The 70606-nt window shown below is 46.9% G+C and overlaps 2 protein-coding genes across 2 annotated transcripts; both read right to left on the bottom strand.

Annotated features, from left to right (window-relative positions):
- Positions 1-30321: 30321 nt before the first annotated feature.
- On the bottom strand, positions 30322-32668 carry LOC149912269 (maestro heat-like repeat-containing protein family member 2B). The gene is made up of 7 exons (XM_090130643.1): positions 32648-32668; positions 32168-32263; positions 31871-31994; positions 31567-31670; positions 30943-31095; positions 30530-30684; positions 30322-30386 (listed from the first exon to the last, which is right to left on the bottom strand). Exons 2-7 carry the CDS (start codon positions 32246-32248, stop codon positions 30335-30337), a joined length of 669 nt encoding a protein of 222 aa, XP_089986769.1. The 5' UTR covers positions 32249-32263; positions 32648-32668; the 3' UTR covers positions 30322-30334.
- A 2169-nt stretch (positions 32669-34837) lies between these two features.
- Positions 34838-40138, bottom strand: LOC149912268 (maestro heat-like repeat-containing protein family member 2B). Its single transcript, XM_090130960.1, has 16 exons — positions 39995-40138; positions 39695-39860; positions 39461-39559; positions 39150-39301; positions 38180-38272; positions 37826-37895; positions 37595-37708; positions 37436-37509; positions 36985-37104; positions 36734-36841; positions 36391-36550; positions 36223-36263; positions 35935-36076; positions 35492-35544; positions 35122-35179; positions 34838-34842 (listed from the first exon to the last, which is right to left on the bottom strand). Exons 1-16 carry the CDS (start codon positions 40136-40138, stop codon positions 34838-34840), a joined length of 1599 nt encoding a protein of 532 aa, XP_089987086.1.
- Positions 40139-70606: the final 30468 nt, after the last annotated feature.

Raw genomic sequence — 70606 nt, 5'->3', positions numbered from 1 at the left:
CAGAGTAAGAGATCAAAGGCAGAGAGAAGGTGCACACTGTTTTGCCCACCTGTATTTTCTGGAGAAGTGCCTTCAGATGTCTTGGCACAAGTTTTTCCCTAATGATTTCGTAGGGCTTTGCACATGGCTGCAGACTAGCACTGTCTGAACACACAACATAAAGGTAGTGTAGATGCCCTGCTCACAAAGAAGCAAAATTGCCTCTGACAGATTCTTGGAGATACCAGGCAAAGTATTCACAGGTAGACCAGTAATCATAGCAAGAAAAACTGTGCTCCCCCAACTGGTGAAGGGGCTCTATGGCTACACAGCACTCCTTCCCAGGAAGCAGCCTAGCTCCAAGAGGTACTCTCTTGTTGTGGTCTTATGATTTTTGGTCAGTATTCCACATCATAACATCACACTGTACTGGGAGTTAAAGGGTTAGTACTGCAGCTCAGTGGCTTGTCAGCATTTCTGGTTTCCTGATCTCAGAAGAAAAGAGTGAGCTACAACTCCCAGAAGACTTCATTGTTCCATTTCCATTCGAACAAAAAGATAAAACTGGCGGAGTCTCAAGACTGCCTCTCTTTGCTCTCTGTGCTCCTGGCTGTCTCTCCTATAGCATTAGAGTAAGGAATGCAGTTTTGTAAACTCTCTCCTATTTTATTTGAGTTGTTAACTCCAAATCCCATCGTATTCTATTATCTCACATTGTGCCACTATATTTTTTAAATGAAGTTTTTCCCTTAGTTCACTGCTGCTGGTTTTCTTGCCTCTTCCCCCACCCTTTTCTCTTCCCAGTCCATAGATCCCTTAGCTCCCTGTCACCAAACCTGGCCAAGCTACGACAACTTCCTTCAGTGACTGGCCCTTACATGAGCCCAGGCTAACAGGAGGGGACTTATTTTCTGGAGAACATTTTTGTCCTTTTGTTTTTCTTCTAAAACTGTGCAAGCTTTGGGTAGCAGTGTCATGATAGGGAAAGGAGAACGTGTGGACTTAGCAACAGGTAGGACATACTGCCACCTGCAGAGCCTGAGTTGACTTCAGACAGAGCACAGAGGGCACCTGAAGAATGGGGGATAGGGCATAATGGATATACCTCATCTTACTAGAGGATCATTAGGTGAGGTAACTGGAGGTAAAAGGTAAAGGAGTTTACACTAGACAGCAGGGATTTATCTGAGCATCAGCTTAGTAAGGGCTGTGCAGAATATCTCATCGTGCCAACCTAGCTTCTCCCCATCTCACTTTTGAGCACTGCACAGACTTTTTGACGTGCTGTACTTTCTGACGTGGTGGGACTCAATAGTCAGGAACCAGAGGAGATAGACCATACCCTCTCAGCCCACCTGGAGGGTTTGGTTTGGAAATGTCTTGGGCTGATGCAAGCGAACAAATCAGGAAATAATTTTTGCTGCTGTATTTTCAGTTAGTGAGCAGGTGTAGCTTGTGAGCTCTCAGGGCCAAATCAGAGTATTCAGGAAAAGCAGCATTACCTTTAGAGTGAGGGTGGAACCACTGGTGTGATGAAGTTCTGAAGTGTGGTCCAAACTACTTAAAGTAAACTCCAGATTGAATGAATATAGCTTCACATGAAAAATGAAGCTGTGTAAATGCTTACAACACGACAGTCTTGAAAAATACAGGTCTCTAGGTGTTAGATTCTTATATCCTATTGGGGAAATAAGTTGTGTGATTCCTAATGATTTCATCTGGGAGCACCCAAAGGTACAAGAAGAGTAATTTCAGAGAATTTCAATTGGAATCACAGATTCTGGAAGGGCACCTTTGGAGATGTTCTAGTCCACTGCTTGCTCAGGCAGGGTGTTGCTCGCAGACGTGTCCAATTGGGCTTGAGCATCTCCAGAAATTCCATCACCTCTCTGGGCAATCTGTTCCAGTGTTTGACTTCTCCTGGAGTAAAACTGTTGTTTTTCTGTTTTGTTTTTCCTATTTATACAGACTTTCACAGGTGTTCACTTTGTGTTCATCACTTGTTATCCTGTCACTGGGCAGAATCTGGCTCCCTCCCTCTTCTTCATTCCTTCCTATCAAGAATTTATATCATCAACAAGATCCCCCTAAGCCTCTTCTTTTCCAGGCTGAACAGTCTCAGTTCTTTCAGCTTCTCTTCATGTCACATTATCCTCTTCCTTTGTTATTTTTGTGCCCCTTCACTGCACCTGCTGCAGTAGCTTCCTGTCTCATACCAGTAAGCCCAGAGCTCCAGATGTATCACACCAGAACTGAGTACAGGAGAGGGAATTCCTCTGCTGACCTGCTGTCAATGCCTTGCCTAACGTGACTCTGGAGGTCGTTGACTTCCTCTGCTGTGAAGGCACAGTATTGGCTTGTGGTCAGCTTTTTGTCCTGCAGAACCCAGATTCCTTTCTGTAGTGCTTCTCCTCATCCTGTCGTTAAGTACTGGGGAGTCATTCCTTGACAGACACAGGACTTTGCATTTCTTCTTGTTGAATATCACATGATTCTTTTCAGCCTAATACTGCAGCCAATCCAGCTCCCTTTGAATGGCAGCACACTCAACTAGTGCCTCAGCAGCAATGTTGTAGCATCTACAAACTTGATGAGAGTGCACTTTGTCCAGACGGTCAGGTCATTAATGAAGATAGACAATGTTGGCCCTGATGTTGTCCCCTGGCATACTTGTTGTGGTTTCAAGATTTCTGCTATTGGTATTCCACATCATAACATCAGGTAATGCACGGGGAGTTAAAGAGTTAAGGCTTCAGTTCCATGGATTGTTGATAGTTCCTGGTACATTTCACAGAAGAGAAAGAATGAACTGTATCTCCCAGAATACTTCACTGTTCCATTTCCATTTTCTGCTTAAAGGGAAAGAGAAAACTGGGAGTCATGAGACTTCTTTTTCTGCTTGGCTCTGCAGTGTATGCTCCGTAGCTGTCTCACCTTCAACATTAGAGTAAGGCCTTTGGTTTTGGACAATCTCTTGTTTATTTAATGTATTAGCTACAATTCCAATTGTATTGTGTTATATTGCATTCTCTCACACTGTGCTCTAATACTTAGTGAGTTAATTTTCTCCCTTAGCTCGTTGCTGCTGTTTTGTTTTTAGACCCATCATAGGGTCCCCCTGTGCCATTTAGTCAAGGAACCACGTCGAAGCAGGTCAGAACTGTGACAGTGCTGTATCTGAATAACTGGGTAAAAGGCATGAGGTGCACTGAGTAGGACTTCTGCTCCACCATACGTTTTTGTTGAGTTTGTAATATAGAGCTGGTTGTATGGAAGTGGAGCTTAATTGTAACTTTCCTAAAATCAGAATGCTGTAATGTTGTAATTCCAAAGATGTTCACTAGATGTTTCCCATTTACAAGTATTTATAGCTGACCTACTGTTACTGAATCCTCGCTAATTTTGTAGTTACTTTTATTCTTTGAGAGATATAACTGTGAGGTGAGAAGATGAAAAATTCATTGCACTCTGCGGAGAAGAAAGGCAATTTTCTTTGTATGAATGGCAGAACAGCCCCATGGCAAGACTTGTAGGGTGAGTTAATACCTTTTTCTGGAGTAACTGAAAAAAATAGAGAAGACATGAAAGCTGCTTGCAGTTCTGAAATGGGGGATGTATGGCAGAATAATTAGTATTGACCTCCAAAGGTAAATCCAGACTGAGAACAGTTGTAATGACTGCAACTGCACAATGTTGCTCAGTTAAGGGCAAAAGTACTAAGAGAATCTGCTGGGAAAAGGTGAAAAGGAGTTGGGGGATGTTGTCTGTAAGAGTGGATGTGATGATGCCCCAAATTGCAGGTGTATTTTGGATGTTGGCAGCAGTGTTTTCTTTGCTTAACTCTGCATCATGGTATGAGTGGTGAGAGGCAGTCAGAAAGCTCACCTGGCTGTCTGCTCAACAGGGATCACACTGAACCTCTATTTCAGTAGCGAAAAAATGGTTAATATATGATGTCTGACTGCTAGCAGTCAGTTTGGGTATGCAATTTCTGTGGGAAGAATGATGGAACTGAGCAGACAGCTGGCCTTCTAGTTGTCCCTGAAAAGCAGCTTATGCTACCATGGCTTGGAATCACAGAATCATGGAATCATAGAATGGCCCGGGTTGGAAGGGGCCTCAAGGATCATGAAGCTCCAACCCTCATGCCACGGGCAGGGCCACCATCCTCCAAATTTAGTACTAGACCAGGCTGCCCAGGGCCCCATCCAACCTGGCCTTGAACACCTCCAGGGATGGGGCATCCACAACCTGGAAGATCTTCCTGGAAGATCTGGGCATTCACTTAGGGACTACCTGAGTTCAGTAACTCCTCTGCTACCCGTAGAAGTACATGGAAATTGTGAGTAAATGATACTACAGCACATCAACCAATATTAATACCCCTGCTAATGCTGATGGAGGTAAATGAATAGATGTAAGAAAAAATGTGAAGTTAGAAGACACAAAGTTCTCCTAAAACATTTGCTGAGAGTTTTACTCACGTAAGTGTTTCCATGTGTTAAAGTGGGACTGTTCATGTACATGAATACATCTTTGAAGGATTCACTCTTTAGCAACTTCATCTTTTTCACTTTAGAAGATTTTAATGTGACTGTTGTCCTTTCTTGAAAAGACAAACAGATATTTTACTGTAGTATTCTTTTCTTCTACATCTTTTTAGTTGTTTTACATAAACTGCTTTACATATTTGATTTTTTGAGACCTTTTATGCTTCTCTTACTGTATGATTGTCAATTTCTATAATGACTTTTTAATTTGTAATACATTCTATTGGTTATATTGCAATGAGTCACAAATATGTCTCATGCTCAGTTTCCTCTCATTCCCTTTGATCACTCTGTATGACTGATTTCTCAATACTGGTGTGCTGTCTTTCATGGTTTTTGTCTTTTCCTTTTGCAGAAATTGCTGACCTTCACACAATCACCATTCATCCATACTCTGTTCTCATCAAAGTTAATATGACCACAAGCTTTAGGCTTCTTTTTAGCTTTACTCTTTCTCATTTATCATAGATGAGCTGCATTTAAGCTACAGCCAACAGTACCTCCTTGCAGGTCCACGCACTGGAGATAACGGAGGTCCTTGCTGTGAAGAAAGGGGAATAGAGATGCAAGGGAATGATGGAGCTGAAAAGAAGTACAATAAGAGAGTTTGGCAAACTTTTTTCACAGGACAATGATTGATCAGTTTGCTCTCTTCTATTTATGAATCATCTGGAAGTGGGCTTTGCCACAGTGTATGCTCGATCTGTGAGTTGCTTTTGAGTTAATTACTATGACTATCAGCCTTTCTATTAATTTGTAACGTGTAATAATCCAAATCACCTGTGTGATATCTTTTCCTTGGTTCAGAGATTCATTAATCCCACAAATGGCTTTCAATATAAATGTGAGTACGTTGATATAACTTTCTGTTCACAAATCTATGTTCAGAGAATAGAAGTAGTCCTACCTTAATTTTTTTTCTGCTTACAAACTGCCATAGAGTGTGCTTTCAAATTTACATGAAAAGAACATGAGCAATGTGTTGTAGGAGAATTTACAGACATACAGATATCATTGTGCAATATTTGCCCACGTTTAAAGTGTTTGTATAAGTATCAAACATGAGGAAGAATCAGAAACTCATTAACAGAATTTCATGTACATGTAATGTAAACACTATCTACTAAAGTCTCCAATTAGGAAAGCATAACATGGTTAATGTATGTGACTCAGCTGAATCCCAGTGTTAAACGTGCTGTGATTAAGTAATGGATGGCTTTTGGGAAATGAATTGATGGTCTCAGGCTTGTTCCTGCTGGACAGTTATCACTGTCATACAAATGAAATTGTTATCCTATTGCTTTACAAGCTAAGGAGAAGGATAATGAACAGAATAGATAAAGCAGCAGAACTATTCCTTGTCCTTAAAACATTTAAGTGGCATTTAATCATCTGGATGATATGGTAGTAACTTATATTGCCACTGGCCTCGCTGAAATCTTTGTGGCAGAAAATATAACTTCCAAGGTCTCTAAATCTTTCTTATCAGTGACATCTCAGATGAAAATGTTCACGCAGGTTCCTACATCAGGTTGCTTTTTACTGTCAGAATTTTACACAGAAAGTTTTCTAAAAGCTATACTACCTACTGGGAAATGAGTCCTCACGTGGAAGGAACCCAACCCTTGAAAACCAAAATGTTGATTAAAATAAAGCAAAATAACAATATGCAGTAATGCAACATTAATTAAATAACTTTTCTCGGGGAAAAAGTTCATAAGGTATTTTTCATCAGCTCTCAAATGTTTGAGAGGAGTCCATTCTGTTAAAAAGAGCTCAGATACTTCCAGTACTTAAAGCTGAAGATACATGTTATGAAGTATGAAATGTCAGGAGATGCCTTAAGGTACCGTCTACTCCGTCAGTGCCTAGAAAGACAGGATCAACCACAGATGTATGTCATTCTTTACCACTGTCTAACTTGTTATTGAAGCTGTCAGATGACGTAGATCCTGTTTGTTGAACCAACAGTACATCTCATTGTTAAATTAGCTCTGTTTATTCTTCCTCATGTCTGCTAGGATTCTTCTGTACTTCAGTTTAAGCCATGCTTTGTGTTACTGTCAATGGATTTATGTAACCCATACGTAATATGTATAGATGATGCCATGGGCTTCTCCTGCCCTATTCCCTACAAGGCTTTCTCCTCTCTATTGTGTAAGCCAGTTGTGAAGATTCTCTTTAAATCCTAATGATTAATATTTTTCATCTTTATTATTTAGTCGGTCTTCAAGGAATTGAGAAAATGACAACATGGCATAGAACTGTGGCTTAAACTCTCTTCTAACAGCTGTCACTAAACCAGCCATCTGTACAGTATCTGTAAGGATTCCTAAATATTCATTTTTCTCTGTTTTTTTTAGAAAAGATGATGGCTGTACCACGAGACACGAAGGACCCGAGAAAAGATGAAACGAAGGTCACTCATCTCTGGGCCCTGCAAACAGTGCAAGGCAAAAAACTCTTACCATCCCAAAGGCCCGTTGTTGCGCACACCACTGATGAATCATCAAATATCCAGTGTGGAACCCTGCAGATACCAGTAAGGTGTGCCAATTAACAGAATGATGATGTAGATTGCTCTTACTCATAATAGGCCATTAATTTTCTGGTAACTCATAATACAAATAAGACAGTAGCTATCCAAGCATCCCAGTCACCTCAATTTCACATAGTAGTTTCCCTCCAATGATTTTCTTCCCAGTGGGAAACTGTCCTCATGGATTATTATAAAGCCATTTTTCTTGTCTTTCATATCCCCTCTGCTTCCACTCATTTGTACAGTCTTCTTCCCAGATGCTTCTACTAGAATGTCAGTAGGAAAAATACAGCAACAATAAAGCCAGTGAGAGAAAGGCTGAAGAATAAAACTAGGAGATTTTAAGTTGAACAAAGGGTTGCTTTCTTCAGTTCCTCTTAAAAAAAAAGAAAGAAAGAAATATATAAAGCATTAGTGATAGGGAACCACTTTGCCACTTAATGCTTTCTCAAAAACATGCTATTGTTGCTAAGAATCGTATCACCTCTGTGGGTTTTGGATCAGCTGTATCCTTGAGAAGTCTCCTAAAGTCTCTCTGCTCTGAAGCAGACACTCATGCCAAGAACAGGAGTGCTGGAGATGGAATACCACGCGTGCTTCAGAGTTTACACACTGCATAGTGCTACAGGCAAAGAGGCATAAAGGAGGAAATATGCAAAGCAGATGTGGAAGTTTCATGTGAGATTATCTTCTCCTCTTTTACCAGACCACCACTAGATTAATTCTGATGTCTTTTGCTGGCAGGTTTACAAATTATTTCATTAGTTCCTGTGAGTGTACATTCTTCCACTCAGTGAACAAATAAGCAAAGACAAAAGCAAAACCAAAAATCACAGCAGGCTGGAATTCCTACACTAAGTACGGGTCAGGCAACACAGCTATATGATAAAAGGAATTCACACAACAAATCTGAACCAAATCAAACCAAAAACATCTTGGTGAAGGCTTTTAGTTAGAGGTATCTGGTTCAGCTTGTTATTGAAGTAATATATTGATCAGCATTATTGTCACATTTTCCTGGACCCCATAGGCATTCTGCATTGCCACTAATTGCTACTGAAATATTTCCTATTTTTCTGTAATTTTCTATGTTTCTCTAATTTTCTTTCAGAATTATGTTCCTACTAAAAAATCCAGCTTTATACAAGCACTGTTGTTAAGTACTATATGTTAATAATATAGGTACATAATATATTTAAAATTTAAAACAAAGGGTATAATTATACCCTTTTTCAAAGTGATAAAATTAACCCTTTTCATTTATAGGAATATTTGAATACTGTCTATTGACTACTTATAAATCATCTTATTTCTAGATGAGCAAAACTGTTTTTGGAACGTGATGTTGCATGTGTCCTTTTTAAAAGCTAGAAACTATACAATGCTTCATAAAGTCTTACAGGTCTTACAGTCCATGCTTGCAGTATTTAGTTTTGAGGCATGTGGCTTTTAAAGCTCATCTCCTTAATGCCGTTTGTGTGCCAAGTTTACAGCTTGGCTTCCAGACTGGGATTCTCTTCTTTGTTCTAACAACTGTGAATGCCTAAAGCCCTAGCAAAGTGTCTGAAGAATTTGTTTCCAATAGCTGCTCATATGGAAATAATAGTCAGCTGCTCATATGGAAATTAGTGAGCTACTTTGACACTTGTGAAATACACGGATCACTTCTTAGAGCTTAAACATGGATTTTTTTTTTTTTTGAGGAATTGAAGTTGAATAAGATAAAGTGGGATAAAGATTAAAAAAGACTGTGGACAGCTTAGAAAGTAGGTGGAAGGGAAATTTTCAGGACTCTACTAACAGTGCACAAATCACATAGGAATGACAGAGAACAGAGGCTCATGGAACAGAGGCTGAATAAATTACAGAAAATATCAGATATTGTATGATATCTGATTATTGTAAGATAAGATGCCTGTAGGTGGAAATTCCATACCTAAGTAGGTAAGCAGAGCATGAAAGCCATGCAACTGCCTGCCTTTCTTTATCCAGGTGATGCCAGTGACTATGGAGAGCAAGTGACCATGAGATGCTGCTACCTCACAGTAATCTGATTGGAAAGGGGCTTCAGGAAGTTTCTGTCCCACCGTAGGACAAGCTTTGGGGTCAGACCAAGTTGCTCAGGGCTTTGTTCATTTGAGTATCTAAAGCCATCATAGCCATATCATTTGCATAGTGATGCCAACACATGCCAGGGCAACCTGCTCCACTTTTCCAGGATAATTAAGAGGCCTTACCATGAGCAGCTCCCTTCACTAGGTGCATTCCATCAAGTTCCTTGGGCTCACATCCTATTCAAATGCATCCTAACCTGATTGTCCTCTGCTCAGGATAGGTCTTTATTTGGCTTCTAACCTTCCCTCTTTTCTCAAGGGTCAGGAATTCCTAAAGACCAGTCTTACCAGGAAAGACTGAGGTAAGAAAGGCACTGAATACCTCATTCTTTTCAGTGTTCTGCAAAGGGTTCCTTCTTCATTCAGCATTGAGCCCTTATTTTCCCTAGTTTTCATATTCCTGCCTGAGTACCTGTAGAAGTCTTTCCTGTTGCCTTTTATGTCCCTCACCAGATTCACCTCCAGATGGACTTTGGTTGGAATAATGACTCTGTGTTTGTCCTGGGTCATCTGTTGCTGCTTACATTTGAGTTTAGTCAGGATATCTACACTTGATCTTTTGATCACCTGTGTCAGGATCATCAGTGCACTCCAGAAATCTGGATTGTTTCTGATTGTGCTGGACTGCGTAGTCTCTTTTGCATTTATTAGGCTGTGCAAACAAGAGGTTTCTTCCAGTTATCTAATAGGCTCTAATTATGTGAGCTATGCCACTGCATTCTGATGAAGTCATAGCCCTTTCCCTGCATACAGGCCTCCATTTCATGCTTTTGTTCCCATGACGTGGGCATTAGTGTAGAGCACTTCAGCGAGTCACAGAGATGTGCTGGTTTTCCAGAAAGAGTGTGGAAGCCTTCCCCATGTGCTGAGGAGACCTTTTCAGGAGACTGAGGCAAAACAGAAAACAGATGAATAATGTCAGATATTTGTAACTTCACTAGACCACTTTTGATTCAGAAAAGTTGTATTACTAGGATGTACTTGTTATGTATTCAAATAACATTACCTCTGCTTCTTAGAGCACGTTGTCCTGCAGGCAAAAAACAGCTCATGATTTAATTATAGAATCAGAGAATTGTTTGAGTTGGAAGAAACCTGTAGAGGTCATCTTGTCCATCACCCCAGCAATGATCTGGTGCTCAGTGCCCCATCCAGCCTGACTTTGAGTGTCTGCAGGGATGGGGCAGCCACCTCCTCTCTGGACAACATGTTCCAGTGACTCACTACTGTTATTGTGAAAATCTTTTTCCTTATGTGCAATCTAAATCTCTCCTTTTAGTTTAAAACTCCCCCTGTCCTATCACAGCAGGTACTGCTAAGGAGTCTGTCCTCTTCTTTCTTATAGTCCTTGTTTAGATACTGATAAGAATGGCAGTAAGTGCCATTATCAGTTTCGTCATGCTAATTATTCACCTACGTAATTTAAGACGACCTGAAATGAAAGATGAGTCAGACTGAGCATTATAGATCTTTCTGTGTTCCCTACCTGTCTCATGTTAGCACTTTTACTCAGTGGAGCAGTGTGGGAATCAACCAAGAAAAGAATATTTTCTTTCTTTCCAGTATCTACATCTAAAAGATCAATTTGTTTTGCTCATATATATATACATATTCTTGGGATATCTGTTCCCAAATTAGATGATTGTTATTTGATTGATATCTTTGATTTTTATTTGGGTTGTTTCTTTTTTTCCTCCCTGAAAGCATCAGTTGGTGAGCTCTTCTCTGTGAATTTTCCCTTCTTGTAGCAAGCTGGGGAGAATTTTCTTGCCCTTCTCAAAACTCACTGGCCCTCAACCTGTGGGCTGGAGTATCATCTGGTCTGCTTGGGTTAGCATGCATTCTACTTTGAGCATAAATGTTAGCATCTTTGATAAAGGAAGAAGGCGCCTGCCTGGAGGCAAGTACTGATACAAATAGGGAAAAACCTCACTCTTAGAAAACCTTTGACAGCACTGATAACCTGAAAATGGCTTTCATTGCTAGCTGAGAGGAACATATAAAAAAACGTAGACTTGATGTTCATGGAGAATGAAAAAATCAGGTACAGTTCTTGTTCATAACACCCAAACATTCCTGAGTCTTTTTCTCTAGGAGCGACAAAATTGGTTTAGCTTATTCACATCAGCAGAAAGTTTCATTAGGTAAGTTTAATAATTTTTAATAATGTCATGGCATAATATTATTAAACTGTATCTCACGTATTAGAGTCTTTCAGTCAAAATAAAATACAATAAACTATTTCTTTTGTAAGTCTAATGACTAGTATCAAGGTTACTGATTACCTTTCCTACACAAAGGGAGACTTGTCTCTGTGAAGAACTGATTGTCTTCAGATGCTTGTTGGCAGCAGGCAACGTAGGGTGTTCAGGTATTCAGCAAGTATTCTTGTCCAAAAAAGCCTCATGGCCTTGCTATGTTCTGCCCTCAGAATGAATCTGTACCTGTTCTGCAAAGTGGAAGGCTGCAGTGGAGTTCTCAAACAACTTCACACGTGCAATTTGTCAAGGGCAAAAGCCACCAATCCCCAAGAAGCTGATAAAGGAGTGGGAAGTTCATTCTATGGCTTTGTCTCTGTCTGAATTGCACCTGTTCTGTTTATATCCAAAACTGTGCTGAATCTTACAGATATTGCTGTCTTATACAGGGTATGAGGACTCTGGGGAGCCAGATTTGCTATGTTATGATCCCACAGATGGAAAAAATTCTGCCAATTTATTTAAATAAGAGGCATAATTCACTACATCTTTATTCTAGGAAACCAAACATTGTGTGATAGTAAGTTTTCAAAAGCACTAAAATTGTATTTCAGCTATTTTTTTTTATGTTACCAGTTGTGTAGACTTCTTATGTATTGTTTCTTTTGATACAATTGGGAAGGAACCAGTCTTTATCTCTTGGTTGTCCTGAACTTTGAGCTGCAGGGAGCTGGGGCAGTACCTTCTTAATTTGTATATACACATTCCAGTCCATGGGTCCATGTAACAGTCAGAACAATTACTAAAGGGAACAGAAGTGATTTCTGTCACATGGAATACAGTCTGATATTGCTGACTTAGTGTCTTTCAGAAGTGTTGTCTACAGAGTCTTTCCTGACCAGTGACTAGGATCCCTGCCTCTTTTGTAATGTTATCCTTGCTTCTTATATGCCAATACTGTGGGGATTTGGAGATGCAGAAATGTTATTTAGTCATGCACCACCAGACTAAACTCAAGTCACCATAAAGTGACCCAGCCCAGATCCATAGAGTGGTATCTAAATTTGTCATTTAATAGCAGGTGTTTGGACGTGGTAGGAGTAATAAGGGTATCTGACAATCTGTGCAGTTTTGGTAGGGTTTCCTTCTCCAGAGAGACTTCTCCTATCTTTTTGTATCTTCTGTGGGAATGAGCTCTGCATAAGCCTCAGTGGAGTTAGTCTGGTTCCAAAGGGGAAATAGAAAAATGTTGCCTTTTATCCATAGTCTAGCTCTTAGTACATGTAAGAGTACAGGAAGAATTTCTAAGTATTTCAAGAATCCATGAAGGAAAAGGACAAGATTGGATGGGGCCCTGGGCAGCCTGGTCTAGCATTAGGTGGGATGGTTAGTGGCCCTGCATGTGGCAGGGGGGTTGGAGATTCATGATCCTTGAGGTCCCTTCCAACCCTGGCAATTCTGTGATTCTGTGAAAAGGAAGCAATCCAAATTTATCTGCTGTCAGAATATCAGCAAATAACAGAAAGTCTCTATGCCTACATTTTCCTACCTCTGAGTCTCTAACCTATAGAGAAGAGTAGTGATACAGCTTGAAACATCCCCTTAGGAACAAGGTCTAACTGGAGATTAAACTGAGGATGTTATCAAGATGAAACTGAGCAGTAGATGGGGCCCTGCACAGCCTGAGCTGGGGGGGGCAGCCCTGCCCACGGCAGGGGTTGGGGCTGGGTGGGCTTTGAGATCTCTTCCAATCCAAACCATTCTCTGATTCTATGATTCCAACATCTCTACTAATCTCTACTCTAATTCAGGGATTTCCAGTAGTGGAAGTGTAACAGCAGAACTTCCTCTGTCTATTCTGTGATTATAAGCTCTTGTCACATGTGCCCAGGGTTTCCAGGCTCCCTCTCCTGCAACTGTGGGACTGGGAGACTGGATTTGGCAGGGCACACAGCAAAACTCCTGTCTGTATGCCAGCATCGATGGGAACAAGGGATGTAGATGTTACAGCTGCATAAGGTAAACCAAGAAAAAAACAACAACAAAGCTATTTCTGTGCCAGATGAATGTCGCGTTTATTTTTTACTGCTTTATGACTTACTATCCCACTACAGTATAAAATAAATATCCCTGTGGACCTGTGAATCAGCCTTGCCCTTGTTTTAATATAGGGGTTTGTATTTATGTTTGTGAGTATAATAACTTGTCCTCGACTGAAGGAGCTCTGTGATTTTTCTTGCTCTTTGTTAAATTTATTTTTGAGAGGTACACTTGCTGCTAGTTTGATACTTACACTTTCTTTTAGCATTGTGCTGAATTCAACCTGATAGCAGTGAGAGCCCTAGGCAGAAAATACCAATTTTATGATTGTATGGTAGGCTTATGACACCTGAGTAAAATTTCCTAATTTGCTATTGCTAGTGTCATACACTGCTACAACTGAGCAAAAGTACTTTAGATGTTCATTGTGCATTCTTATTAATAAGACTTTCTTGCCTCTGAGCCCTTGCAAATCCAAAGTTGGTCAGTAGGAGATAAAAGGAAATGCCAGAAAGGGATATTCTTAGGCAACTTCTACGAGATTATAGGAATTTTTCTCACTAGGAAAACAGACCATACATTTGGCAAATTACTAGGTTTTTTTTCCCTATGTTCAAAAGTTTTTATGAAAAATAGTCAAAATAAGCCTGAAGACAAACAGCAAGAAGAGTACTCTGCTTTTCCAGTGGAGATGGTTCAGCTTTTGATTTTCAAATACTGTTAGCCATGAAAAAGCTATGGAAAAAACAGAGTCTGATGACTACGTGCAGTGATTAATGTAATTGCCTGCAGAACTAGGCCTCTATTACAGTCTACATATTTAAAATCTAACCTCTTTTTTTTTTTTTTCCATTTCTCAATCTTCTAGATTCCTTTTCCCTCTATTTCGTTAGAGACTACAATCTTTTCTACTTGAATAGAACTTGCAGCACACTATTGACTCTTTCATCAAGTTAGGGAAGAAGTCAATTGGGCAGTCTTTCCTGTCCTCAACAAGAACATCCCTCTGCACTGTGCTGGTCTATCGTGACATCCTGCCAGCATTGCTCCTCTCTGCGTATAGCCCTTCACTGAGTCATTATTGCTCTAACCTGCCATTCCATGCAAAACAAACTGCAGTACATTTCATTGTTCAAATAAACTATTAACCTGTATTCTTAGAGAGGGCAACTTTTCGAGCTGTGTCCTACCATATAGATTGAGAATATCAGTAGAAATGAGCTCAAAGAAGTGTAAGGAAATATTACCAAGAAGTTAGGAATTAATGTTAAAGCATTACATGTCCTCTCCAGATTGATGCAGCTATATCCCACTTAAAATGTCAGTGCATATGCAGACACCATCTTCAAAGAACTTCTACTATATGCATACACGTATATATAAAACTATGTTAATAAGATCAGCCATTTCTGTCTTTGCTCTGAATACTTTTGAGAAAGTGTAGGTGGCTTTCTGTAGTATGATGAATATCTTTTCAGATTAAGAGACTGTAAAAAGAGAACATTGATCTAAGAAGGGCCATCAAATGATATCCAGACAAAACAGTGAATGACTGCATTTCTTTGTGCATGGTTACTTCTTTTCCCTGTTTTTCAAGATACCTTGCTGTTTGTTTAAAAATCCCACTAGAAGAGTTTTTCTGTTGAACAGACAGAAACAGCCATACTGGATTGAACAGGAGATGCCTTAGGGTTAAGTCTTTATTGTCTTTTGAGGTAAGCCTTAAAGCAACCTTACAGCCAGTGTGCTATGCCACATGGACTCACTCACGCTCAGCCACAGGCACATCAATCACACATCAGTCTTTCAGGGACATGCAGGCAAACTCCGAGCATGCCTCTGGGTCCTGCTCTGCTCACTCATTTAGAACAGGCTTTGGGATCTAAAGATGTGTAAAGCAGTTGGTATCCCATTTCTTATGCAGTTGGGGGTTAGATGCTTCAAAGGAAGATTCCTGGCTATACTAATGGTGAAGAATTTTGAAATCAATTAGAATCATAGAATCATTGAATTATTTAGGTTGAAGGAGACCTTTGGATGCCATCTAATCCAATCTGTTGCTCAGAGAGGGTCTGGTTATATCAGTTTGCTCAGGGAGGTTTCTAATTGAGTGTTCGACAACTCCAAGGCTGGAGATCCCAAAAGCTGCCTGAACACGTTCCAGTGTTTGACTATCCTTATAATGAGAATATTTTCCTTATATCTAATTGGAATTTCCTGTGTTCCAAACTCTGCCCACAGCCTTTTTTCCCCCTGCTGTTCTGCACATCTATTAAGAATTTTGCTCAGCCTGGCTCCACCTGCTCTGAGTCTTCTGTTCAGGTACCAACTTGGTTGTTCCTCCTAATCTAGCGTTGTCTGCAGACTTGCTGAGAATGCATATTGTCCTGCCATTGGGGTTAATAATGAGGACATTAAACAGTATGAACTTCAGTGTCAGCCCCTGAAGGGTGCTGTAGTTTCTGGCTGCCAGTTGGACTTTGCAGTGCTGATCACAACATTTTGCTATGTTGTTTTCGCAGGGACTGAACTGAGACTGACCAGCCTTTAAGTGACCTGGATCCTTACGCCTGCGATTCCTGAAGCTGGATGAAGACCTGCTGAAATGTTCTTGCCCTGAGGCTCCTGTGGTTAACAGTTATTTTATTCTTTATACGTAAGAACTTACAAACCTCATAGATAGTGTATCTAGACTTCCATTAAGTAAAAAAATGCTGCAGATTTCTTGTCTCTAAGAGTAAACTGGGTAAGCAAATTCATGGGTCTGAAACTGTTCCTGTCGATTGTTGTTCCTGAATATGAGCCAGTACCAATTTTTAGATGTTCTACTTCTCACTAAGACATCTTTATTAGGTTCCTTCAGAATCCCTTGCAATCTTCTCTGATCTTGCTAAATGAAATAATTTTCAACCATCTGCAAAATTAATTGACTGACTCACTGTTCACATTTTTTTTTCTCAGTGATTGTACTCATACAAAACACATGGGGTTCTATCAGACGTTGGTCCTATCATGTTCCCTGAGATGTTTTAAAAGACTAGTTTTATTTAAATTTTACAAGATTAACTTATACTGAAATAAAACTCTATGATCTGTGTTTCTTCAGTTCCCTACCTTTTCTTTTTTCCTTTCTTTTTTTTTAATATCTGGAACAGTTGTTACCCTGCAGGTCTCCAGTGGAGCTGCTGATTTTAACCAGAGATTGAATATTTTGATAGCTGTTAAATCCTTTCTGTCTTCAGCATCCGCAGAGCTTTGGAGAGGTACCAGCTAGTCCTAGTGAGTTGTTGTTTGCCAGTTTGTGCCAGCCTCGTTTGCTGTACTTTTCATCTTCAGTCTCTGTTTGAGGCCCATCTTCATTACTTGAAATTACTGATCCTGGATTGGTGAATGAATACTTTTGTTGTGACATGGTGGGAAGGGATTATTCAAAGAATTCCATAAGTTTATTTGCATTTTTGTTGTCTTTTAGTTCGTGGTCGTCTTGGGCTTGGAGATAACTAATTCACTTCTGACTTCCTGCTTCTGTAATACCTAGAAAGTTTCATTGGGTTTGTTGTATCCCGTGCAGTTCTTCTCCAAATTCCTGCTTTGCTCTTCTATCTTTTTTTCTGCACACTGTCACTAATGAATTTCCCTTTCCTGTTGACTTCCCTTTTCTTGGGTCAGATTTCTTTCTTCTCAGTGAGATTAAGTGCACGTCAGTAGATTTTTAACTTTTTTTACTTATCTAGCTAACTTCCTCAGCTACTGGCTTATATTTCATACTAGTCTTTCTTACCTGTATATATATATACATAAGATTCATTGTATCATTTTTCCTACAAAGTAAAACTTCTAAGATACTTCTGTTACTGCACAGAAAAATCCAGCTTTAAATAATGTTTTGTGGAAAACCCAGCTAATCATGAAATCTTTAGCTGTCAAGAAACGTGTTGCTCAGTCCAGTAAAGCTACTTCTGTTAATTAAGGATTCCATTAATTAAGCATTCACTTCGTCAATGGAGACCACAGTGGAAATGTCAGGAGATGAGGAAGTGGGAGATTTTCCAGCAAGAAACGTTTAAAGCAGTAACCCTGAAGTCAGCTTTAACAATAACCAGAGAACAAAAATTTCAGAGTGCTTGACAGTGGCCTTTAAGGTGAAGGATGAATACTGAGGGAGGAAGAAAGAAGCCACACTCGTGTAAAAGCAGGTTTTGGATTTATAGGTTGCTACAGGCTACTGAAGATGCTTATGTTCTTCAGTTTCTATAAATCTTTCTGTGTGAACTTGTTCATCCAGATGGAGACTCAGTAATAGTACTGATACTGCAGCCTGCAGAGTGGAGTTGTAGATTACTTTCTTAAAGATTACTTGTGAACTTTTGTTATAATTTCACAGAGATCCACATATATTCATGATTTTTAAGAGTGAAGAAACTTTTATTTATAGCTAGAAGATAATACTTTCTCAGCACCAGCCCTCACGTACCAGATTTATTTCTCTAGCTTTGTTATTCTTGGCAGCAACTGAAACCCACAAGAACTTCCTCTTCATAATCTGCAGCTTTCACTACCCTGCAGCAGTTCTGAGTACTTAACAAGTACATTTCTAAACCAGACATAGAAAGGAGGTGTATTTACGATAAAAAGAAATTGCCAAAGGAATTCTGAAAGCTAAGCAAGCTATCACTTTCTTTCTTTCCCCAGTTCCGCCACAGTATGATGAATCACAAATCAAGTTATCTTTTATTCTCTTGGAAAAGCTTCCAACCAAATCCGTGTTTAATGTCATAGGCAGTGTTTCAGCTGGGTTTTCTCAAGAGAGTAGCTCTATGTCATGAAACAATTAAATTCAAATTTCCTTGGTGGCCTAAAAGTCCTCAACTGGATTTCAAGCTTATAAACACAGTGGGAAGAAAATGATTCCTGAGAAATGAGAACGGAGTCAAGCTGGGGATAAATACTCTAAATAGTAATCTCAGCCACAAATCCTGCTTCAGGAGCAGAGAGAATGCAGGCAAGGTGGTGATCCAGACTGACAAGACATGAAACTGCAGTACTGATTTATTAAGTCTAGCACAAGCATGTTAATCAAAGTCAGTGAAAGAAAAAAGGAGTTGCTGGACTGAAGTGATAAAATCAGAGACAAAATCTGATTTGCTAAAACAATCTGCAAGAGGCAAAATTTCATTGTAGGGAGCACGGTCACAAAAAGGTAGAGAGTGCTGTGCTCACTTACACTGAAGCAAAAAGCTGTGTAACAGTGAGGGAGAAAATCAGTATCATATAGGAATAAACAAAAAGAGTATGTGCCAGCAGTAAGTCCTTTCATTCTGTTTGAACTCTAGGAAGCTGTGGGGACTGCACTGGGATCTGAATGCTAACTGCATTGCAACTCTTCTCAGGTTAAAGGTAAGGATCACCCCCAGACTCTGTCTGATTTTCCACTACATTCACATCAGTGCATATAAAAGCAGTTAAGCAAGATAAGAGCTATGCCTGAATCATAGAAACATAATCGTTAAAAGGTTGGAAAAGACCACTAAGATCATCTGGTCCAACCATTCACCTACCACCAGTTAAACTATTCTTGGATATTCTGTTTTAGGAGAGCCTTAGTCAATGTCTTGCTAGTTCATACTTGCCTTCTGCAACACTTTTTGAACAAACAGTTTAGTAATACTTTCTGATGGGGGGACATAGCTCTGGTCTTTGGCACTATGTCTGACATCTTCCTTAACTTGCTAGCAGTACCTTACTCCCCTCCCATATACTTACTCTACCAAGCTTTCTCCCTGCTCTGATCCAAAGGATCACTGCATTTTCTGTTGTACGTGGCCCAAATCTTGGTCTTCAGCAAAGTACGTATTTCTGTGTAGATGTTCACTGTTCCAATTGGTCTTTTCCATGGAAAGGATGACTAGGTTCAAGTGAAAACAGATTGTTGTAAAGTTTTTTTCTATGCCATATTTTGGCCCGTGGAAAGGATGGAATAATGCTGCTCCACTGCCACACTTGTGCTGCTTTTGAGTTGTGTCAGGGAAGATCTGCTGCCACAGTGAGACCCAGTGTGAAGGGCTCTTGCCAGTGCAGTGGCTGTTTCCTGAATGCAGTCCCTGTAAAGATGGGAAACAGATCTGACTGTGAATTCTTGTTCTACTATTTTGTAACTGCTGGAACTTTTATTATTTGATGCAGATGCTCTTACTAAAACCTCTGTCAGTTGCCATCCCTAGGGAAGTGGTGATACTTGGCTGAGAGTAGAAAAGGGAAACCTCAGTTAGAGAAAGCGAGAAGCCTGGGGCAGGGAGCAGGGGGAGCACCCACCATAGATTTTCCTGCTGGAACCAGCAGGGAAAGGCTTCATGCACTTCTTTTTCTGCTCCCTCTTTGCTGAGTGGGAGGCAGAACACTTCTCCCCAGACATCCCCTGGTGCCTTCTGACGTGTCCTGTGCGGCACCTCTGAAGCACACAGCAGTCCCTGCAGATGAGAGAGCTGTCCTTCCATGCTTTCCTGGGGACGTTCGAGCAGATTGCATTCTTCAGGGTGGTTACTTTTTGTCCTAATTACCAAGAACAGCTTTACAAGGTTACTCAAACAGTGGTCTATGCAGAGGAAATTGTGTAACTTGTGACCTGATGGCACTGTGACTGACTCAAATGGCTTTTGAACGTTCAGGTCTGGTGTTACTGGCTTTTGTTGTCCAATACAGTTTCTTTTCAACAGGGGCAGAGTGTTGAAATATTTCTTCAGTACACTGCATCTTTAACATCACACAGGCAAACAAGAGCCTCACAGCTCCTCCCTTCAAATTCATGACAATCATTTAAATACCACAAGAAACATCACAAGAAGGATTGTATTTTTCTTTTTTTTTTTTTTTTAATATGTATATTTTTTCTCTGTTTACAGCCTTTAAATTTATGGCTATGGTGGGTTGACTCCAAGTGGCAGCTAAGTCCCCACTCAGTTTCTCACTCCTTACCTGCAGTACTTGGGAGAAAAAATTGGAAGAGCAAGAGTTAGAACAGATTATGGTTCAAGACAGAGACAGTGTCTGTATCCCCAGCTTTTATGGTTGAGCTTGACGTCATATGATATGGAATTTTGTTCAGCTGGAGTCAGCTGTCCCTCCCAGCTTCTTTTGCAGCCACAGCATCTTCACTGGCAGGGCAGTATGGGAAGCTGAAAGTCCATGACTTGGTGTATGCACTGCTCAGCAGCAATCAAAACACTGCTGTGCTATCAACATTATTTTCATCCCAAATTCAGAACACACAACCACCCCAACTGCTATAATAACTCTGTGCTACCTGAGACCAGGTACCTCCCAACCCTTATCTTCTCTCCAGCCTGCTTTCAGTGGGGCCAGAAAGGGAAAAAAAGACAAGGCCTATATACCGTGCAAGCGCTGCTCAGCAAAAGCTGGAACACCAGTTTGTTATCACCACTCTCTTGGCCACCAATCTAAAGTAAAGCCCCAGAGGAGCTATTACGAACTCCAGCCTAGCTGGACTCAGTTCAGTCTCTGCCCCTTTTTCCATGCCATTTACATCATGGTCAGTAATGCCCCACTATCTAATGCCTCTTTGTCAGCCACACCTCTCAACCTCACCTTCAGCACATCTACCCATTCCCTGTGTAACATCTGTAAAATGTACAGCAAATATCCACCAGGTTCATTCAACTCTGCCTGTCCATGCCCACCCCTGGGCCTTCCCTTGCCCAAGCCCAGGCCCCCACACCATCCTGGGGCTGTGGTCCCTTTCCCAGCAAGACAACAGCAGGCTGGGCTTCGGCCCTTCACAGCCCTGCCAGGTCAGCCCTTTGCCCAGCTGAGCCCACCTGTGGCCCAAACCCATCCCAGCTTGTGTGCCTGTCCCCCCCCAAGGAGACTCCACACCCAAGGTCTGCACCACTGTCCCTGACCGCCTTCCTGTGCTTGGGAACACAGGATGGGATCAGGTTGCCAGGGCCTGCCCTGAACTGCCCATGGGGACCCCCAACACTCTTGTCTTACAGGGTGCCCCTGGCCCATCTTCCCATGCTGTGTCACTGAGTGGCAGAGAACTCTTCCATCCTTTTAAAAAAATTGTTGTTGTTTTCAGCTTTTGTTTGTTTCTTACTTTCTGCATCCAAGCTGTGTTTCTTGCCCAAGCGTGAACCTTAGAGATGAACACAACATGGTATATGAAAGTTGGGGCCAGGACTTTATTCCAGACTACAGGATATTTTAGTACTGCTCATCAAAGCCCCTGGTTACTCTTACCAGTGTAGTGCACTCCATGTTCTTAGAGAACATACTTCTAAACAACTTAGCTGGCCTTTCAGCATGTTCTGCTTCTCCCTTGAGTTAACCATTAAAGAAGGCTGAACAAAGGACATTATTTTCCTACTGATGGCAAACAATTCCAAAGAGAATGATACGGTAGAATTGACAAAGCAGCATGAAATAGAAAGAAGGAGAGCTCTGACACTGATGACTCAAAACCAGCAAATACTCCAAATTTCAAAGCCAGCGTAATTTGAAAACTGTGATGAAATCATAGGAGTATGTTTAGCAAAAAGCACTGTGATTACCTCTTTCTTGACAGTCTGCTGCTTCATGGATACTTGATTGATATTATGTGCATTCATAGCAGTACATAGTTTGAGCAAATGAGTTTCAGAGTACAAAGCTAAATGTTTTCATAATTCAGTATTTTAGGATGAACATAGTGCAGGTGTGACCTAGAAAATCAGTTCTCTAGAAACATAGTCCATTTCTTTTGTTACATTTTGGCTTATTGAAGGATACAGGTAAGATTGCATGTTACAGTTGTCACTGGAGCACGCATTTTACATAAAACGTCTATTTAAGTTTAAAAAATATTTTATTTTTTTTTTTTTTTTCAATATTGAAAAGATATTATGCTGTTTTGTGGATTCTGGGCTATCAGTTATTCACACTTTTATGTACCTCTGACTGCAATTCCTGCATATATCAATTCTCTCTTTAGCAGCTTCATCTGCAGGAAGAAAAATGGCAGCACAAGGGTTATCCTATCTGCAGATTTTGCAAGGAGCAAAACTTGTAGAGCAAATTCTGAAAAACATTTCAATACAGTTTTCCTTGTGCGACATCTAATACTGCTAAAAGCTGTGTTTTGTTCCCATTTCTAGAGATTTATTTACAGTATGAGGGAACCATCAGCTGCACTTCCTTTCTCTTGTAATTTTTGCTCCTTGATTGAAGTTGCTGTTACATGGCTTCTCCTGGAAGCTGTTGGCACTGTCTGTGGTCTCTACCAGCATCATGATTTGGAAGGTACGACATTTCTGGCTCGATGGAAAGAAAGTACATGTAGTAGATGTAGAAAGTCATGCTTCCATGTTCTGACAGCACTTGGTTACAGGACGGCAGCCCTTTGGCACTGTGCAGCTGGGTGTGATTTAGAAAGAAGTTTGCCGAGGCATCTCCAGACAGTGTGGGAAATTCAGTTCACCAAGGGCTTAGAAATGAAGGATGTATATTCCTGTGCCCTTTTTCTGTTGCTGTGCTTTTTCTTGGCAGTGTGAAAGTAGGAAACAGTAACGGAAGGAACAGAAACCTGCAGATGATGTTCTTGCAAACAAAGTACGCTCATGTTACTCTTGAGATTTTCTCCTTGCAGATCGCTGAGTAGAATTCAGGTGCTTGTGCATGAATGGCTACAACTATTTTAGATGCCTTGGGACACCTGAAACATTCAGAAGCCTGCAAATATGCCATGGATCCTACAGAAGATGTGTATGCTTTTGGAGAGAAAGTTACAGGCCAAGAGAAAAGCTGGGGAGGCTTAATTGGTGTTAGATGTCCTGTGCTTATTTGAAAGATTCCTGTCTACACTGCGTCTCAGGTGAGTGTCCTGTGTCTGAAAGGAGAGGGCAAAGAGTGGAGAAGGGAGGTTCACATGGATGTATTGGTAGAAATGTTCTGTAGATTGTAGGTCAGTTGGCTCTTATCTTCACCATCACTGTTAGTAAGAAAACTATTTTGCATTGTATAGCACTGTATGAGTGTGCCTTTCAGTGCATGGATTGTTCTTACCGTGTTTGCTCTGAGAACTTGCCCCTTGCTCCACAGCACTGGTGATGTGAAAGAAGGGGAAGGTTGAGCTCATCACAGCACCAGTACTTTTTGTGAGAGCACTTATATAGTGTATGTTATAGCCTCCAGAACTGCTGGATGTTCTTTCCCCAGGTCAAGAGGTACTGCTTAAAATGGAGATTGCTTATGTTACCTGAAAGCAGGTAAACTGTGTTACAAATACTGATGAAATGATTTAATCTTCTTCATTCATACAAATACAATTAAGCCACTTTTCTCCACTCTTCCCTCTAATCCTCACATTGACACAGAGTCAGTGGGACAGTTGTTATTCTGGGGTTTGCTATCTGATAGAACAAAAAAATAAAGGACTTATTCATTACAGAATGGTTTATGTTCAGTGAAGCTCTGACTACCTGTTCTCTTTAGCTGTACTGTATTCTCATGTCAGGAATGAGAAAATACAAATTTGTCCATTTCATCTCTCTTTTGGGAACAAAAAAAGTTGTAGCAATTTTTGTTTGGACACGTGCTAATATTTCTTCCTGCCCTGGGACAGAATGGTTTGGAAATGGCTTTAACAGAGTGCTTTGGAAACTGTTCCCAGCTAATGAAATCTATTAAGTAGCCAGATCTAGCTGAAGGAGGATGGCTTTGGTAACCTGTGTAGAGCAACATGCTGGTTTTGCTTTGCAGTATAATTAGCCTCTGGATGAGGCACCCTGCTTTTATTTTAAAAGTAAAATATACGTGTGGTTTATGAAAACCAAGCATCTGCCACAGAGACACTAAAATATGTACCTTAAAATATCTTCTGCTAATACACTGCTAAGTACATTAAACAAATTAACAACGATCCAAACGGACATTTTAACACTGAAATTATGGTTACCTGTCACTTAACTCATGTATCTTCCCATTAACTATACTTCTGATATACAAAAATATATCTTCCATGTTTCTGAATCATCTTTTCGTCTACTGACCACAAGACTTGCTTCACTCCCAGAATGAGCAGATCTCATACATTTTTCTTCTCAATTCTTTTCTTCTTAATTTCTTCTTAATTTCCTCCTTAATTGTATAGGATTGATTCCTCTTTATCATTGCTCAGTGATGTCTACCCTAGAAAAACAGAAGACCAGTTTGTCACCTGTCAGATGCTGGCAGAATAAGAGACACTGATTGATGGAACGATGACTTGAATCTCCCCACATATGCCGAAACTGCCCTAAATATTCCTTTGGCCGTGGTATTTACAGGAAAAAATGCTGGAATGTGGCAATAAAGGAAATGAATATGAAGGGCAGACTGACTTTTCTGCTGGTGGTTTTCGCTACACAAAAACTTAACTCCCAGGCGGTGACACCTTGTACTAATGAGAAGCACCGTTATCCAGGGTCTTTCCTAACAGCACATGAAGCTTACTTGAAGTTTCAGCTTTCTCTCCCCTACTAATAGAAACTAGAAAACACAACTAATGCATTTGATAATTAAACTGCCAAGTTACTTCATGGGAAACCGCTCACACCACTTCAGCTTGTGTTCAAATCAGCAACCGGCTGGAGAAACGTGGTGTCTTTTCATCATTCTGTTGTCAAAGGGCAAGCTTGGAAAACAAACTGAAACATGCATGCTGGCTTTCTGTCACTGAATAGGCGGTAGCCAAAAAGTGAATGCTGACACGGACTTAAAGATTGGAGATCCTGAAAGTGAGGGAGGCAAGTTTTCCTAAGATTTCATTAGAACTCTCCAAGAAGGTAAGGCAGGGCTGCACTTACAGGCACTGAAATTGTTGAGAACAGAAATCATTTCTGTTGAGAGTCAGAGTTGTAGTTCATGGGAGGAACTACTCTCAAAATCACCTCGTCTGAATGCAGTTTGATAGCTGGATAAGCTAATGGTGTGAATTAAGTTTCTGTCTGTACATTCCCTTTTATTTATTTGTTGATTTGTTTAGTTTGCTTTTCAGGGAGGAAGAGGCAGTAGGACAAGACCAGCTGTTTTAACATCAGGCTGTGAAAAACAGCCACCAAATAATGCAGTAAATTATTCCTCTTGTCCAGTGAGCAGCACTATGGAACCACCTTCAGTGAGAAAATAGAGATTCGTAAATACAGAACATTTCACCAGGATTGTATTAAGAAATCTTTGAAAATAATTTGTTTCAACTTCATTTAGAATAAAAAATGTGTGCATTTCTTATGCTGCATGTTGGTGGTAAACTTGAGACACACACAAAATGAACATACTTCTACATGTATAATAAGCCATGGTGCAAATGAGAAATCTTTTTTAAAAGAAATAGATTGTTTTTCACTGAGGGCATTCTGAGTCTTCATTCTGGAAAACTATGGCTCTCATTTCAGTACGATTTTAATTGCAAAGTCTCTTTCAGCAGAAAAACAATGAACTGCTGGACAGGTAGATGAAGGTACGTGATTAATGGAGTTGTTACCTGGAAAGGGAAATATTCGGCCACATTAGAAGTCTAGCCTGTTTCTGTTTGCATATTTGGCAGCCTTAAAAAAAGACATTAACCAGTACTGCTGTGTCAGTGGGGTTATGTCATATTGTGTGGGGACACCAGTGGTTCTTCCCTATATGATATTCTAAGGTTAAAAAGGAGAGGGAGAGGAAAAAAAAAAAAAAATCAAAATCAAGTTGTTCATTTTTGCTGTTGTAGTGTTTCTTTTAGTGCAAAAATTAAAACATAGTTTTATTTTATCTTAGCCATTTGTCAAGGAAATAAGGAAAAGTTTAAACTTGTGCTCTTGTTCTTGAAAAAGCAACAAGCAACTAGTGCATGATGTAGTAACCTTTTCATCTAAGCAGCATTTCAGTGCTTGTATATGTTTGCAGAAAATAACACTTTTTTTTCCTGGCATCTGTCTGTAACGCCATCTGCTGCTGTGCTTCAGGCAGCTTCAACTGTGTGAACTTAACTTTCCAGACAGTTTGCCAGATGTGGAGCTGCTGAAGATGTATCCTCCTTCATCCCCTACTGAGACCTTTGATGGTGTCCAGCAGACGCAGTGCAGAATGTGCAGACCTCAGCTGTAGTGAAAGCATTTCTTGCTTCCTCAGTTCTGCTTGTGACTTCACACGTCTGAGTCAGCAGGATGCGCACTGGGGACAGATAACAGCATTCTTCCTGCCGCTCCAGGTTTGAATTAAACACACGCAAGGAGAGCTTTATTTCTCTTTGCACATGACACACAAAGGAAACAAGTTACATGAGTAAGTAACAGCGTGGTCTCCAGGAGAGACACTGGGCCACTTTTGCTTTTCCTCCATGAATTGCAACAGAGAAAACCATTAAAAACATTTCCCAGTCTTCTTGTATTACCAGTGGTGAATCTTTGCATCTCATTTTCCACCTTGTGATTGTCACTATTCTCTCTTGCTCTTTGTTTCCTATTGTGAATACCAAACTTGCATTTAGGAATTACAGAAAGAAAATCATTTCTTCTGTTAGAGTCTCTGAATAGATTGTGTAGGTGTATGTAAAGTCCTTTATTTTTTAAATGTTTTCCTACTGTTTGTCTTCAAGTAGGCCATGGGTAGTTGCTGAAGGAAATAAACTAATAAAAGTATGTACCGAGAGATCTTCTGGTTCTTAATTTGTAATTCCAGGGAAAAAAAATCTTCTAATCTTTTTCGTTTTCCCTTTCTTTAGGTACACTTAATTTTATTTATTTACGTATTTATTTTTCTGTCATGGACATTTATGGAAAATGAAATTAAAAATTCCTTGCTTAAGCATTCCCTTAAAGCAGACCTAAATTCTCTCTCCATAAGTAATTTTCTCATCAGATAATCACATTATGATCTGCTGACTCATAGACCTGCCCCTGTGACACAGCCCTGCTCTGAGCTCTGGGTTTATTTACCAAACAGACTGAACACACATTTCTTTCTTTCTGCTGCAGAGTTCGTATCTGATCCAATGCAGCAAGTTAACAGATATTGTGTGCACGGATAGAGAGGATTGTTTTTGTATTTTGCTATTCTGTGTCGAGGACATGCAGCTGCTGCCATCTTCAAAAGATCAAGATAATGTGTGAGCTAATAGACCTGACACGATTGCACTAAAGCAGTTTCAGGCTGAGTTTATGGAAGTAAGCTGTAGTGGCAGGTTTATGAATCAGCAGATCATAAAGTTGCAGTGAATGGAGGTTGAAAGCTTAGTATTTCTGTGCTGAGAAAATTACCCCGCGTCCAGAGGAACAGACAGACATTACAGCCATGACACCTCTGTGGATTTTGTTATGCCTGTCCTTCTCATGGACATAGGCCCTGAGTCTTCAGAATTTGTAGACAGAAGTGCCTTTAAACAACCTGTGTGTCAGTTTTGGACTGGGCCCTAGAGAAAAAATAGCCTCCTACCACCCCCTCTCCTCAATTTTGCATGCGTGTAAGAGGCTCTCCTGTAGGCTCTTGGTCTGTGCTTAAGAAGCAATCAGAAACGTGCCAGAACATCCAGGTGCATCTCATGTAATAACTAAGTGCTGCTCCTGGGCCAGCAGTCGGACCTGTGCTTTTTCTTCATGATGCTTTTCTGCAACGTACAGCAAGGCATGTGACCTTTGTCTGTGAATAAAATGTATCAGAGAATCATAGAATCACAGAATAGCCTGGGTTGAAAGGAACAATGATCACACAGTTTCAACGCCCCTGCTGTGTGCAGGGCACCAAGCACTCAACCAGGCTGCCCAGAGCCACATCCAGCCTGGCCTCGAATACCTCCAGGGATGGGCATCCACAGCCTCCTTACTCTTCTCCAGTGTGAGAAATGCTATTGCTGGGCTACCTTGGAGTTTGTTCTGTGTCCTCACGATGTTCTAGTGAGGCCAAACATCTGCCAACCTGTCTAATTGAGCGTGGCTGACAGCTGCTTTTGCTTCTGGAAGTCTGTAAACCCACTGAATCTAACTAGGAGCACAGCGTAGTTGTGAGAGATGTGTGAACTTGCAGCCTAATTCCACCCTTAGCTGTGCAGCCCATCTGCCACTGCTGAGAGTGGCTTCTATTACTGTTGGTTCACATTTCGTGCTGTTGCCAAAATAATGCAAATTATTGTGTGAATATTTCCAGATTTGCTGCCAAGATAAGCAGAGCTAGCAGATAAATACCTCTTTGGCATCTGAGTTGCCAAGAGACATTGCTGAGCTTTGAACGAGCGTCAGCCACTCAGTGAGGAACCACCCACAGCTCCAACATGGACCAGATTCTCTCAGTGGTACTCATGTCTGACTGCACAACTGAGGAGCCTCCAAATTTAAGGCGTCTGCAGCAACTACATTTGAGTGTCTAAATGTAAGTGTCTGAATCTAGAGCTGAGCTACACAGCTTCTGGTCTGAAAGACTGTTAAAATTAAAGCCTGCCACCAAGCACTGTCTGCCAACATATTATGACACACTTTGTCATAGATGCTAGGGATGTGAGGAATTTAAGGGGGAAAAAGAGACGTGTAGATGTGTCCTAGTTTCATGAGAGACACATGCACTTAGACTGCTGAGGTAAACTTGTACAGTTCATAACTCAACTAGTTTTTCAATTCTGAAGGCCATTCAGACTTTCAGACCCTTCAGTAAGGGTGATGGAGCACTGGAGCAGGTTGCCCAGAGAGGCTGTGGGGTCTCCTTCTCTGGAGACATTACTCAAAACCTGCCTGGATGTGTTCCTGAGTGACCTAATCTAGGAGTTCTGCTAAGGCAGGGGATTGCACTAGATGAGCTTCCCAGATTCCTTCAGCTATAAATAGGAAGACTGCTAAAAAAGTACCCTTTTCACATCTCAGCCAGGATTCTCGCATTTATTTATTCTTAATAAATGATACAATCTTCTCTCTTCTCTTCTCTTCTCTTCTCTTCTCTTCTCTTCTCTTCTCTTCTCTTCTCTTCTCTTCTCTTCTCTTCTCTTCTCTTCTCTTCTCTTCTCTTCTCTTCTCTTCTCTTCTCTTCTCTTCTCTTCTCTTCTCTTCTCTTCTCTTCTCTTCTCTTCTCTTCTCTTCTCTTCTCTTCTCTTCTCCTCTCTTCTCTTCTCTTCTCTTCTCTTCTCTTCTCTTCTCTTTTTTCTCTTCTCTTTTTTCCTCTTCTCTCCTCCTTTCCCCTCCTTCCCTTTTTCCTTCCCTTTTTCCTTCCCTTTTTCCTCTCCTCTCCTCTCCTCTTCTCTTTTCTCTTCTCTCCTCCTTTCCCCTCCTTCTCTTTTTTCTTCCCTTTTTCCTTCCCTTTTTCCTTCCCTTTTTCCTTCCCATTTTTCTCTCCTCTCCTCTCCTCTCCTCTCCTCTCCTCTCCTCTCCTCTCCTCTCCTCTCCTCTCCTCTCCTCTCCTCTCCTCTCCTCTCCTCTCCTCTCCTCTCCTCTCCTCTCCTCTCCTCTCCTCTCCTCTCCTCTCCTCTCCTCTCCTCTCCTCTCCTCTCCTCTTCTCTTTTCTCTTCTCTCCTCCTTTCCCCTCCTTCTCTTTTTCCTTCCCTTTTTCCTTCCCTTTTTCCTCTCTCCTCTCCTCTCCTCTCCTCTCCTCTCCTCTCCTCTCCTCTCCTCTCCTCTCCTCTCCTCTCCTCTCCTCTCCTCTCCTCTCCTCTCCTCTCCTCTCCTCTCCTCTCCTCTCCTCTCCTCTCCTCTCCTCTCCTCTCCTCTCCTCTCCTCTCCTCTCCTCTCCTCATTTTAAATTTCTCTTTTTCATTCCCTTTTTCTTCCCTCCCCTTTCCTCTCATTCCTCCTCATTCCCTCTCCTTTCCCTTTTCCCTCCTCTCCCTTCTACTCCCCTTCTCTCCTTCTTCTCTTTTTTTCTTTTTTCTCTTCTTTCATTTTCTCTTTTTCCTTTCATTTCCTTTTCTTTTTCTTCCTTTTTCTTCTACTGGCTCCACCGTTGAAGGCAGAACTCTCTTATTCTCTTCCACGTCTCACTAGAAAATGGAGAGTCTCAAGTTGTGACTGAGTAATTTCCACCTCACACAGACTTTGAGAGGAAAAAAGAGAAGCTGCCTCCTCCCTGGATCCCTCTGGCAGAGGCAAGCTACAACTACAGCAAAGGCAGGAGTGCCAGTACCTGTCTGTGTGTCCAGGCGGCCGGGAGAAGTTGTTCATCACGGCCTCAGTGTGACAGCGGGTGAGGATGACCACCGCCTGGCACAGGAAGGGCACGAACGTGCTCTGCTGCGTAGATGACGCGCAGCTGCGCAGGATGTAGAGGATGGGTGGCACCTGGAAGAAGAAGGGGAGAAGGAAGGACTTGCTGCATCCTGGACTCTGCAGGGCCTAACCATGGACATTCAGCGCGTGAGCAGTGCCTGCTCCCTTGACATGCTGCAACACCTAAGCCTAAATTTCAAACCAGCCCCCCTGTCCAAGCCCTGGCTCTGCGCTCAGGCTGTGCTGCTTTAGTATCAGAGCAGACGGCACAGGGCATGGTGCAACAGCCAGAAACAAACCAAGACACGTGGGAGAAAGAAAGTCTCTTACGTTCCAACAGATGTCCTTCCCGTGCATCTGCAGAAAGGTGGTCACCCACTTCCCAGCAGCACGCACGCGCACTCCTGTGGCTTTCCGGATGGTCTCCTTGGTGGCCATCATGAAGTCGACGGTGCGTTCGACGGGGAAGTTTCTGCACACGATCTGCAGAGAGATGAGAAGCAGGAGAGATCCCATCACTGCTCTGCGCAGCTCTTCAGAGCACCAAGCAGTCTGGAGGGCATTCTTAGCTCAGTGGCTTGCCGGCCATTCACAGCGCTCCTGCTGTCCGTACCCTGCTATTTACACGGAAGGCGGCTGAGCCTTCGCTCAGCTTCTGCACCCATGGTGTCTGCTGACATGCAAAGCCTACCTCCCAGCAGCCACAGTCACACATGCACGCAAGTGCACACACACACACACACACACACACACACACACACACATCATGGAGTCAGCCCCTTGCACTGCGTGCCTGAAGGCCAGCCATAGCTCAGAGCCTCCTGCTGCTTGCTGAGAACAGCGGTCTCAGGGTGACAGCTCATTTTGGAAACGGTGTGAAAGGCTGGGAGCAGCACAGAGTCGTGCAGAAGCCTCCGCACAGAGATCCCACCACCCCTTTCTGGGTCCACTTACCATGGCCATTTTGGACGTGGTCTGGAGCTGAGAGACACTGCTGCAGGCATGCAGTCCCTCAGACAGGCTCCCGATGTCTCCTGGCTCCCTGTTGGCTGCTTTGGCTGGAAAGAGCCCAGGGAGAAAAGGGAAGTCATGCTTCTGGAAATGGAACCGCTCTCCACGGGGCAGAGACAGAGGACAGGGTGGGGACGAGAAGAGAGCTGTGCACGGTGCCTCTCCCTCCTGTAAACAGGGCCCAGCCCATGGGGTCTGGCAGTGCCACGGAGGAGGGCAGAGGGCTGGTGCAACCTGCTCTGCTCACCTTGGATTCGGAGAAGGGAGCTCAGACACGTGGCAGCCAACTGGCGGGATGCGGGCATGGGGTCGCACGTCAGAGGCGCCAGCAATCCCACCAGGGAGCCAAAGTGCTCGCAGGCATCTGCTCTCTGCAGGGGTGAGAGGCAGGAAGAAAGCTGTAGGCAGCCCCGGCTCTCCCTGGCTTCTCCGCCTGTGCCTTCCTCACGCCGTGGCACAGCATGCACAGCTGGGCGGAGCTCGCCTTCCAGCTCAGGGCCTCTGGGGAGGGAGCAGGGGGCATGCGGTGGGGCTCTTTACTCACTCGAAGCTCTTCGCAAACAGCCAGCAGCTGGGAGCAGGTCTGCAGGGCCCTCTTGCGCTCCCACACGTTCTCTGAGACCATGCATTTCTGCAGGACCTGGGGTAGAGCATCTGTCTCACTGAGGACGTCTTTGCTTTCCCTCCTGCCGCCCCTCTCCCTGTCCCTCCTTCCCCAGCACTTTCCCCCAAGGCTGCCCTGTGGCTCCACGTGGCCTCCAGCCTCACTGAGCACCGGCACTGCTGCCCCCGCTCTCTGCAGTCATCCTGCCTGCTAACCCGGGAGCTTTTCCTCGGCTGTGGCCTGCCAGGGGCTGGCTCCTGCCTTTCCCCTGCAGGGCCCATCGCTCTGCCCATTTCTGAGCTCGCAGTGAGCTGGCACGTCAGCAGGAGATTGCTCCCCTCTGATCACCCCCTCAGTCCCCAGATCTGCCCCCACTGCCGACAGGCACCATGCTTTCTCCCTTGCCCCACACATACTCACATGCACTATGTTCTGAAAGAAGCCGCCACTGGGCTCTGTCTGGAGCAGAACCGCCATGAGCCGGCCCAGAGCTTTCAGGGACGTTTGCTGAAGCTGAAAGCAGAAGAGGGCAGTGAGGTTTAGCATCACGGCTGCTGCCAGAGCATAGGCTGTGTGTGCTGAGGTCGGGTTTGACCGAGAGGTGGCCGGGAAATTTACGGCAGGTTACCTGCAGGTACTGCGCTGCGTGCTGTGACTTCCTGATCTTCAGCATCATCTCTGCTGAAGGGTGCGTCACGATGTTCTTGCAGCACAGGACCAACATCTCCCGCATGTCCTTGCTTTCAAAACAGGGCTTCAGCTTGCTGACAGGAGGAAGAAAGGAAGAGAAATCAGAAAGGGCCTTTAGCAGTGCTCTCCAGCCTGGTTCAGACAGCATCTGACTTTCTCCTAATCAACAGCTACTAAGCCAATACCCCCAGCTCCTGCTGCTGAGCACTGTCTTCAGTTCCAGCAGCGCCCACCTCCTCCCTGGCAGCAGTGAACCACCTCCCGCTCTGAAGGGAAGGAAACCCCATCTCTCCCTTCTCTTCCCTGCCAGGGGACAGGAGCACCAGGGCCTTTCTCCCTGCCCAGAACCTCAGCTCTGCTGGGCACAACAGCCCAGTCTTCACTCCTATAGATGCGGCTCCTTGCCCCCTACCCCCTCCAGACCTTCAGGAGCTACCCAAAATGGGGACCTTACCTCAACTGCTCCAGGGCCAGGACCACCTTGAGGGGCACTGGGGAGACAGGAATGCCTGAATAATATTTCTTCAGCAGGTCCTGCAAGTCCCAGAGAGACACTGTCAAGGTGGGCAGGGGGCACATGAGAGCTTTTCCACCCAGCCCCGAGACAGGCACAACTGTTACACACCAGCCCCATCACTCCCATGTTTCCCATGGAAGCACTGCAGGATGCAGCAGCTCGACAGCTGGTGCACCTAGCCCGCTGCCCAGCAGCTGCCTCCAGCACCCAAAGTCCCCACCAGCTGGAGACGTGTGGCTGATGGAGACCTGTGTGCCCCCAGGGAAGTGGGCCGCGTGGCACAGCCCAGAACTCTGCAGGCAGCCCTGCCTCTAGGCACTCACCATCAGGATCTCCAGAAGCTTTCCCTTCAAGGAGGGGTTAAAGGATGCAGAATCACCCACGACTGCTTGGAAGGCAGAGCTGAAGTCGGTGATGCTCTGCACCAGTGCGAGGTTGTTCTGCAGGTCCTGAGGCCCAAGAGAGAAGAACATTCTTTGAACTGTGGGACGGGACAAGGGCTGCAAGGGGGACACGTGGGGGCAACGCTAAGGGAAGGGCTTGGGTCTTCATCTGGGCACAAACCATTCCCCGGGGGACCTTTGGAAAGGGAAGGCCCCTCTCAGCATCCCCCCATGTGGAGGGGCTGCAGCTGGGCACTCAGACACCTGGCACGCTTTGACTCTCACCCGGCAGCTGCAGCTGTAGAGCATCAGGATGTTGCCCACGATGTCTCCCTCCAGGTGGGCGAGCAGCTGTTCCTTGGAGGCACGCAGTGCCAAGCTGCCGTGGGCGAGCACGAGAGCGCTGCGTGTGGCCTGAGCTCTCGTGCTGTCCAGCTCCATCTGTGTGGGAAGAAATGCCTTGAGACACTCGCTCAACGGCCCCCAGTGCCCCGCGATGCACCTGGGCTCCAAGGCAGAAAATAAGGCAGAAGAATGCCAAGATGGAAACCCGTAACGCTTTACCTTCTTGCGCCTGGAAATCCTCGCGTTGTGGCCTTTGCACAGCCTGGACGCAAACGTGGTGAGCGTGGCCAGGACTGCTTGGAAGTTACTCTCAGCCGCGTGGCTGAGAAGAGAGACCATTCCCTGCACAAAAGAACAAGGGGCAGTTGGCACAGGCCTGCATCTACAGATCCTCTCCTGAGGAAAAGGGCAGCAGGGAGGAGATGGAAAGGCGCGGAGCAGGGCCAGGAGAAGCCCTCTGCCCCAGGGACGGAGCGGGGATGCTCGCAGGAGCTGCAGGAGAGCAGGGCTCACCTGGGCCTCACATGGGTCCTCCGCGTTTGCTTCCTCCAGGTGCTGCAGCAGCTTCTCCTGGACGTGGAGGACTCCCTTACAGGCTCCCAGCACTGTGCCCAGAGCCTTGTACAGGAAAGACTGCAGGGGAAGGGAAGGAAGAAGCTGAGATGTGGCAGCAGCTTAACCTGTTGGGGAAGGGCCAAGTGGGAAGGAGCCACGCTCCCCGGGAGTCGCTGAGAGCAGCTGCAGGGCCGAGCTTTATCCATCCCTGGGCAGCTTGCAGGGAAAGGCCCTCTGGGGGCACAGACTGGGGAAGCAGCATCAGCATCCCGCGTGGGCAGAGCACCAGCCGCAGCCCCAGCCCCAGTTGGACACCTGCAGCTGCACCGCTGGGTGGAGCCGGGGGGAACTCACCTTTTCTGCAGAGCTGCTGGCAGAGCTGCTCAGCCACCGGCTCAGCTCACAGCTCAGGGCCTCGATCCAGGCCTCATCCCGTATGGTGTCCATTGACACCCCGAGGAACTGTTGGAGAACAGGAGAAGACGATGTTCCCTCGCCCTTTGCCTCTTCCCTCACTCCCAATTGCTGCAGCCCTCTGGGGAGAGGTGTCTGGAAGAACAGTTCCTCTCCCAGCTCCCCCAGCATTCCCTCCATTAAAGCCGCCTGCCGCTCTTCTCCTAAGACCCCCCTTGGGCTTGGGACAGAGCGGAAGAGGCAGCGCCTCAAAGGCTCCTCAGCAGCACTGGAGAGGCTGTTCCTGTCCCGTGGTGGCTCATATGGGAGCGGGGCTACTTGGGGCAGGCAAGCACTTCTCTGCACCCAGCAGTGCTGTACCTTCAGCAGACGGCGCTCCCACCCTGCAGTGTCCAGGAAGCTCTCATCTTTCCCTGCACAGCAACAGGAAGAAAAAGACCCTTACTTGGGATCAAGGCACAGAAGAAGAGCTGCTGCAAACCTGGCTTGGCCTGGGCACTTGACACTGCCAAGCTGGGACCCGCACCCCCTCCACCATGACCTGTCCCTCCCCACAAACACTGTCCCCGCAGGAACACAGAACTAACTGAGGGGACGTGAAGGGCCCATCCGTGTCCTGGAAGGGGCAGATCCCCGCGGGGAAAGATCCCCGGGCCTCAGCGCTGTCTCCCTGGAATGGGAACAGCAGCAGAGCAAGCACTGGGCTGCAGGCAATGCTTCCCCTCTGCCACCCTGCAGAGAGAGCTGCATTTTCACTCCCGCCCTTCCCTGCCTCCGCCTCTCCCTCCCCACCAGCACTTTACCTTGGAGACACTGCAGCAGCAGGGGGATCTCAGCGGCCCACATGGCCCCCACAGCTCTGTGGAACCTGCTGTGGAGGTTTTGCATCAGCTGCAAGGCAGCGGCCTGGAGTTCGCTGCCTGCAACAGGGCTCCCTGCCACCACCTGAGCGAGAGCAAGGAGAAGCAGGGTCACTTCTGCAGCAAGAGCAGCGGCTTCCCCCCAGGATGGAAGCAGCCAACAGCTCTGCCCGTGGCCGTGCTGCTTCCTCCCGGGGGCTGGTGGCACTGGGCTCTGGAGCATCTACTCACCAGCAGGCGCGCCAGCAGTGTCTGGGGAGTCAGTCGTGGGCCTGTGAGGAGAAAAAAGTGCTGAGTCAGACTCCAAGACGCTCCGTGCCCAGCCACGCGCAGCTCCGCTGTCCCTTCTGGGTGGTAGCACAGGTCAGCAGAGCTCACTGGCGGAGCTTCTGCTCCTACCTTGAAACATGGAGCTGAGGAAATGGGGATCCAGCTCCTCTACTCGCCGTCCTGTCAGATCCTCTCTCTCGGCCAGGGCTCGGACACAGCGCGAGACCGGGATCAGCATGCCGGTGTGCTGGGCTGGCACCACGAACAGCAGCAGCCGTGGCCACAGGAGCTGTCGGGAACGAGGCAGTTGAGCGTGTCAGCATTCCTGCCTCCGCTCAGAGACGAAGAGGACTCTGTGAATTTCCCTGAGCCTTGCGTGCTTCAGAGCACGCTGGAGGAGAGACCTGGGGTGGTGGGATGAGGAACAGGTGGTGCGAAGGCAAGGAGCAGCAGCAGGGCAGATGTGACTTACTTTGGACATCCCTGTCGCAGAGACGTCCAGAGACCCCAGGATGTCCATGCACAGCTCCTGCAGAGCTCCTTCTTCCTGGGCTTCCCGGGCAGAAAGGTCTCCAGCTGCCTGCACAACAACGGTGTTGAAACCCGGTTACCTCAGTTCTCAGGAGCCTCTCAGGAGGCTCAGGTGCGGCCCCAGCGGTGCTTCTGTGCCACCCTCTGAGCAGCACAGGTCTTCCCAAAGAAGATGCTGCCCACTGTCCTTACCCTTCTTCCAGCGGTGCGGCTGAACTCAGTGAAGATGTGCCCCACCACATCCCAGGCTGAGCAGCTCCGGGTGTTCGAACTGAGCAGGTCCTCGATGAAATGCAGAACTGCCGTCCTCACCTGCCAGGGGTCAATTGAGGGTGTGATTTTTCAGGTCAGAAGGCAAAGGGAAGCCACCTGCTCATCGGGGCAGCCCTTTGGGCACGAGCAGAGACAACAGGAGCAGAGGAGGAGCCTTGGCTCCTGAGGTGAGGGCCAGGCCTTAGCACCAGGCTGTGCACTTTCCAAGCACAGCACAGGGACCTGCCCGCTCCACTCTGCCTGCTCTCCCACAGGAGCCATCGCGACCGTGTGGTCAATGCCCCAGCACCTCTCTAGTCACCCCAGCCCTGCCCGTGTTGGCAGCAGCATCACCACCCCAACAACACTTTCTATTCCCAAAGCAGCTCACCCGGATCCTGAGGTCGCTGCACAGACACTGCACAGCCTCAACCACCTGGGGCAGCTTCTCCATCATCACGGGCTCTGCAAGAGATGCACAGAAGCATGAGCGGAGCCACAACCCCGATGGCAGAGGGGATCCCTGGAAGTCCCAGCCTGTGCTACTGACCATCAGAGCGAGCCAGAGCACCGAGCAGACCCAGTGCTGCCACGCGTCCAGCCTCCCAGTCCTCGCCCAGCTGTGACTGCAGAAACAGGACCATTTCCTCTGGGCAGATCCGGGCTGCAGGGAGGAAATCCCACGCTATGTTAGCAAGAAACTCACGCCCATTCCCGAGGTTTGTGAGAGAGGCCCTTTTGGCAAGGGCACTGCAAGCATTGCCAAAGCTCCTCTCCTTACCCTGCAGCATGATGCAGTGGGTCAGCTCCGCTCGATCAGCCTCGCTGTGCTGCTTGGTGTTGTCATAGAGCTGTGGGAACAAAGTCCATATGAGAAAATCACATCAGCACTGAGGACGGAAAAGACGCTGTGCTGCTGCTCTCGTCTCCCTGGGCACTCTCAGGAAGAGGACAGGCAGACAAAACCCAGCCTGCCTCACAGCATCCCTGGGGGGACAGGCACGGCTCTGGAACAGCCGTGAGCATGCAGGAGCCAAGGCTCAGCTGCATTAGTCAGGGGCTCAGACCTTTGCAGTCCTCCTCGGACTTAGGTAAGAGGGAAACTGCTGTGGGCACAGGGATAGGCTCCCCTTACCTGGTAGAACACGGCACTCATGACGTCCAGAAACTTGTCGTTCTGGATGACAGACTCAGTGCCCTCTAAGGCCTCCAGGAAGACAGTGAGGCTCTGCAAGAGACAAGGAGAGGACGAAAGGGATGAAGCCACATCTAGCCACTTGGGAGTGGAAAACCTCTTTCCCAATTGTTTCTCTGCAGGGAGAAGCTCCTGCACAGGCTTTTTATCCCCCACCTCCCAGCAGCACCGAGAGTCTCTCTGCTCTCAATCGAGCCATGCTTGAGCATCATTTGCAGGCATTTCCCACCCAGCAGCCCTCTTCTCCCCCATCAGATGCAACTGGATGTGGTCCCCCCCAGTTGCTAGCACAGAGCTCCTCAGGCTCTCAGGCACCCATTCCTCCTTTCTCCAAGGGCTCCCCACCTCCTCCCTGCACCCCCCAACCCCTCGTGGCACTTGCACTGGCCCCACGTCCACCCTGAGCCCTGCACAGCGTCTCACCTTGGCCACCCTGCAGGTGTCTTGGATCTCCTGACACGGGTGCACAAGCCAGAGGAGCTGCTCCCAGACGTGCTCTTGGTGCAGCTCCTCTTGCAGGAGAACATCCAGCATGGCAGCCACGGCCCCGAGGACGGCCTGTTTGTCCTGGAGAGGGATGGCAGAGGCCCGGCATCAAAGACCAAAGGTCTGCCCTTCCTACAGAGAAGGCTTTCTCTTTCCCTTCCCCTTCCCCACACCCCCACGCCCAGCAGGGGATGGGCTCGCTCTGGAGGGCAGGCAGGTTTTCCCCAGACCCTCATCCCCAGCTCTTCCTGCCACAGTGCTGTGACATGCAGCTGCTCCCTGCCACAGAGCCACTTTGGGGCCCTTTGCAGAGCCAGCCCACTCCCTCCCATCACTGCTCAGCTGCCAGCCCACTGGGCACAGACAGAGCTGCCACATGGGTGCCCCCGCTGCCACCCTTGGCTGGGGGCGCAGCAAGGCTCACCTCCTCCTCCTGGCAGTCCTGCCAGTTCCTCAGCACAGAGAAGAGCAGCTCCTGAAGGTTCTCATAGATCCGCTCTTTCTCCATGGCAGGCCAGGGGCATTGGGATCCAGAGGACAAGTGAATCTTCACTCCATCCAGCCACTGTTTCAAAACTGAAAACAAACAAACAAACAAAAATAATGAATAATATATATATATATATATATATTTTTTTTTAAAGAGAGTGAGAGAAAAGGCAGCCTGTGAGAGCCTGCAGCAGGGCGAGGTGCAAGGGCTGTCCCGAGGCCCCCTGCTCTGGAGCCAGCACTCACCAGCACAAGCGAGGCGCAGGGTCCGGCCGCTCCTCACCTGGCCCACCACACTGCGCAGGCCAGCCAGCATCAGCCACGTGAAGGGGATGCACTGTGGAGCTGCAGAGGAGAAGGAGAGGTCCACAGTCAGAGCCCTGGCAGCAACAGAGGAGGGGGCGAAGCCCTGCATCCCCCAGAGAGGAAAGACCCCTTTCCCCAGTTGTCATAGGTGTAGGGTGGCTGAGAGCACTCTACCGTAGATGCCGAACAGTTTGCTGAGGGTGATGAGCACGAAATCCTTGGGTCTCTCCCCGATGGCCTTCAGCTGGCCCTGGAGCTCAGCCATCACCAAGCTGAAATGCATCCGGGCCAGAGCCACCAGGACGTTGCTGGCAGCCGTCCTCACGTTGTCCCTGACACCCTGAAAAGGAGTCACTGGTGACACACCGTCCAGGAGACTGCCTGAGGCCCCGGGAAGGGCTGAGCCACCGCCGTCCACCAGCACAACACCAGCACGGGCAGCGGCTCCCTTTGCCTTTGGCTGTAACCCCTCACCTGGGCTGCCGTCAGGTCCCGGGACACCTCTGCCAGCAGCCGGTTCACCACTCCGCACGGCGGGCGGCTGTCGTCTTCCCACAGGGCGCCCTCCAGCTCGCGGTACACCTGTGCTCGATCACCCTGGGGACAGGGACCAGTCATGCTTTGCTTTGCCCTTGCTCTCGGGGAGCCGCCCACTGCCACCCATCACCGTGCCGGTGTGGTGCCGCGGCCCGGCACCCACAGGACCACGGCACTGCGCCACGGCAAGGATTCACGGCCGGACGTCCCCAGCTCACCTCCCGGTCTTGCAGGCGCTGTTGCAGCACAGTCACAGCGGAGACAGGGACAGGGCTCGGCACCCTGCTTCTCTCCCTGCGACGCGTACGTCTGGGCACGCAGCCCACACAGGCAAAGAGACCTGGAAGCAAAGAGCGGAGCAGCTGCCGCCGGTGTCGCTCGGAGCCAGGGCCGAGCATCCGGCCGGCTCTGGGAGGAACGCTCCTCCAGCCCCACGGTTGGCGGGGACGGGGGAGGGAGCTTTCCCCTTGCTGGGGTGCCGGGGAAACCACGGCGGGCAGCTGCGCTCAGCAGAGCGAGGACGGTGCTGCCGGCGCGGCCTGAACTGACTCTGGAGGCACACGTGCGCTCGGGCGGCGTCACGGCGTGCGGAGAGGTGGAGGGACTCACCTCGAAGGGCTCTCAGCCGCTCCATGACAGCAGGAAATCTCCAGGTAGACGCAACGCTCTCTCTGGTTCCGCTTCCTGCGGGTCCCACAAGCGGACTGAGCCACCGCTCCCACCGCTGCCACGAGGGCGCACGAGGTACCACTGTGACATCACAGCGCAGTGTCACCTCACAGGGAATGGCTGGGGACCAGGCAGCACGCAGGGCAGCCCTGCAGGCCCCCAAACGCAGCATGTTCTGTGATGCACTCGGCTCTGGGGTTCCGGTTCCATGCGGAATTCCTTCCATGAAGTTGTAATAAAGACATTTTACTGGCTTAATAAATAGGACCTGAACTGGTAAAGTACTTCACGAGGGCTTAATTTTAAGATTTAGGTCTCAGAAGGAGCCCTTGGTTACCAAACCCCAGCAGTTTAGCAATACTGGTGCACCAGCACATGAGCACTATCCTAATGGATACCACGGTTACTGTAGAAATTCCCTGTCTCACTGTAGAAACTAAAACATACTCCTGGCTGATTACAATAATTTTCTGTCCATTCTGATGCTCTGAAACAATAAATGTGCATAGCTCAATTACATTTGATGCATAGAATGTCAGCAATCAACATAGTTTAATAACTTTTCTAAGAGTGAAGGGATTTTCACTATTTTTGAAAAGAATCCATAATTGCACACTCACTCGTGCAAAATGAGTTCATCTTGTTAGAGGGTGGTTCTTACTGGAATGAAATGCGCCGTGCTAAGTAAACAGCTACAGTCAGATTGGCACAAAACCCAAACACATTCCAAGGAGAAATGTTTATAACAAATAAAATGAAATGAACACATCTTACGAGTGCTTTTAGAAACGTGCTCCTGTTACTCGTTACAAAACAAATGGCTGCAACATACATAAAGTGAAGGAAAACACCAAACAAATAAGGCAGGAACAGGCTCAAAGTGAATGCGTTGTCAAATGAGCAAGAAGAAAAACTATGAAAAATGAGGCATGCTTCAGCAGGAAGGTATTTGTGAAGAAAATGCTGCCAATTATAAGGCACGTATTTATTCTGTGCTGAGTAACTGAAGAGCCGCATCTACTTCACGGAGATGTGCTGCCAGAGCTGCACAGTCAGCACAGAGTTTGAAAGCAGAATGCATGTCTCTGAAGACAGGTATGCAAAGCCATAAAACCAATGGCTGAATGATGCAGAACAGCATCTCTAAAAGCATCTCACCTTTCTGGAATGGCTGCTGTTCCTATGTGATATGGGTTCTTTCAAACTGCACGTCAGACCTGACACCTCTGTGTGAGCTCCCAACCCAGTTCTGAAAGACAACACTGAACATTTTGGGTGGGCTTTGGCTTGCAATGTGTACTTTCTCTCTGTGAGCTAAGCCCCCATTATGGTCTGCATAGACGTAACTAAAACAACTGCAGCCTGAAGAGGAGTTCAGCTCATCCTATCTCTGGATAGCTAAACATCTCACAGGCTCCATAGGCTGCACTGCTGTATAGGCAAATGGATACAGTGAAATAAAGGAGACTGCTTAACGGAATTGGAAACTCCACTGCAGTGCCTTTTATTACTTGGTCTTATCATTCTGTCTGTTTGGAAAAGGGGAGCTGTATCTTTGGGAAGCCTTGACCTGGTCCAGTTGAAACGTGTAATTCCCAGAGGCTCATCAGAACAACACATCATGGTACAAGGTGATGTAAATGTCCAGCTGAACCCAGCCCCAAAGCTTTCTCTGCAGGAATGCGATTGATGTTGGTGTGGAGCTGCGACAGCCAACTCACAGCCCATGAAAGGACATCTTGTTAATGCTCCAGAAGAGGGGAAAGATAAATAGCTCTCTAAGTTCTGTACTTCATATACCAGCCACAGTTACGGCTCTTCATAAATATTTTCAGAGAGACATCAATCAGAAATGCCACTTTATTTCTTCCCACACCTGAACCCGTGAGGTTTTATTTTGGGAAATTAAATCTACCTACTGCACACAGACAGACTGTTCCCTGGATACCACGGAATGAACGCAGTAAAGTGATCTCTGGGCTGTGCCAGGGCTGGGAACGCTCTCCGACGTGTGCATCCTCTTGCCCTTACAGGACAGAAGAGCCTGAAACGCTGGAATTTGAATTGCTTAAGCATTTCTTCACTAAATGCTGGCTTAAATATTATCTCTCTGTCACTTACAGGTATTTGTATTGAGCTCAGCTGTTTGGCTTTTTAAAGGAAAAAAAATCTGAGACATTACCATCTCAGTTTTTGTACTAATACGATTTGACAGCAGCAGTAAAACGGAGCCATTGCTAATTGCTTCTACATAGAGATTATTAAGGAATTTCTATCTGAACAGCAGAATACTTGCATTTCTAATAAAACCTCTAGAAGAGAAATCACGCTTTGGTTCTGCTGATGTGTTCTTATCAGTTATTGCAGCTTTCAGGTAACTCATAGTTTGCCCTTATCAAACTTTCTGTTTAGGGGAGCAACTCATGTGAGAAAGGAGGAAAGATGATACGTGGAAAGTATTACACACACTAATCTCTATTGTAGAAAATGCTGGCATACAAAATAATCTCCTTTATTAAAAAGCGTACAGTTAAGAGTCCAGCCCACATGAAGATAGAAGCTTCACTTCTTTTGGTGTCTATCTGGAGCTCTGCTGCTACATTTCTAATAACATTAGAAACATGACAAACCTAGCTAGCAACACTAACCTTAGAGTCTAAACCATGAAAAAGAAAAGGGAAGGCAGCAATTTCACATTTCCACTGCTGTCACCGTCCCAGGAGGTGACTAGGCTGCATTATTTTCAACAGCTGAAGTCATCAGGGCCCAAACTGTTTAACTGTAACTCTGAAAGTCACAATTAATACAGTACAAATACAAGTACTCTGCTATGCAGTGTGTCCTGACTCAGACTGAAATTAAAACATGATTGCTTATCTCTGTGGCTGAAAGGAAAAACTGAAATCTTCCATTGAGTGCAGCAGTCAGCTCCTCCAGCTGACACAAGGCCAAATGTTCTATTGCACTCACTCATAAATAAAGCATGGGGCAGATCTGCTAGGTTTACAAATTGCTGGAGGAGATGGTGTCTGCAGATTGCCTTTCCTTTGCCCTCTTCTACTACATGTGAGAGGAATCCAAACTGAGTTCTTCCTCTGCCTGGGGCATTTGGAACCCACACAGTCAGATCCGATACTAGGAGAAAAATTCTAAGAGTGGTGAGGTGCTGAACACCTCAATAGAAACAGAAAACTCTCCAAATCCTGTCCTTATTGCTTGTGTCCCACACTGAAGTTAGCTTTTTCCTTCCCACCAAGGGCCGCAGTCTTTGATTCTCTCCATCTTCCCCCATCTTGCTCCCTTGTCCGTCACAGGAAAGCTTTACTTTCTAAAGTGCACACGATGCCTTGTTTACCTGCTGCCATGCTGCTCAGTGCCGTCTCTTCTCCTGCTCTGTGTTGGAATATATTCAGACACAGCCTGATTTTCCAAGAAATCAAGCTCACAGTTCTGTTCCGACCATTACTGGATTGTGGAAGGATGCTCCCAGCAATATGCCATTCAGCAGGTAGAGCTTGTTGCTGGGAGGATGGTAAGATTTGACTCAGAAAGAAGGCTGTCACTGCAGCCAAAACCTTGTCAGAAGAGAGACGTGAGCTTGTCATTTGTCCATTGCATTCCTTGCAGGTTTGATATAGCACATGAAGATTTCGGTACATCAGCAGTGAGCTTTCACCATTCTCATCTTCACTTGTGATTGCTTGGGTGATTTACATACCAGCAGCACAAGGAGCCTTTATACTTCTTCTTCCTTTGTTTTCTTATTGGAAAACCACTGTGAGGCAGGTAAAATGGTTTACAAGTGTCAGTGCAATATATTTGCTTCTAGTAATGCAGATGTATTGATGCCTTGTTTTTCATCTGGCGAATGTACTTTGTAAGTTATGTACTTCTTTGTAAGCCGTAAGCAAGTACTTTTAATTACTGATACAAATTATTTTACCTGGACTTGAGCAAGGCCTTTGACATGGTCCCCCACCACATCCTTCTCTCCAAACTGGAGGGATGTGGATGTGATGGGTGGACCACTCGATGGATAAGAAACTGGTTGAAAGGCCGCAGACAGAGGGTGGTCATCAATGGCTCCATGTCCAGGTGGAGGCCGGTAACGAGCGGCGTCCCCCAGGGGTCTGTCTTGGGACCGGTGCTCTTTAACATCTTTATCAATGACATCGATGACGGAATCGAGTGCACCCTCAGCAATTTGCTGACGACACCAAGCTGAGTGGTGTGGTTGACACGGTTGAAGGACGGGATGCCATTCAGAGGGACTTCGAGAGGCTGGAAAGGTGGGCCCGGGTGAACCTGATGAGGTTCAACACGGCAAAGTGCAGAGTTTTGCACTTGGGCCGGAGGAATCCCAAGCATCCCTACAGACTGGAAGGAGCGGTCCTTGAGAGCAGCCCTGTGGAGAAGGACCTGGGGGTCTTGGAAGACGAAAAACTTAACATGAGCCAGCAGTGTGCCCTTGCGGCTCGGAAGGCAAATGGGATCCTGGGCTCCATCAGAAGAGGGGTGGCCAGCAGGGACAGGGAGGTGATTGTTCCCCTCTACTCTGCTCTTGTGAGGCCCCATCTGGAATACTGCGTCCAGGTCTGGAGCCCCCAGTACAAGAAAGACAGGGAGCTGTTGGAGAGGGTCCAGAGGAGGGCCACAAAGATGATCAGGGGATTGGAGCACCTCCTCTATGAGGACAGGCTGAGGGAGCTGGGCTTGTTCAGCCTGGAGAAAAGAAGGCTGCGGGGTGACCTCATGGCAGCCTTTCAGTACCTAAAGGGAACCTACAAACAGGAGGGAAATCAACTCTTTGAAAGGGTGAGTGACAGCAGGACAAGGGGAAATGGTTTTAAGCTGAGGGAAGGGAGATTTAGGTTGGACGTCAGGGGGAAATTCTTTACGGAGAGAGTGGTGAGGTACTGGAACAGCTGCCCAGGGAGGTTGTGGATGCCCCGTCCCTGGAGGTGTTCAAGGCCAGATTGGATGGGGCCCTGGGCAGTCTGGTCTAGCATTAGGTGGGATGGTTGGTGGCCCTGCGTGTGGCAGGGGGGTTGGAGATTCATGATCCTTGAGGTCCCTTCCAACCCTGGCAATTCTGTGATTCCTTGATAAAATTCCTTACTACCTTCAGTTTTACAGCCAAAGCAGTGTTTGAGCTGGTAATGTATTCTTGAACAGCATTGCTGCCTTTAGCATTTGCATGTTTAGATATGAAAAGAGAACTTGGTCATTATTTCACGATGAGAGAACCTTGATTTCACACAACAGAATTACAATACTGTAAAATGCCACTGTAAGAATGTGGCTTTTCTTCTTTCTTTTTTTTTTTCTTTTCATTTTTTTTTTTCTTATTGCAATGGTGAGTGTATGATTGATTCAAGATAAAAATGTTGTTTGTAAGTCAATCTCTATACCTGTTTTGAAAAATATGTGTTTTTATTTCTCATTATTTAAAAATTGTCTGGCGTGAAGAATCACGAGGTCACTCATGCTACAAGATCAGTAAATATCTCATATCAAGGTTAGAGAACATTCTCTCTGTGCATTTTAACAGAGGAGCTGCATCTGTACGTAACTGTAGCTACACACGATGAGCTTTTCTTGAAGGTAGGCAGGAAATTTGGTCTGCGCTGGAACAAAAATCCAGTCCTGTTTTGACTGCTCTACTTTTCACTGAGATAAAAAAATGGCATCATTCTGCAGGATGAGCTAGATATACGGAATTTGGCACTGCCCTTAAATTGTGTGTAGTGAACTGAGGGGCATCAGAGCTTTACAGATTTCTACATATTCTCATGGAGAAATCTAGAGAGATCACAGGACGTAACACTGAGCTTCCAAATGGATAACAAAACACTGATGTTTTTCAGAAGACCAGAAGCTGTAGAGGACCAAGTAGCCTGGCTAGAAAAAGAGTGCAATGAATAATTGGCTGGATTAAATGAACTGCAGTGTATTTGCAGTGTTTATTCTGGAGTACTGCAGGACTTGACTAATTTTTGGCATCCTATGAGGAGATACTACAGCATTTACATTCTGATTAAATCATAGAATCACAGAATGGCCTGGGTTGAAAAGGACCACAATGATCATCTAGTTTCAACCCCCTGCTCTGTGCAGGGCAGCCAACCACTAGACCAGGCTGCCCAGAGCCAAATCCAGCCTGGCCTTGAATGCATACAGGAGTGGGGCATCCACAACTTACTTGGGTTTTCACTTTCTGGTAATATTCCAGAGATGTCATGCAGCCTGGAGGAGAGGACCAAAGTTCCACCTGATGAGGACCTGCTGAAAACTGAGAGATTCTTCAGTCTGTGTTTGTCTAGTTTGAACTATGGGCAAATTGTCAGGTGGATCCTCAGGGTCCAGAAGAATGTGTGATTGCCAAAGTGAAAGACAATTTGCTGATAGTCCATGGAAACAGGAATCCTCCTGGCATCTGGCACTCAAAGACAAAGAGAACAGGAAAACCAGATGTGTTTCCCTGCCCATGGCAAACACCTGCCTTTCCATCCTTCCTGATGCCCACAGACGCCAACAGCTGATGCCCTCAAGTACAGGCAGCCTGGACTTATTTTCATTACATATCTTTGTCCTGATGTCCTTCTAGAAGATTGGATATTTCTCCATCTCAGGAGCAGAGGGCAGGAGGGGTCCAAGGTGAGGGCACACTCTCCTCTATTTTTCTGGCACTCAAAGACAAAGAGAACATGAAAACCAGATGTGTTTCCCTGCCCATGGCAAACACCAGCCTTTCCATCCTAACGGTCCTTCCTGCCTTCAATAGTGATATTTGGCTGTCTTTTACCACTTCATCTGTTTAGCCGCTGACATTCTAACGAAAAAGTACTTACAAGCATTTTTAATGTTTTTATATTAAATGTCAGAATTAAGGAACCATTATTATTACCAAATATTTAAAACATTCAACCCAGTGAGAAGTGAACTGATGTTGCATTTAGCATTCAGATAAGAACTTGACATTTCTCCAGGAAATTCTGTAATCATCATAGTGTTTCACAGTTTTCAGTTTATGAATACTAGTTAAGTCTTCACTAATACATTATCTTCTTCCCCCTTTATGCTTTCTATATTGCTTCTGAAGCAGACTTACCTCATGATTGAATAAATGTATAGTAACGTCCAAGGTGCTTGGATTGAACAAAAATAATCCCAGTATGGGGTTCAGTCAGACTTCTATAGAATAGGTGAATCTTATGCATTGGTGCCTTTAAGGACTAGAGATTTCCAATAGACGACAGGAAGTTCAACAGATGAAAAGTGCACCTAAGTAAAGAGTGCTGCTTTCATAAACTATAGTCTCATTGTCAGGCCTTGCACTGTCTCAGCAGATTGTTACAGAATGTTCATTCAAGCAGGAATTCAGAGATGCGTCTGAATTGATAACAACAACGAATAATTAAGAAAGCTTGACTGCAGTCTGCTTGAGGATTCCAGTCTGAAGTGTGTTCCACCTGATGACAACTGGGAATGTCTTTCTCTCACCATTAGAACCATTGCACCTCTGACTAAACACATAGCTAATCACCACTGAAAACCTAGGTGCAATTTCTGCAGTGCACAGACCAACTACATGTTGATTAACATTCAGAGAGATTGTGCAGGTGTCCTTTTAGGAACTGGCCTACAGTATGCTAAGAGGGATGGATGTGGGGACATTAGGATAACGTGCCCTCTGCCTGTTAAGACAGCCCCAGCAGAGCAGGTCAGCAGGCTGAAGAGCTGCGTGGGTCACCAGGGCTCAGAGACTTCACTCGGCCATCTGAAAGTTGAGGGACTTCAGCCCAAGCTGCCCTTTTCCATGCAGGCAAGGAGGCCAAGAGAAGGTGGATCGGCACGGTTCTGGTGCAGACAGGGGCTGCAGTGTGAGCAGGCCTACACAGACAAGGCTGTGCCCACACAGAGTGACAGCAGCTTTCGCTGTGAGCAGATTCCCAGGGGGCCTGAGCCATGGCAGTTCTTGATGGCAGCATGTTCCAATCAGCCCTGGAAGTCTTCTCTGGACGTCTGTCGCATTCTGGAATCCACACTGAGGACGCAGTCGCTGTGTCAGAGCAGCTGGCAGAGTCACGGGGAACCGTGACGTAGTTGGCCCAGGGAGCAACAACAAGGCCTGCACTGCTCAGCCAGCCCAGGCCAAAGGGGAGCACGAGAGAGAGCAGAGGAGAGAGGGGGGGAAAGAGGGCCAGGAAGGAAAGGCCTGTGCCTGAATGGACGTGTAGCAGCAGCTGCTGACAGCAAACTCGGTGATGGCAGGGGCACAGCAGAGCAGTGCAATGCTGGCAGCTTCCTGTGTCTTTCACACAGGCACTGCAGACATGGCCAGCACTGGGAGATCAGCAGAACTGCTGCACACCTCTGCCAGCCCAGGCCAGAGGAGTGCAGAACAGTGAGCTGCTGCTGAGGGGAGAGAGGATGGCCTGAGAGCTGACCTGAGAGGCAGGGCTGGCTGTGTGACAGCAGCCTCTGTGTCCTCCTCCTGTGTCTGTGAGGGCCAGAGGGCCAGAAGAGAACATGCCCAGACAACGAAGCCCTGCTGTCCTCTGCTGCTCAGCTGGAGAGATGTTCCGCCTTCCTGAAGGACGCTGATCCAAAGGGAAGGAATCAAAGGAAGTCCAGGCTGGCTGTCCTTGTGGGCATCAGCTGCTGGCAGCTGCCTCTGTGCTGCCATGGGCAGGGCACAGCACACACAGTGTTTGCAGTTCCCTGTGTGACACTGGCCCTGGTGACCTGACAGCCATAGGGAGACAAGAGAAAGAGCTGCCTCCCTCTGCCAGATGAGGCAAAGGTGAGAATCCCAGAATCACAGCATGGCCCGGGTTGGAAAGGAGCTCAAGGTTCATGAATCTCCAACCCTTGGCTCTCCAAGGGTGCACAGGGGGCTTTGTTCTCCCTGTGGTGCAGCTTCAGTGCCAACTCACAGCTGAGCTGGTTGGCACACTGTGACAGCCTGCCGCTCTGAAGCTCTTGGGGCAGTGCTCAGTTCTTTCTGAAGTACTCTGGAAAATGCTGCTTCTCCTTCACCAAGTCTGTTTCCAGACAGACGTCTTTTTCTCCTCTGTACACACAAACAGTATCTTGTAACTCCCTGGCACAGTGCTCAGAAGTGATACTTCTGGAAGCACGTCAGAGAAAAGTGGCCTTGTCCCAGTGGACTTTCAGAGCAGATGAGAACAAGTCTTGGTTGACGGCTTTCTTCTGCTTCTGGAACTGCACAGGCAGGTTGTGTGTTGTCATACTTTATGCCAGAGTGCCAAACTGAAGCAGTTTCTGCAACCTCTTTTTTTCATACTTGTCACTCTTTGCTGAGACCTTAACTTAGTCATTTTTAATGCGCTCTCATCTAAACTACTGTGTCCTCCAGTGTCAGTGTTGTATGAATCAGGACTGTGGGATTTCATCAGTGAAAGGATTCTGCTCTAATGACTGTCATTCTAAAGCTGATATTGTTTCTACCGCATCAGGCTTGCAGGAAGCATCTTTGATCAACAGAGAAATCAGAAAAATGGCTTTTCCTATTGCAGTTTCCTTTTAACTAGTGATGAAAGCTGTCAGTTTATTTTTGGCACCAGAAATCCTGGGATGCAACCAGGTTAGATAAGAAGTGACACTGAGTCAACAGTAAGGGAACACAGATGAGATAGCATCACACAGCTCTGGAAAAGATGTTCCAGCTCTGTGTCTACCTACACCTTCAGGAGATGAAAAGTACTGGCTTACTGAGGTGTCCTGGGTTGCAGGTTCTGTTAATCTCCATTTTTGGAAGAGCTGCTTGCAATAAATACCTTGTAAGGTGAATGAGCTTGATAGAAGTAGGGTGTGAAAGAGATGGATTTGCTGTTTCCCTGAAGGTGCAGGAGTATTGCTGTGCCTACAGTCAGTAAACAAGGCAGAAATCACTGTGTTCCTCAGAATGAAAAGGAATAAAAATCTTTTTGGGAGTGACAGCACGCCTGAATGAAGCACAAATCTAAACATTTAAAATAAGGGCTAGTGTCAAAGGGACTTGCAGTATTTCTCGTGAGGAAATATTTGATGCTTCTTTAGGAAAGTCATCATAACAAAAGTGTACTGATGTCTTTGCTGAGGATTTCCTTGGTTCCAGCCTGAAGGTGTGCGCAGGCATGAGCAGGCAGTGCTGAGCTGCAGGTGAGTGCCTGTGTCCCACAGCAGGAAACCCGTGGATGTCTTCAGGGGTTTGAAATGGGCAGAGCAGTAAAACCTGCAGGCTTTCACTGAAATTGTCCTCTGCTTTATTTTGTAATCTTAGTTTCACCAATGCTTTCCAATATTATTTTCGTATGAGTGCAGATACGTGGGATAGGATTTAAAGTTTTTATGGTGCTGCTGTATAATTTTCTGTAGTCATCATAAGCCAATATAAAAAATAAATGGTAATCAGGCAATCTATTAACAACCTGTGGCACGTGTCAAAACAATGAAATTCCTTGCAGGAAGACAATATTGCTATATAATATTGTGGCTATCCAAAACTGTTAATTATACTTGATGAGCTGGAGATAATCCTGAAATGCGGGACTTTGATCTTAGCCAAGAATAATAAAAGTTATTATCGTTCATAAATTGGCAGCTGCTATCAAAAGCCTGTGTCTTATTTCCCTTTTAGTAACACTGGCTAAATCAGAGAAAGTGATAAAAGAATTTCATGATTGCAGCTTAGGGATTCTTTCCCACTTGAACAGAAGTAATCAATGTCCAAAAATGTCTGTAAATACTTTTTCTATCTTATTTTGCCAGATGTATTGATATTTGAGATGAATGGCAAAACCATTTTGCGTACATAGATAAGCAATGCAAATTTCCTGGATTGTTTTAGAGAAAAAAGCTCCGGTTATCTGATCGTTTCCATGCAGAAATAAGATTTACAGAAAAATTCTCATTATTATTATTCATGCATGAATAAGTTCAAAAAAGAGATGTGGGGGATGTTGTTTCAATTCCAGGTGATAGTAGGAAGGACTGTCAAGATGGAAAGGCTAGTGTCTGCAAAGGGCAAAGGAACACTTCTGGTTTTCATTTTCCCTTTGTCTTTGAGTGCAAGAGGCCATGAGGAGAGTGTGCCCTAAACTGGGACCTTTCTTGAACATTGCAGCTGAGATGGAGAAGTGTTCAATCTTCTAGAAGGACTTCAGGACAAAGATATGTAATGAAAATAAGTCCAGGCTGGCTGTCCTTGTGCGCATCAGCTACTGACATCTGCATAGTTGTTGCTATGGGAATGGCAGAACAGGTGGAATCTTGCATATCCTTGTGTGACATAAGCACTGGTGAATTCAAAGCCAGAGGGGTATAATAGAAACAGCATCACCTCCCTGCCAGATTAGGCAAAGGGTGAGTGGGATGTTGTTTCAATTAGTGCTGATGTCAGGAAGGACTGTAAGGATGGAAAGGCTGGTGTTTGCCATTGGGCAGGGAAACACATCTGGTTTTCATCTTCTCTTTGTCTTTGAGTGCCAGAAAAATAGAGGAGAGTGTGCTCTAACCTTGGACCCCTCCTGCCCTCTTCTGCTGAGATGGAGAAATGTCCAGCTTCTAGAAGGACATCAGGACAACGATATGTAATGAAAATAAGTCCAGGCTGGCTGTCCTTGTAGGCATCAACTGCTGACTTCTGCATTGCTGCTGCCATGAGCATGGCAAAGCAGGTAAAAGATTGCTTTTCCTTGTGTGACACTGGTTCTGTTGACTTGAAAGCTAGAGGGATGCAATAGAAAGAGCTGCAACCTCTGCCAGACATGGCAAAGGTGAGTGGGATGTTGTTTCAATTAGTGCTGATGTCAGGAAGAACTGTAAGGATGGAAAGGCTGGTGATTGCAATGGGGCAGGGAAACTCATCTGGTTTTCATCTTTTCTTTGTCTTTGTGTGCCAGAAAAAGAGGAGAGTGTGCCCTCACCGTGGAACTCACCTGCCCTCTTCTGCTGAGATGGAGAAATGTTCCAGCTTCTAGAAGGACATCAGGACAAAGATATGTAATGAAAATAAGTCCAGGCTGGCTGTCCTTGTGGGCATCAGCTGCTGGCATCTGCATTGCTGCTGCCATGAGCATGGCACAGCAGGTAAAAGATTGCTTTTCCTTGACTGACACAGGAGCTCTTGACTAGATAGCTAGAGGGATGTAACAGAAAGAGCTGCAACCTCTCCCAGACATGGCAAAGGTGAGTGGGATGTTGTTTCAATTAGTGCTGATGTCAGGAAGGACTGTACGGATGGAAAGGCTGTTGTTTGCCATGGGCAGGGAAACACATCTGGATTTCATCTTCTCTTTCTCTTTGTGTGCCAGAAAAAGAGGAGAGTGTGCCCTAATCTTGGACCCCTCCTGCCCTCTTCTGCTGAGATGGAGAAATGTTCCAGCTTGTAGAAGGACATCAGGACAAAGATATGTAATGAAAATAAGTCCAGGCTGGCTGACCTTGTGGGCATCAGCTGCTGGCATCTGCATTGCTGCTTCCATGAGCATGGCACGGCAGGCAAAAGATTGCTTTTCCTTGACTGACACAGGAGCTCTTGACTTGAAAGCTAGAGGGATGTAACAGAATGAGCTGTAACCTCTGCCAGACATGGCAAAGGTGAGTGGGATGTTGTTTCATTAGTGCTGATGTCAGAAAGGACTGTAAGGATGGAAACTCTGGTGTTTGCCATGGGCAGGGAAACACATCTGGTTTTCATTTTCTCTTTCTCTTTGAGTGCCAGATAAACAGGGGAGAGTGTGCCCTAACGTTGGAACCATCCTGCCCTCTTCTGCTGCGATGGAGAAATGTTCCAGCTTCTAGAAGGACATCAGGACAAAGATATGTAATGAAAATAAGTCCAGGCTGGCTGTCCTTGTGGGCATCAGCTGCTGGCATCTGGACTTCTGTGCCATGAGCATGGCAAAGCAGGTAAAAGGTTGCTTTTCCTTGTGTGACACAGGAGCTCTTGACTTGAAAGCTAGAGGGATGTAGTAGAAAGAGTTGCAACCTCTGCCAGACATGCCTAACTTGAGTGAAATGTTCTTTCCATTTCTGCTGATGTCAGGAAGGACTGTAAGGATGGAAAGTCTGGTGTTTGCCATGGGCTGGGAAAAACATCTATTTTCTTGTTCTCTAAATCTTTCAGTGCTAGGTAAATAGAGGAGAGTGTGCCCTCACCTTGGAACTCTCCTGCCCTCTGCTGCTCAGAGGGAGAAATGTTCCAGCTTCTAGAAGGACATCAGGACAAAGATATGTAATGAAAATAAGTCCAGGCTGGCTGTCCTTGTGGGCATCAGCTGCTGGCATCTGCATTGCTGCTGCCATGAGCATGGCAAAGCAGGTAAAAGATTGCTTTTCCTTGTGTGACACAGGAGCTCTTGACTTGACAGCTAGAGGGATGCAATAGAAAGAGCTGCAACCTCTGCCTGACATGGCAAAGGTGAGTGGGATGTTGTTTCAGTTGCTGCTGATGTCAGGAAGGACTGTAAGGATGGAAAGTCTGGTGTTTGCCATGGGCAGGGAAACACATCTGGTTTTCATTTTCTCTTTCTCTTTGAGTGCCAGATAAACAGGGGAGACTGTGCCCTAACGTTGGAACCATCCTGCCCTCTTCTGCTGAGATGGAGAAATGTTCCAGCTTCTAGAAGGACATCAGGACAAAGATATGTAATGAAAATAAGTCCAGGCTGGCTGTCCTTGTGGGCATCAGCTGCTGGCATCTGGACTTCTGTGCCATGAGCATGGCAAAGCAGGTAAAAGATTGCTTTTCCTTGTGTGACACAGGAGCTCTTGACTTGACAGCTAGAGGGATGCAATAGACAGAGCTGCAACCTCTGCCAGACATGGCAAAGGTGAGTGGGATGTTGTTTCCATTTCTGCTAATGTCAGGAAGGACTGTAAGGATGGAAAGTCTGGTGTTTGCCATGGGCTGGGAAACACGTCTTGTTTTCATTTTCTCTTTCTCTTTGAGTGCCAGATAAACAGGGGAGAGTGTGCCCTCATCTTGGAACCCTCCTGCCTTCTTCTGCTGAGATGGAGAGATGTTCCAGCTTGTAGAAGGACATCAGGACAAAGATATGTAATGAAAATAAGTCCAGGCTGGCTGTCCTTGTGGGCATCAGATGCAGGCATCTGCATTGCTGCTGCCATGAGCATGGCACAGCAGGTAAAAGATTGCTTTTCCTTGTGTGACACAGGAGCTCTTGACTTGAAAGCTAGAGGGATGCAATCGAAAGAGCTGCAACCTCTGCCTGACATGGCAAAGGTGAGTGGGATGTTGTTTCAATTCGTGCTGATGTCAGGAAGACTGTAAGGATGGAAAGGCTGGTGTTTGCCATGGGCTGGGAAAAACATCTGGTTTTCATTTTCTCTTTCTCTTTGAGTGCCAGATAAACAGGGGAGAGTGTGCCCTCACCTTGGACCCATCCTGCCCTCTTCTGCTGAGATGGAGAACTGTTCCAGCTTGTAGAAGGACATCAGGACAAAGATATGTAATGAAAATAAGTCCATGCTGGCTGTCCTTGTGGGCATCAGCTGCTGGCATCTGCATTGCTGCTGCCAAGAGAATGGCACAGCAGGTAAAAGGTTGCTTTTCCTTGTGTGACACAGGAGCTCTTGACTTGAAAGCAAGAGGGATGCAATAGAAAGAGCTTCAACCTCTGCCAGACATGGCAAAGGTGAGTGGGATGTTGTTTCAATTCGTGCTGATGTAAGGATAGACTGTAAGAATGGAATGGCTGGTGCTTGCCTTGGGCAGGGAAACACATCTGGTTTTCATTTTCTCTTTCTCTTTGAGTGCCAGATAAACAGGGGAGTGTTCCCTCACCTTGGAACTCCCCTGCCCTCTGCTGCTGAGAGGGAGATATGTCCCAGCTTGTAGAAGGACATCAGGACAAAGATATGTAATGAAAATAAGTCCAGGATGGCTGTCCTTGTGGGCATCAGCTGCTGGCATCTGCATTGCTGCTGCCAAGAGAATGGCACAGCAGGTAAAAGGTTGCTTTTCCTTGTGTGACACAGGAGCTCTTGACTTGACAGCTAGAGGGATGCAATAGAAAGAGCTTCAACCTCTGCCAGACATGGCAAAGGTGAGTGGGATGTTGTTTCAGTTGCTGCTGATGTCAGGAAGGACTGTAAGGATGGAAAGGCTGGTGATTGCCATGGGCAGGGAAGCACATCTGGTTTTCATTTTCTCTTAATCTTTGAGTGCCAGATAAACAGGGGAGAGTGTGCCATCACCTTGGAACCCTCCTGCCCTCTGCTGCTCAGAGGGAGATATGTCCCAGCTTCTAGAAGGACATCAGGACAAAGATATGTAATGAAAATAAGTCCAGGCTGGCTGTCCTTGTGGGCATCAGCTGCTGGCATCTGCATTGCTGCTGCCATGAGCATGGCACAGCAGGTAAAAGATTGCTTTTCCTTGTGTGACACAGGAGCTCTTGACTTGAAAGCTAGAGGGATGCAATAGAAAGAGCAGCAACCTCTGCCAGACATGGCAAAGGTGAGTGGGATGTTGTTTCATTAGTGCTGATGTCAGAAAGGACTGTAAGGATGGAAAGTCTGGTGTTTGCCATGGGCAGGGAAACACATCTGGTTTTCATTTTCTCTTTCTCTTTGAGTGCCAGATAAACAGGGGAGAGTGTGCCCTAACGTTGGAACCATCCTGCCCTCTTCTGCTGCGATGGAGAAATGTTCCAGCTTCTAGAAGGACATCAGGACAAAGATATGTAATGAAAATAAGTCCAGGCTGGCTGTCCTTGTGGGCATCAGCTGCTGGCATCTGGACTTCTGTGCCATGAGCATGGCAAAGCAGGTAAATGTTGCTTTTCCTTGTGTGACACAGGAGCTCTTGACTTGAAAGCTAGAGGGATGTAGTAGAAAGAGTTGCAACCTCTGCCAGACATGCCTAACTTGAGTGAAATGTTCTTTCCATTTCTGCTGATGTCAGGAAGGACTGTAAGGATGGAAAGTCTGGTGTTTGCCATGGGCTGGGAAAAACATCTATTTTCTTGTTCTCTAAATCTTTCAGTGCTAGGTAAATAGAGGAGAGTGTGCCCTCACCTTGGAACTCTCCTGCCCTCTGCTGCTCAGAGGGAGAAATGTTCCAGCTTCTAGAAGGACATCAGGACAAAGATATGTAATGAAAATAAGTCCAGGCTGGCTGTCCTTGTGGGCATCAGCTGCTGGCATCTGCATTGCTGCTGCCATGAGCATGGCAAAGCAGGTAAAAGATTGCTTTTCCTTGTGTGACACAGGAGCTCTTGACTTGACAGCTAGAGGGATGCAATAGAAAGAGCTGCAACCTCTGCCTGACATGGCAAAGGTGAGTGGGATGTTGTTTCAGTTGCTGCTGATGTCAGGAAGGACTGTAAGGATGGAAAGTCTGGTGTTTGCCATGGGCAGGGAAACACATCTGGTTTTCATTTTCTCTTTCTCTTTGAGTGCCAGATAAACAGGGGAGAGTGTGCCCTAACGTTGGAACCATCCTGCCCTCTTCTGCTGAGATGGAGAAATGTTCCAGCTTCTAGAAGGACATCAGGACAAAGATATGTAATGAAAATAAGTCCAGGCTGGCTGTCCTTGTGGGCATCAGCTGCTGGCATCTGGACTTCTGTGCCATGAGCATGGCAAAGCAGGTAAAAGATTGCTTTTCCTTGTGTGACACAGGAGCTCTTGACTTGACAGCTAGAGGGATGCAATAGACAGAGCTGCAACCTCTGCCAGACATGGCAAAGGTGAGTGGGATGTTGTTTCCATTTCTGCTAATGTCAGGAAGGACTGTAAGGATGGAAAGTCTGGTGTTTGCCATGGGCTGGGAAACACGTCTTGTTTTCATTTTCTCTTTCTCTTTGAGTGCCAGATAAACAGGGGAGAGTGTGCCCTCATCTTGGAACCCTCCTGCCTTCTTCTGCTGAGATGGAGAGATGTTCCAGCTTGTAGAAGGACATCAGGACAAAGATATGTAATGAAAATAAGTCCAGGCTTGCTGTCCTTGTGGGCATCAGATGCAGGCATCTGCATTGCTGCTGCCATGAGCATGGCACAGCAGGTAAAAGATTGCTTTTCCTTGTGTGACACAGGAGCTCTTGACTTGAAAGCTAGAGGGATGCAATCGAAAGAGCTGCAACCTCTGCCTGACATGGCAAAGGTGTGTGGGATGTTGTTTCAATTCGTGCTGATGTCAGGAAGACTGTAAGGATGGAAAGGCTGGTGTTTGCCATGGGCTGGGAAAAACATCTGGTTTTCATTTTCTCTTTCTCTTTGAGTGCCAGATAAACAGGGGAGAGTGTGCCCTCACCTTGGACCCATCCTGCCCTCTTCTGCTGAGATGGAGAACTGTTCCAGCTTGTAGAAGGACATCAGGACAAAGATATGTAATGAAAATAAGTCCATGCTGGCTGTCCTTGTGGGCATCAGCTGCTGGCATCTGGACTTCTGCTGCCATGAGCATGGCACAGCAGGTAAAAGATTGCTTTTCCTTAGGTGACACAGGCTCTGTTGACTTGAAAGCAAGAGGGATGCAATAGAAAGTGCTGCAACCTGTGGCAGACAAGGCAAAGGTGAGTGGGATGATGTTTCAATTCGTGCTGATGTCAGGAAGACTGTAAGGATGGAAAGGCTGGTGTTTGCCATGGGCAGGGAAACACATCTGGTTTTCATCTTCTCTTTGTGTGCCAGAAAAATAGCAGAGTGTGCCTGTAACTTGGACCCCTCCTGCACTCTTCTGCTGAGATGGAGAAATGTTCCAGCTTGTAGAAGGACATCAGGACAAAGATATGTAATGAAAATAAGTCCAGGCTGGCTGTCCTTCTGGGCATCAGCTGCTGGCATCTGCATTGCTGCTGCCATGAGCATGGCACAGCAGGTAAAAGATTGCTTTTCCTTGTGTGACACAGGAGCTCTTGACTTGAAAGCTAGAGGGATGCAATGGAAAGGGCTGCAACCTCTGCCAGACATGGCAAAGGTGAGTGGGATGTTGTTTCAATTATTGCTGAAGTCAGGAAGGACTGTAAGGATGGAAAGTCTGGTGTTTGCCATAGGCAGGGAAACAATGCTGGTTTTCATCTTCTCTTTCTCTTTGAGTGCCAGAAAAATCGAGGAGAGTGTGCGTGCTTTCTACCCCTCTTGCCCTCTTCTGCTGAGATGGAGAAATGTCCCAGGTTCTACAAGGACATCAGGACAAAGATATGTAGTGAAAATAAGTCCAGGCTGGCTGTCCTTGTGGGCATCAGCTGCTGGCTTCTGCATTGGTGTTGCCATGAGCATGTCACAGCAGGTAAGGGATTGCTTTTCCTTGTGGGACAGCTGTTAAGCCATTCTGATTCACCCTTTGCATCCACAGCATACAGTTTTTTCCCACACTGCTGTTTCTATCCAGCAATGTGCATATGTGCAGTGCTACAGATGTTGGTGGCCCTGCCTGTGGCAGGGGGTTGGAGATTCGTGATCCTTGAGGTCCCTTCCAACCCGTGCCATTCTGTGTGTGTGTGTGTGACTGGCTAAACACCAGTTGTTGCTAGCTCAGCAGGTATACTGCTAATTATTGAACGCCTGACAGCTGCTTATCAACACTTGGCCACTATTTCTGGACACCTGCTCATCCCTGAAGAGAGAGAAGTTTGGAAGGAGGACAGAGGGGAGTCTCTTGATGCCTGCCTGTTGCATCCCAACCTGCCCACAGAGTGAGTCAGTTCGGCCTTGTGTGGAGGCCCTGGCTTCTTTGGAGTCTGTTTTTCTTTTGCTGAGCTTCTCCTATCCAAACAGAATGGCCTTACAACATGCTTTCTGGTCCTTAATACTAAACCCATGCAATTTGTAACTATTACAGTTCTGTAAGTGAGAATTGATCACATGATTGAACAACTGTATTTCTAAAATATGTTATGAAATAACTTCTTTTTACTAATACTAATACTAATAAAGTCTTTCTACTTTTTCAAACTGTTTCTAAGGGCAAATTACAAAACACATTGTGCTGTACTGCTTCAGAGCAATCCCACATTTGATAGCCAGTGCAGAAACAACATTCCATCCTACAGCATTAGCTAGTTCAGAGGTACCAGACGTGTATCTGGATGTGGCTGTTGTGCATAACTGGGGCTGAGGGATCAGAAATGACAGCTCCACTCTTGGAGACCACAGAACTAAAATGGAAAGATAAAATAGTTGCAGGGCAATTGTTCTCTGTGCCTGAAGCAGGGACCGATTTATGGGGGAGAGATTTTACAGTTAAATGAGGATTACAGCTGCAAGTCTGTGAAACAGATATCAGGGGTCAATGAATGTGTTAACAGCTGTGATGAAGAAGAAATGAATCCAAAGCTGTGGGCAGGGGAAGGAAATCGGGGTGGACTCACAATTTTCCCTTACAAAGAACTGCCCAAGGAGGGAGTGGAGCTGTGAAACAGCAACAATATCCCATAGCCTTAGAAGGGAGAGTGGGTCTAAAAGCTGTAACACAGACAGTGGTTAAGGATGGTCTTCTGGAACCTTGTCTGTGGCCTTATAACACCCCAATCCTGTCGGCACGGAAGGCAGACGGCACGTATCGGCTGGTGCAAGATGTAAGGAAATGACTGAACCCGTTCTCAAAAGACAGCCTGTGGTTCCTAACCCCTATACCCTAATGAGTCAGATCCCACACGGACAGCAGTGGTTTGGTGTGAGAGACCTCAAAGATGCTTTCCGGACAGCCTCTGGACTCAGAGAGAAATGGCTGCGTTTGTATGAGGACACATTGTAATCCTATCGTGATTCGTGATGATACTGTAGATACTGGAACTCCTGCTAGTCCTTTGCAATATGTGAAGCAAGCAACTGGTGCTGCTGTCATGCAGAAAGCTCCCTTCCAACCACTCAGCAAGCATTTGGATGAGACAGCTTCCTGCTGGGGAGCCCCACAACATCACTGCTGCCTCCTCCAGAACCATACCTGCAGATGCTTCAGAGCTCTTCAGCATGGACTTCCTTCCTCCCATCAGCAGCTGCTCCTGCACTGACCTTCATTCACACTGGGATACCATCTGCTTCCAGCAGGAGCTGACCTGCGAGACAGAGAAAGGAAACGTGGGATGAGCACCAATGCAGAAGCACAAGGCTGTGTCACCACCACGTCTTGCAGCCTTGGGAAGTCAGGTGCAACTGCAACCTTGGTCAGAATTCTTTTGCTTTGGGGAACAGATGGACTCGGAATGGAAGGACACGAGAAAAATGACATCTGTTTGAGCTCAGCAGACTTGAGAGGTGGGCCTGGGTGAACCTCATGAGGTTCAGCACAGCCAAGTGCAAGGTTTGGCATTTGGGCCGGAGGAATCCCAGGCATTCTTTTGTCATCGTGGTGGTTTCCAATAGACCCCAGCTCCTGCTCTGAATAGGCTTTCTTGGATTCCCGCATGACAGGCACAAAATGCAGCCACAGCCCCTGCCACCAAGGTCAGCTCTTCAGCACACATTACCTGAGGAGCACTTGGCAACTCCTGCAACCTGAGCAGTGCCAGGAAGACTGTTTCACTTCTGCTTCTCCTGGCTCAGAAATTCATTTTCCTACCTAGAAAATGGGAAAAGAAAAGAAAGAAAAAAAATCCTGACATAAAGCAGACACAATTGATACTATGGAATTCTGGAAGGCAAGGGATTTGCCCTCTATGATGAGAAGTTGACTGCAAAGAACTAAGAAGAGCCATGAGCAGGTTGTGAACTTGTGGGTAAAATTAGGAACTGCAGCAGTGCAGGGCTTCTGGAGGTGAGGGTCTGCTACAGCCGCCTGGAAAGAGAGCCTGTTGGTGGGAGCTGCTTACTGCAGCCAGCAGAAGCATCGCACTCACTGACTCTCATCCTGATGGGGGATTCCAGTCAGTCTGGGAAATCAGCATGGCTGGCTGCAAGCAATCTGACAGACTCCTGGAGTGCAGTGAGAATCACTCTGTGGTGCAGGCATTGGGCACAGCAAGCAGAAGGGAAGCATTGCTGGACATGGTGCACACCAGGGGTTACGACAGGAGGCGGTCAGGGCTGCAGTGACCATGCCCTCCTTGAGTTGGTGATCTCAAGGAATGCGGGCCTGGCAGGAAGCAAAGGCAGGAGCCTGAACTTCAGGAGAGCCAGCTGCAGGCTGTTCCAGGAATTCTTGGACGAGATCCTCTGGACAACTGTTTGTAGGGGCAAAGGGATGGAAAAGAGCTGGTCACTTTCTCAGAAAAAAACTTGCTCAGGTTGCACGCTGAGCTGCAGGAGAGGAAAAGGAGGAGGTGCCAGCACGGCTCTGCACGATGCTCTGCCACACTGGGCAGCTTGATCATGGCTCAGCAGTGGGATCAGACGAGGAGAAGGGGAGAAGGAAATCAAGGATGGGAGGGAGCCATCAGACACAGTCGGTGAGTGTCTGTGAAGTCTTGCAGACCCAGAGATTCCCAGGTTGTTTCTGCTTTCGTAGCATTTGTGTGCTGCAGGGTGAGCAAATTCTTCTGCTGCTTGATTCTTCTGCAGGAGCTGCCTAAAAGGGAAATGGCCACTGAGCTGCAGACCAAGCAGTACTGCCTGACGTTGGCCAGGGGGAGCTTCTCCTGCCGCAGTGTGCTGATGACAGGTCTGGAGATGATCTGCAGGGCCAGTTCGTAGATGGGAGCCAGGAAAGGACATGATGGGAGGAGAGAGGTGTTAAAGAACAGCCAAGGCATGGAAATGCATCAGAAAGCCCTGAAAAGCATCACAAAGCCACAGCCAGGAAGCTTGGGAGTATCATGAGCAGCATCCAGGATGCGAGAGATTATTTGCTACCATGCCAAATGGTAGCAGAGCTCCCCCTGCAGACATCCCAAAGCCAGACAAAACAGGAACAAACCCGGAGCTGTGCTGCACGCACCCCACAGCCACAGCATTGCAAGCTGGGGTGCCTTGCTGTGTGCTGCATTCATCCCAGTCCATGTGAATGAAGACTCTGGAGGCAGTCAAGGCGTTGATTGAGCACAAGTGTGCTTTTATTATTATATAAAGGACAGGAGGTTGTGAGAGGTTGATGGTGACGATGGGACTCATCCTGTCTTGTCATGGAGAGAGTGGCTCAGAGCTCTCAGTGCTGCTGTCCTGTGCCTGAGACTGGAGGCCTGATTGAAAGTCCCCCTGCAAGAGGCTCTGCTCCTCCTCACTGATGCTGACCTGCTCCTGCATGGAGGTGCTGCTGTCGGGGCACTCACACTGTGCTTGGGATGGGCTGCACTGCATGGACTCCTGGTTACAATCCAGGCTGGCGACTGTGGTGTCTTGCAGGCCCAGGTCAGCAACTTCAGCAGAGCCAGGTGTAATGAGGGCATGGACTTCGATGAGCTCCTTCTCTCCATCACTGTTTTCATGTGGAAGGCTGCTGTTGGAACTGCAGCAATTTGTGCTTCCTAAGAGCTCTCCACTGATGGAAGCACACAGAGCTTCCTCGCTACTTGCCCTGGATCTTGTGGGTTGGCAAGGGCTCGATTCACCTAGAAAGGATACACAGGGGTTAGTGTCAAACTTTCACAAGCTGAATTATGACAGTGGTTGATCAGAGGTGTACTGAAGACATTAGGCAGGGGCTGGAATGGCAGAAGGAGATACAAGTGCAGAGCAAGCTTGAATTGTATGTTCCTGAAAAGCAGGGATTTGGAAGCTGCATTTGCACCCTTACCTGCCAGGACTACCACTGCTGTTTCTGAGGGCTGCCTGGCATTGCGCTGCAGTTGGCGTTTGCTGCCAGAGGATGGCTTCCTGAGGCTGAAGCAGCAACACCAACTGCTAGCTGGTGATTCCTCATTCTTGCTGGGTGGATTTTGCCTGGAGAGAGAAAACAGCCAATGCTGTTAGTCGTGCGTGGTGCAGGGTGAGGGAAGAGCAGCACTGAGCTCTTGGCAGCAGTTGCTTGTTCCTAGCACTGCCTGGTTTCTGCAGAAAAAAACAGAAAAACCCACCCAAACAATGATGCTAGGTGCTGGAAAAGAAAGTCCTCTTTACCTGTCAGATGGAAAGTCGATGACGGTGTGGAATTTGCCCTGCCCAGCTGCAGGGCTTTCTTCCACTTCAATGTCCTGGCTGCTCTCTGTCACAACAGGAGAGCTGCTGTGGCCTCGCCTCTGTGCCTGTGCCTCCTCCAGGCTGAGCAGCTTTGTGGCAGCAGAAGAGACTCCCACAGACTTGGGCCCTGGGAGAGAATTGTGCCCTGTCAGGGAAAACCACAGGTAAGAGCGAGGATCAGAAAGCAGCAGCACAGCCACCACAGTTCTGGGGGAGGTGCTGTATTTTTCTCAGGCTTGCTTATCCGAGCCACTGGAAGAAGAGGAGCTCAAAATAACCATGTGGGCAGAAGTCTGTTTATGGCAAAGGACATGGTCATCATTAAGAGATCTCACCCCTAGATAAAAGGGGCAGGGAACTGAGAAAGCTTCGCTGCCACACTTGCATCAAGCTTTTCCTGCGTGCAAACCATAATAATGACGGTTTCCTCCTTGTGAAGTTTGGGCTTGGACATTCTCAGCATCCAGCAACAGGATGCCACACCCTAATGAAAGCCCAGAGGTCTGCTTTCCCCTTGATGGTAAAAGAGTATCTCAAAGGTCCTGGAGAAGGCCTGCATTTGGTCAAGGTGTCGGGTCAAGATCAAGCTAATGGAGGAAGACACTCACCTGCTGCATCTGCGATGTCTGCTCCGGATTTGGAGCCGAAGAGGACGTCTGTGTGGTTGATGATGAATTCCACCACATCCGACTGCGTCTGCAGCTCCATGCAGGCAGCTCTTCCGCTGGCGCAGGCAGACTCGTTCTGCTGTGATCTGTAGAAAAGGCAGATTTTAGAAGTCATTTCTCCAAGACCGTTTCCCCGAGTCTGAATTGTTGCAGCCAAAAGCTGTCAGCTGAGGCTCTGGAGACTTCCGCAGTGGGCAATCAGTGATGCCACTGCAGAAATTCCCCTGGATGATCAAGGACACGTCAGTCCCATCTCAACAAGACTGCAGAAATTGTCACCTAGACATTGTGCCCGTGGGGTTGGAGAACAGCTCAGGCTCCTGCTCTTCTCTCAGCCACAGATTTTACAGGAGAAGAGCACATTTGATGGAGAAAAAGGGAGCACTGTTTTTTTTTTTAATGGAGAACAGATGTAAGCGTTGTGTTGAAACAGAACCAGCAGTTTACCTTAAGAGGTTTGGAGCCCACACAATGGCTAGGTTCTTGGCATGCATGTTTGTGATGGTGGAGCTCCCAGCCAGACACGCCAAGTGTCTCATCAGGAACTCCAGTGTCCTGGAAAACAAGAGAGGCAAACGTTCAGCACCAACGAGCATGCCGTGCTGCAATTCAGAAAGCAAACCTCCATTCATGCTACTTCTTGTGATTGCTACTGTCACAGAAGATGAAGTAGATCCAACTTGACTGAGTGCCACGCTGCAGCACCAAGCCCCAGCACAGCACAGCCGCAGCCATCAGCTGCACCAAGCGTGCCCCCGTGCCCAGGAACTGACCCCATAAAGTAACCCCATGGAGCCTTCAACCCTTCAGCATACACAGGCATCGTGTTGCTGGCGTGAGACAGAGCCTGGAACCGCATCGTTGCCCTCTGCAATGCAGCAGGGCTGAGCTCAGCAGGCTGAGGGCAGCACTGACCTGTAGTGAGGAGCGGGCAGCTGCTGGATGACGTCCTGCATTCTGAGCAGCCGCTCCTCCTCTGTAGCGGCACCAACAGCATCCTGGAGTAGTGCAGAAAGGGAGCGAGACACCAATCAGGCTAGTACACCACTGCGAGTAAACCTCGTGGGGCTGACAGCAAAAGGGCCTCCGAGCTGGGGCACTGCTGCAGCCATCTGCCAAGAGGCCCAGGAAGAGGGAAATGAAAGACGTGGCCTTGTGCTTACCGAGAACTTGCCGTACAGCTGGTGGGTGAGCAGAGGGTTCGGGAGCTCCCTGAAGTACATCTTGCAGAGGGAGCTCACGCTGTGAATGTCACGGACGGTGAGCTCAGGAATCTGCTCCGACTCAAATTCCTGCCTGGAGAGAGGGACGCAAACCCGGTTGAGCGAGAGGAAGGCAAGCCCAAAGCCACACCAGATGCACTCAGGCTGTGTCAGTCGCAGCACTCTTACCGCAGTCTCTGGATGTTGGACGCGACGCCGGACAGGCGGTATATCCCCTGCACCACGCCGTGCTGCTCAATGAACTCAGCGCAGCTCTGGAGGACCTGGGGGACTGAAGAACACGTGCCAGCCGTCAGTGGAGCTCCTGATTCAAATCCTGCTGCAGGCTGTGCTTCACATCCCATCCACTAAGCCCAGCCAGGCTTGGCTGAAGCAAATACAGATGTGCTTGTCTCTTAGGAGCATCCGCCTCACTTGATCCTTCAGCCATCAACTCCCATTACACGTGCCTCCACTGCTATCAGCCTGCCCCCTGCTAGATATGAGCTCCCTTTCATCTTCTTTAGATGCCCAGCAGAGGAAGATCTCAGGAATGGGCAGCTCCTTACCATCACGACCGGAGTGGAGAAGATGCTCTCCCAGGTCACCGCCAAACACCCTTTCCTTCTCCACCTCCCGCTCGGTCGGTTTCTTTGGGCGGGCCTTCACCAAGGAACGAAGGAAGGTGAGGATCTTGCTGCGTTTCTTGGGCACTGCACAACAAAAGGAAGAAACCAGGTCATTTCAGGTCTGGCTCCGTTGGACGAGGCCGAGCACAGCACATTCTACAGAGCACGTCAGAACGGGAAGAACATTACCAACCAGTACATACAAAAAGGGATTTTCCCCATCTCTGGAGGAGCCCAAGGCCAGGCTGGATGGGGCCCTGGGCAGCCTGATCTAGTCTCACATTAAATGTGGGGGCTGGGAGACCATCCTGAGGCGGGAGGGTTGGAGCATGATGATCCCTGAGGTCCCTTCCATCCCAAGCCATTCTATGAAGATTCTATACATTCCCCAAGTCCAATAATAAACACAGGAGGATTGGGCCAAATCTCTGCCCCATGGTGTGCATAAAGAATCATCAACCCAGAGGACAGTGTGGCATGGATAAAGGAGGTATTAAACATGGAACCACCCCAAAAAAGACTTCATTTTGCTTCCCCACACCATCAAATGTAACATCCCTACCTGGCTTTGGCACAGAATTGATGAGTGCCTCAGGAATGTTCTTATTAATGAGTTCCACACACTCCCCGGGGAAAAATCCAACCTGTAACAAGAAGAGAGGCCAACTATTGCATGCAGCACTTCTCAGATCTGAACTGTTAAACCTAAAGCCACGTAACATTTCCCTCGGAACGTGCTTGCCTGATGCTTTCTAAGACTATCCAGCAGAAAATGGCCATAGTTCACAGCATAAAGGTAATAATTTTTCAACATTTGCAGCCAAAGGCAAGGTCCTCTGACACCGACAGAGGGAAACTGTTTACGTCCATTAGGCATCCTGTGCAGGCAGAGCAGCTCTAAGCTGAGATTCCTGCCTTTACTGAAGTTGCACTCTCCAGTCTGAAGCTTGTGCCTACCTGGAAGCCGAGCTTGCCTCTCCACCAGGGGGTCAGCTCCTTTGGTGGCATGTCGATGACACAGATGATGTCTCCCACCTGCAAGAGATTGCAACGTCAATCCCAGCTTCAGCACGGCTGGGAGGAAAGCACAGCTCAAATGACTGCATTCTTCTGCACTGCCAAACATCGCCGAGCATGAGAGCACTTGCACCAGTGCAGCTCTGAAGGCATTTGCCATTGTAAAATTGAACAACAAGGAACGCCTTGAACTGCTTACCTCAAAGGAGAGTTCATCTGTTGCCTGGGCAACGTATCTCTTAATAGCATGGGCAGCAGCAATAGCTGGAACATTCACAGGTGCCACCTCATGGTCCAGCAGGGGCTTCCCCTTGTTCTCAGCCTGAAACAGAGAGCACAGGCCACGGTGAGGAGCTGGGAACCAACAAGGAGGATTTCAAGGTGAGGAGCACATCTGCAGAGAAAGCTGCAGGAAATGCACTCGGTCCTTATCATGGGCACTTCAGAAGGAACTGCAAGTCTAATAACGGCTGTTTCTCTCCCTGGTGTGCAGCAGGCACACGCCAGGCAATGCAAGGTTGCATCTCTCCCCGCCCAGACTAATCAGCAATGGCACTAACGCAGACAGGTGGCCTTGTCCATTTTGCCCCCTCCTTTCCTGCGCTCTTTGTGCAGGAAGGCTGACTGTTTCAGATGCTAGGAGACCGTGAAGAGGGAAACCAAAGCTACGGCTGCAGTTACAAGGTGCAAACAGTGCCATTGCAAGCACCAAGCAGCTCTCTTGAGCAGTCCAACCAACAGCGAGGCCAAACAGAGCAGAGAATGATTGTTGTTTCTGCAGCCATTTCAAGGGAAAAGTCAGTAGAGGACAAACACAACAGCCGAGATGGCTCTGGTACTTTGATAAACTTGCCACGCTTGCACTACTGTCTTGCCACAGAGGAGCTCTCTTGGAATGCAGGAGAGCACATCTGCGGCTCACTCTGCTGGCTGCAGTCAGGGAACAAAGACCAATCAGAGCTTCATACTCTACCTCTGTCCATGCCAGGTCAGGCCCACAGCTGATCTCGCTGCACGCCACAGCCATCAGCGTAGGTGTGACAAGCTGGAACTGAAAAGAAACACACTTTTATGTTCTCTGTTCACATCTCTGCTGTGCTCCCTACAGCTGTCGGGCACACTCACACAGCCCAAGCACGCCTGCTGGTGATGCTGTGCAGCTCTGCACAAGCTGGGGCTGGGACTCTTTGCCTAAGGGATTGGTTTCCTGTAGACCAGCTGGTCACAGCACCACAGACAGCATCCTTCTGAGGGCTGAGCTGCAGAGCACGTGGAGAAAACCCACACGTGACCAGCGTCCCATCAAAGCTGGATGAGGCTGTGTTACCAAACACGGGGCGTCACGGGCTGCTAAAGCATGTGGGGGGACAAAGCATGGCAGGTACCTGGCAAGAGATCAGAACGAGGGAGAGAAATCTCACGAATCCGCAGCCTTTCCTTGTCACTTTGCTCTGATCTTCCACGAGCAAAAGCTGCAGCAGGGTAGCAGGCAGAGGGTGGAGAGAGGAGAGAGAAAGAGCAGGTCAGTTTGCTTCCACGGTTGAGCAAAGAATACGGGGGAGAATCCAAAATCTGCCCTCCCTCAACTTAAAAACTTAAGTTTTCAACTTAAAACCATTTCCCCTTGTCCTGCTGTTATCTACCCTTTCAAAGAGTTGATTCCCCTCCTCTTTTTAGGCTCCCTTTAGGTACTGAAGGCTGCCATGAGGTCACCCCACAGCCGTCTTTTCTCCAGGCTGAACAAGCCCACCTCCCTCAGCCTGTCTTTGCAGGGGAGGTGCTCCTGTCCCCTGATCATCTCTGTGGCCCTCTCCAACAGCTCCCTGTCTTTCTGGACACTGTACTGCAGCTGGGGCCTCACAAGAGCAGAGCAGGGGGGGACGATCACCTCCCTGTCCCTCATGGCCACCCCTCTGCTGATGGAGATAATGTGATCCTATGAGCTCCGCCAGCCAGCAGTTCTCAGCACTCACTGTCCCCCCGTCTCTCCCACACTGTCTCAGCTTACCTACAAGGTGCTGCACAGGACGGTGTGAAGACAAAGGGACGCAGTCGGTGCACAAGTGCAACAAGCGAGCTGCTCAGTCAGAGCTCCAGCGCTCCAATGAAGGGACGCAGCACGCACTGCTCCTCCCCTCATTCTAGCCCTTATGACATCACTGAGGGCCACCAGGCTGCTCCACCACGACGGACAGGGTGGGGAGGCAAGACCAGTCACAAGGGCAGAAGATTCCAACAGCCCAGCCCAACATTCTGGAATCAGGGGCTGCTTGGAATTCTAGCCCAGCCAAATCCTGGAGAAGCTGGCACGGGGTCGTCATGACCAAAGCGCAGGACCTGGCGCTTGCTCTTGTTGAGCCTCGCACAACTGGCCTCAGTGCATCCCTCTGGAGGGCCTTCCTGCCCTCAGCCAGATGGACGCTTCCTCCCAGCAGCGTACCTTGCAGTGCTGGGCCCATGTCAAATCCACACTAGAGTGGGTTTTGTTACATTCAAGGGCATGTTGCAGCACCCATCTATTTCACCTGGAAGGAAATAAAGCAGGAGATGGGAGAAACATAGAACTGATGCCAGACTGCTTTATCACCTTCTTACACCAACTTCCCTTGCCTCATCCCCTACCCCAACTCCTGGCTGATGCCCACAGGCTGATAGTTGGATCTCAAGTCCATAGGACTCCTTTCACAGGGCTCCATCAAAAAGGCTGTCACACTTGTTCCGTACACTCACACTGACCCAGCAGTGGTATCACAGTCACTTAACACACACACAACAACCAAACCCCGAGCATGCACATCCCTTCCTGCGTGACTGCAGCCCACAGCTCCCCTTCACACCTCCGTGGATCTCTGGTGTTTTACACGGATGCAGCCTCGCTGCAGCTCCGTGGCTGTCACACAAGGCCTGCAGGACCTCTTTCTCTGCAAACCCCGTCTGCAGGCATTGGTTCACGAGGTTCACCTCCTGCCCTCCTGAGCAAAAACAAGCACTAAGAACAAGAGCAAAGCACGCTGGACTCGACCTGGCTGGATCCCCAACCCTCAGTCCTGTCAGACGGACCCTGGTGTGGAGACTCATCCCCAAAGCCTGGCTGGACATCAGCACAGGCATCCTTCTTCAAACACCCCATCCAAGCAGCAAGGGATCAAAGCGTTGGCACAGCTGAAACAGAAATGCTGTGTGAGTTTCCTGTTAGCACTGAGCAGGAACAAATCTACCGCTGAGCAGCAGGATGTGAGACAAGCAGCAGAAGACACCCAACCTGCAGAACCAGCTCTTTTGGGGTCGGTCCAGATGTTTGTCTGCTCCCTTCCCTGGCCCAGGCCAAGCTTGTGA

This window comes from Phasianus colchicus, chromosome Z (assembly GCF_987193195.1).
Source record: "Phasianus colchicus chromosome Z, bPhaCol1.hap1.1, whole genome shotgun sequence".
Classification (NCBI taxonomy): Eukaryota; Metazoa; Chordata; class Aves; order Galliformes; family Phasianidae; genus Phasianus; species Phasianus colchicus.
This window is presented reverse-complemented; position numbering and strand designations above follow the sequence as displayed.

Excerpts from the sequence above, each read along its gene's own strand:
- LOC149912269 (XM_090130643.1), bottom strand. The coding sequence starts at position 32,248 with ATGGTCTCAGAGAACGTGTGGGAGCGCAAGAGGGCCCTGCAGACCTGC. Across the intron at positions 31,995-32,167 it reads CTGTTTGCGAAGAGCTTCGA|AGAGCAGATGCCTGCGAGCA; the intron begins GTGAGTAAAGAG and ends TCACCCCTGCAG. Across the intron at positions 31,096-31,566 it reads CCACGTCCAAAATGGCCATG|ATCGTGTGCAGAAACTTCCC; the intron begins GTAAGTGGACCC and ends ATCTCTCTGCAG.
- LOC149912268 (XM_090130960.1), bottom strand. The coding sequence starts at position 40,138 with ATGACTGGTCCCTGTCCCCAGGGTGATCGAGCACAGGTGTACCGCGAG. Across the intron at positions 37,896-38,179 it reads TGAGTGCCGTGTTCTACCAG|CTCTATGACAACACCAAGCA; the intron begins GTAAGGGGAGCC and ends TTGTTCCCACAG. Across the intron at positions 37,510-37,594 it reads TGCTCTGGCTCGCTCTGATG|AGCCCGTGATGATGGAGAAG; the intron begins GTCAGTAGCACA and ends CATCTCTTGCAG.